The sequence below is a fragment of the Cervus elaphus genome, chromosome 31 (assembly GCF_910594005.1).
Source record: "Cervus elaphus chromosome 31, mCerEla1.1, whole genome shotgun sequence".
In the NCBI taxonomy this organism is placed as follows: Eukaryota; Metazoa; Chordata; class Mammalia; order Artiodactyla; family Cervidae; genus Cervus; species Cervus elaphus.
In genome coordinates this window covers 8,564,932-8,631,988 of record NC_057845.1, presented here as the reverse complement: position 1 = coordinate 8,631,988, position 67,057 = coordinate 8,564,932, and the positions used below count along the sequence as shown (strand labels likewise).

The following is a 67,057-nucleotide window of genomic DNA, read 5'->3' as shown; positions in this document are numbered from 1 at the left end:
CCAGTGGCTTCCCAGTTGGCTCAGTGATAAAGAATGTGCCTGCCAATGCAAGAGACACAGGAGGCGAGAGTTTGATCCCTGGGTCGGGAAGATCCCAGGGAAGAAGAAATGGCAACCCATTTCAGTATTCTTGCCTGGGAAATTCCATGGACAGAGGAGGCTGGCTGGCTACAGTCCATGGGGTCGCAAAGAGTCAGACATGACTTAGCAACTAAGCAACAACAAAAACAACTTTAACCCACACAGTATCCTTGGGTGGTAGGTAATAGTTTGAAACATATGAAACCATCATTTTTACAGGAAAAAAATGGCTGACTAGCAGAGATATTACTTTGCCAACGAAGGTCTGTCTAGTCAAAGCTATGGTTTTTCCAGTAATCATGTATGGATGTGAGAGTTGGACTATAAAGAAAGCTGAGCATTGAATAATTGATGCTTTTGAACTGTGAGGTTGGAGAAGAATCTTGAGAGTCCCTTGGACTGCAAGAAGATCCAACCAGTCCATCCTAAAGGAAGTCAGTCCTGAATATTCATTGAAGAGACTGATGCTGAAGCTGAAACTCCAATCCTTTGGCCATCTGATGCTAAGAACTGACTCATTGGAAAAGACCCTGATGCTGGTGAAAATAGAAGGCAGGAGGAGAAGGGGACAAACAGAGGATGAGATGGTTGGATGGCATCACTAACTCAATGGACATGAGTTTGAATAACCTCTGGGAGTTGGTAGTGGAGGACAGGGAAGTCTGGTGTGCTGCAGTCCATGGGGTCACAGAGTCGGACACGACTGAGTAACTGAACTGAACTGAACTGATCAACAACTTCAAACGGTGCAATTATTACTAATCTCATTTTACAGATGAGAAAATCAGAGACTCAGACTTGCTACATAGCTTGTTCGAGGTCACAAAGCCAAGAGCAGGGTGAGGTCTACCCCTACAAACGTCCAGCTTGAGAGGTGGCTCATTGGCTGCACGTGCTGCTTCCTTTATGCATCACTTTGCCATTGCAGATGCAAGAAATCTAGGTGAAGAGAAAGAGACCACAGTCATCCATAACGCGGTGTGGCAGAGTGGAAAGGAAACAGGAATTTGAGGCAGCTGTGTATTTGCTAATTAAGTCATTATCCCAACACTTACTATTTGCGTGACCTTGAGAAAGTTACTGAACTTCCCTGAAAGCCAATTAGCGTGTCTCTAAAATTGGGTTATTAATATTTCACTTGCAGGGCTTGTGTGAGGATTCCGTGGGTTGACATTCTATCGAGCTCCCGCCCAGCACCTTCCTGTTGCCTGGCCTGTCTTGCTGTACGGTTTCAGCCCACCCACTGTCTCATTGTCCTACATCAAGGGACAGTCAGTTTTTTCCTAAAAGGCCATTAGTAGATGTTACAGACTTTGTGAGCTGAGAGGAAATACCCTGAGCTCTTCAAGCACCTGTTCTCACCAAAAGGCTATAGTTATCTTTACATTCTACTTTGAAAAAATGTAAAAGCCATTCTTAACTCACAGGCCATATAAAAAGAGGTGGGCCAAGGGGCTGGGGTTTGCCAGTCCCTCCGCTAGCTGGCTGTTAGCGTATTTTGCTCTCTCTTCTCAAGTCTCCAACACTTTCTCACTCATGTGTGTGTGAGCTTAGTCGCTAAGTCGTGTCCAACTCTCTGTGACCCCATGGACTGTAGCCCACCAGGCTCTTCTGTCCAAGGGGTTCTCCAGGCAAGAATACTGAAGTGGGCTGCCATTTCCTCCTCCAGGGGATCTTCCTGACCCAGGGATCGAGCCTGTGTCTCCTGCATCGGCGGGCAGGTTCTTTACCACTGAACCACCTGGGAAGTCCCTCTGGCTCATGCTCACTGTCAATGATTACATTGCTTCCTCTTTCATTGAGACAATAGAAGCAATCAAAAAAGACAGAGTGGCAGCTCCCCTGGCCTCACCTCCCTTTATCGTGCTTCAGTCTCCTCGTTTCTTTAACTAAAGAGCTCTCTGGGCTCCTGACACAAGCAACCACTTCTGCTAATGCACTCAATTCCATTGCCTCCTACTTACTCAGAAACAATGCTCTAACAATTTTCCCCTAGCTCCTTCAAGGCACTGACATTTCTTCCCCTGCTGGGTCAAACATGCTGTGATTTCTCTCATCTTAAGGAAACTCTCCCTTGACCCCACTTTCTCCTTCACTTACCATTCACTCCCCATTTCTTGCAGTAGAACTCCATGAATGGATTAACTATGTGGGCTAACTCTAATTTCTCTTTTCTCTTTCTTCACTATCAGTAATGACCTGTAGGTGGCCTAGGTGAATGAGCAGTTCCCAGTCTTCATTTAGCCTGTTTTATCAGCAGTGTTTGCCGCAGGATGATTCCTTTCTCTCTGAAACCTTCCTTCACTAGCCTTCTTGGGTACAAGACTCCACTTCTTGTCCTCCTTAACCACTGCCGCTCCTTCTCAGGATCTTTGCTGTCCCTCCTCATCTTCACGACCTCTTAATGCTGGAGCATCTCAGGGACTGGTCCTTAGCTCTCGTCTATTTTCTATCTATACTCAGTCTTGTAATAATCTTATACAGCCTTATGGCTTTATCTATGTGTTATGACTTCTATATGTCTATTTCCAGCCTGGCTTATTTCCTGAACCCCAGATTTTTATATCTGACTGTCTGTTTAACATCTCTGCTTCCATATCTTATAGGTATTTCAAGTTCAATGTGAGTTTCAGCTCCTGCTATTTCCCCATCAACAATATAGCTTTCTCTTTTTGTCCTTCTCATTTATGTAAATAGCAACTCTATTATTTTGGTCACTTAAGATAAAACCCCTAGCTTTATCCTCTTTAAAAAAATTTTAATCAACTTTTGAGATATAATTTATGTTCATTAGACTGTCCGTTTAAAGTGCACAATTCAATGAATTTCGACCGATGTATATGTCATGAAACCACTGCCACAATCAATATACAGAACATTTCTATCTCCCTTTGTCACCCATTTGCCCGGCTACATCTTCAACTACTCTCTTTTTCTCACATCTGAAATTCCATCCATCAGCAAATCCTGTTGCCCAAGTCTTCAAAATACACCTAGAATCCTATTCCTTCTTATCCTATTACTACTACTGTTCCAAGACACTCATTTTTTGTGGGTTTTTGCGATGACTTCCTGCTTATGCACTTCAGTGTATTCAAAACACAGCAGTTGAATATACACTTGTTAAATATGAGTAGTTTCTATCACTCCATTGTTTAAACCCTTGGTGTCTTCCCTTTTCAGGGCAAATGCCAAGCTCATTACAGGGGTACACCACTCTTTCCAATCTGTCCATCCATCATGCCCTTATCTTTCCATGTTCCAACTTCTCTCTCTCTCCTTTCCTTGTCTCCACCCTATTCCTTGAATATACCAAGTCTGCTCCCACCTCAGGGCCCTTGCATAGGCTGAGTTCCGGCCCCTTTCTTTCTCAGGTACACACATGACTTGCATCCTCACTTCCTTCAGATCTTTACTCCAAAGACCCTTTTCTCTATGAACCTTTTCTTGATTCTCTCATTTAAAATTGTACCCCCTCCCACTCTTTATTCCATACTCCTACCTTATTTTGCCATTGTACTTGTCACTATTTGGTAGTCAACATATGCAGGTTGTGCCAGTGGTAAAGAACGCCCCTGCCAATGCAGGAGGCGTTAGAGATGTGGATTTGATCCCTCAGTCAGGAAGATCCCCAGGGGGAGGGCATGGCAACCCACTCCAGTATTTTTGCCTGGAGAATCCCGTGGTCAGAGGAGTCTGGTGGGCCACAATCCATCAGATTGCAAAGTGTTGAACACAAATGAAGCAATTTAGCATGCACCCACACATACATTTGTTGACCCTGCTATATGCCAATGACCATTCCAGGCACTTGGAATGCAGTATTAAATGAAACAGTCGGAAATGTCTATCATCCTGGAGTTTTCACATATTTTACTAATTTTTCCTGCTTCTCAATCATCTCCCATTAATGAGAATTAAAGCTCTGCAATAACAGGGATTATGTCTATTTTGTTCAATGCTATATCAGTAGTGTCCAGAAAAATGCTGGCAAGTAGTGGGATTTTAACAAATACCAGCTGTTGTCTTTTAATTTTATTTCTCCGGATAAAAAAGCAACCTCTGGTCCAAGCTTTATTAATGTAGAATAGATTCCTGCAGTGTCCTGCTTTAGACCTTGAGGGAATTTGCAGCCTGTGAAAATTGAAGACACAATTGAATTACTAATTAAAAAATGAAACCAGTTCAAGTCTGTGATCCTCTAAGAGTGGGATTTAAACTCTGAAGTGGTATTAATCTAACTTTCCAGAGAACTTATCAAGAAAACTTCAGTTCTCTGCAGACAGCCTTTTCTAAGACTTTTGGCTTGATGAGCAGCTGCCTGCATGTTGAGTAATGAGGTGGGCTATGCCACAGATTGCTCCTTCCTGAGAAATGTACGTGCCTTATAACACTATTGTCTGGATTAGTGCTTCCCAAAGTGTGGTCCCTTGACTATCTGCATTGGCACTGATCAACTCGAACCACTAAATCAGGATCTCTGGGGGTAAGATTCTAAAATCTTCATTCTTTGCTAACTCCTGATATAGATGGTTCTTGGAAGTTTACAGTTATTTGGTTTAAAATTTGTCTGAGTTAGGACAACTGGGGCTAGCAGGATTGAATCACTGTAACTGAAAGAGAAAGTCAAGAATTCTCAGCAGGTGGGTTGCGGTGGTCAGGTGAGGATTGAAAGATGTGATTGAATTCAAAGGTTAGAATTTCTGGCTACGCTCTTGTTGTGGGTTGAATGGTACCCCTACACAAAAGAAAGTCCCAATTCTCAGCCCCTCAGAATGTTACCTGGTTTGAAAATTGTTGCAGATATAATTAGTTAAGATGAGGCCCTATGGGGGTAGGTGGGATCTCTAATCCAATATGATTGATGTCCTTACAAAAAGAGCTCCATGTAAAAACAGGAAAAATGCCACGTGAAGATGGAGGATTTGACGATGAATCTATAACCCAGGGGACACCAAATTGTCAGCAAAGCATGTGAAGCTAGGGAAAGACAAGGGAGGGTTTCTTTATAGGTCCTGAGGGACCATGACTCTGCCCACATCTTGATTTTGAATTTCCAGCTTCTAGAAACGAGAAACAACTAGTCTAAGCTCCCTGGTTTGTGGTATGTTGTTTTGGCAGCCTCAGGGGACCAGGAGTGCCCTTGTCCTTCAGTTATTTATCAGACAACTACAAATGATGTTGTTCAGACTTATGGACGAGGGGAGAGGGGAGGAGAGGGTGAGATGTATGGAAAGAGTGACATGGAAACTTATATCATCATATGTAAAATAGATAGCCAATGGGAATTTGCTGTCTGGCTCAGGAAACTCAAACAGGGGCTCTGTATTAACCTAGAGGGGTGGGGTGGGGAGGGAGATGGGAGGGAGGGTCAGAAGGGAGGGGACATATGATTCATGTTGCGGTTTGATAGAAAACAACAAAAACTCTGTGAAGCAATTATCCTTCAATTAAAAAAATAAATTAATTAAAAAAAAGAAAATAAAATAATGTTGTTGAGGTGGGATTGTAGATAAAAGAAGAAGAGGCTAGAGTAACAACTTCAGAGACTTCTAGACTAAGGGAATTTTCAAAGTAGACTGGAAATTTTTCTAGAGGATAGACAAATAGACCAATGGAAGATTAAAGAAGCTAGAAAAATGTTCATACTGCATCAAAGCTGATGTGTGACAGAAATGGCATTGTTAGAAAGTGAGAGAGACATGGACTAAATAATATAAAGGAGTGAAAAATTTGGCTATCCACATACAAAAATAAAATTAGATCCCTACTTCATGTAATAACAGTAATGACTTAAACACATTTAGTAGGTACAGTTCTAAGAGCTTTTTGCGTATCCCTGTTGCAACTTCACACTTACCTATCAATAGACACTGTAATTTGTATACCCATTTTACAGATTAAGAGACTAGGGCACATAAAGGTTAAGTGACTGGCTAAAAAGCGATAGAGCTGAGATGTGAGCCCAAGCAGTCTAGTTTCAGATTCCATGCTCTTAATCACTATGCCATACTATTTCTCACTTCATAAAGAAATCGAGTTAAGATATATTAAAAATTTGACTCTGAAGATAAAAAAACTGAAAAAATTTAGAAGAAAACAAAGAAGAATATCTTTAAGACTTCTGACATGAAATAAATAAAACTGGTAAAGTACAAGTTATAAAAAATATGGATGGCATATACTATGATGAAAATTTTCTTCATCAAAAGACATCACAATAAAAGTGAAAAAGATATCTGCAGCATGTACAATCAACAGAGACTTAGTATGCAGTGTATATAGAAGAAATCATTCTCATCACTATGGAAAGGACAGACAAAACAGTAAAAAAGTAACACATAAAAAACACACGGTGACATGGAACCTCACTGATGAGGAAACAGAAATAACTAATAATCACTTGAGAAGATGTTTGTAATTTCACACCTGTCACATTGACAGAAATTTAAAAAATTTCTGACAATACTACATCATGACAAGAATGTAAAGCAGTGGCAAGTCCTACACACTGCAGGGGGAATGTAAATTGGTGTGGCCGCACTGGAGATCAGTTTTACAATATTTAATAAAGTTGCAGATTCACTTACCTTATAACTCAGCGACCCACAGGAATATACCCCATGGCAACTTGTCCAGGAGACAGAGATGCTCACGGCAAAATGTTTTGTTAAAGTGTTTGTAATAGCAAACACTAATCATCAACAGAAAATTGGATAAACTCATGATGGTATATTCACACAAAGGACTACTATGCAGCACTGAAAATTAATAAACTAGAGCCAAGTGTATTTATAAAAGAACCTTATAAACATAGTGATACTTTAGAAAATTGAAGAATATGTAAAAGTTAAATACATAAAGCTATATAAATGTTAAAAAGTTAAAAAATATATAATGGTTAGCAAATTTAAAAAAGTATGTAAAGGTTAAAAACATAACACAATTCAAGAATTGTTAAAGGTTAGACATACACCGAATAAAACTACCAAAAATGATTGGAAAAGGCAAACCCTATATTCAGCAGTGGTTACCTTTAGAGTGAAGGGGGGATATATGTGTAATGAGTAAGCAGAGGGCATTAAATATACTGGGTTAGTGTCTTTTGAGACGAGGTGGTTGCATAGCATCAGCCACCAATTCAGTGGAGATGAACTTGGGCAAACTCTTGGAGATGGTGAGGGACAGGGAAGCCTGGCACGCTCCATGGAGTCACAAAGAGTCAGACACGACTTAGTGACTGAACGACAGCAACAACAAAGTGCTGTTTTATTCCTTAAACTAAGGGTGGGTGCATGGTACTTACTTGCTGTTTCCTTTTCTATGTCTTAAATATTCCCCAAATAATTTTTTTTTTAAGAGAAAAGAGCTGTAAAATGCAGGCAAGTCATCTGAATGTTAATTGTTGTTGGGCTTTCAGCTCAGAAGAGGCAGGAAGTGACCACATTGCCTCCTGTGGCATCCACTCTCTTCCCTTCTCTTATTCCAGGAAAGAGAAATGCTGTTAAGAATGTTTTTGGACTTCCTCTTTCTGAGAGCCAGGCTCTTTGTGTTTCTGTCCTAGGATTCCCTTCCTCGTGGTCTGGATAGGGTACTCTTTGGGTAAAGCAAGCTCTTTGCCGAGTGAGTACTTTTTGCAGAGTCATGGAGGTTTCTAGTCTTCTGTGTTTGACAAGCTGTTTTTGATTGAATATTTTTAAAGTGTGCTTTTTATTAACATGCTCTAAGTGACAAAATTCTCTCAAAAATAAAGTGTGCCTGACATATAGCTAATATTCCTCCTCTGCACAACCAAAGGGTTTTCTGGATGAGCCATAAATAAGAATGGAAGAGCTTGGTGTCTGGTGCCTCTGGAGGGCTCATAGCATCTCTCTGGGAATCCGTTTGGTCTCAATCAAAAGGAAAAGCTGGCGAGAAGGAGGTGTTTTTCACACAGTCGTGGTGTTTCCTATGCTCTTCTGTACAGCAATGTCAACTGAAAATATCATTCAGGTTGTGGATGTTATTGTGTAATATCAATACTTTGCCACAGTGAGTTTTACCCAAGTATTTTAGTATAGTGGGTAGAATAAATCTGAGTTCAGATATTACTCTTTTTGTATTATTTCAGTAATACTTTTCCCTTTTCAGCATCCTGGCCATCAGCTTTAGTATTTGCAAAGCACCAAGGGGAGGAATAGAAAGCAGCCGACCACCTCTTTGTTTACATAAATTCAGAAGGATTCAACCTGGAAAACTATTATAAAAACTGGAAAAAAAATGCTTTCTCTCCCCTGAAAATTTATATTTCATAATAATCATTATTTTGATTACAGTGGCAGGGAAAATTCTTCCAGCTAATTCAGCATTTTTTTATTGTTTCAAGGAGTTTTTTTTTTTTTTTTTTTTTTTTAATTTTTTGGTTTTGTCAATTGCTGGTCATTTAAATTTGGTTCCACTACTGAAACTGAATTTGGAGCTTAAGAATGGAAAGATTTATTTTAACAAACTTCTTAAAGTACATGACTTTCTAAAGTGGTAATAAGAGGGAGGCATTGCCTGGATATGGTAGGATCGGGGTCAAGGAACAGGTATGATCCGAGAGTTCTCCTTGTCTGCAGGAACATTCCTCTGTAACAGTCATCATTATGAAGTGGCATGGGTGGGGGTAGACCTGCCCCTGGAGTCCTGTTTATTGTGCATAAAAGAATGCCTTTTTATTGTGCAGTTGCCAAGTTGTCTCCAACTCTTCACCACCCATTGCACTGCAGCATGCCAGGCTTCCCTGCTCCTCACCATCTCCCAAACTTTGCCCAAGTTCATGTCCCATGCATCAGTGATGCCATCCAACCATCTTAGACACCACTTAAAGCCGTTGCCTTGTTATTAAACTCCTGTGATGCTGGAATGGTGAATTTAAAAAGTATTTATTTATGTGGCTGCCTCAGGCATTAGTTGCATCATGTGGGGTCTTTCCTTGGGTCGCCCGAGTCTCTAGCTGTGGCCCGCAGGCTCCAAAGCAGTTGGGTTCAGTGGATGTAGCACTTTGATTGAGTTGCTCTGTGGTGTGTGGGATCTTATTTCCCCAATCAGGGATCAAACCCATATGCCCTCCATTACAAGTCAGATTCTTAACCACTGGGTTATCAGAGAAATCTCTGGAATGCTGAATTTTATCACCTGATTAGCCATTTTCTACCAGCATCCAGTAAACACTTTCTACTTTGCAGTCCTCTGAGTGAGAACAATTTTCCAATAGTATTATTTAATCCTTAGAAGCATATTTATTTTCCTAGATCACTTGCATTTGGTTACTTAGCAAAGAATGTATGAAAACGTCCTTGTTAAGCATGGAGCATGCGGTGGATGTGCCTGGATGCACGGCAGACCTGGGAGGCCGGGCCGAGTGCTTTTATACTGTTCATGTGGATGCTATTGTCCAAATTTCCATAGCTGTGTCACAACAATATAGCTATTCTAAGGGGTTTGTAGTGTGGAAGAGGGAGATGGCAGGGTAGAAGGACGTGCGCTCATCTTCTCCTGCGAGAACTCCGAAATTACAACTTGCTGGTGAACAACTGTTGACAGGAGAATGTTGGATCCCACCAGAAAAAGACACCTCACGTCCAAGGGCAAAGGAGAATCCCCAGCAAGATGGTAGGAGGGGCAAAGTCGCATTTGGAATCAAACCCCATACCCGCCAGAGACATTTGGAGGGCTCAAACTTTGTGCGCACCAGGACCCAGAGACCCAACAGAGACTGAGCCAGATCTGTGTCTGAGTGTCTCCTGCAGAGGTGAAGGTCAGTAGTGGCCTGCCGCAGGGGCAGAGGCTCTGGGTGCAGCAGACCTGGGTGTGGCATAAGCCCTCTTGGAGGAGGTTGCCATTAACCCTACTATAGAGTCGCCAGAACTTACACAGGACTAGGGAAATGGACTCTTTGAGGGCACAAACAGAACCTTGTGTGCACCAGGACCCAGGAGAAAGGGGCAGGGACCCCACAGAGACTGACCCAGACTTGCCTGTGAGTGTCGACGAGTCTCCAGCGGAGGTGTGGGTCGGCGGTGGTCTGCTGCAGGGTTGGGGGAACTGAGTGCAGCAGTGACTGCTTGGGACCTTTTGAAGGAGGTCTCTGTTATCTTCATTATCTCCACTAGAGTTTGGCCTCAGGTCAAACAACAGGGAGGGAACACAGCCCCACCATCAACAGAAAATTGGATTAAAGATGTACTGAGAGTGGCCCTGCCCATCAGAACAAGACCCAGTTTCCCACTCAGTCAGTCTCTTCCCAACAGGAAGCTTCCATAAGCTTCTTATCCTTATCCATCAGACCACCAACAGAATGTAAACCACAACCACAGAAAACTAATCAGACTGACCACATGGACCACAGGATTGTCTAATTCAATGAATTGTCTAACTCTGAGCCATGCCGTGTAGGGCCACCCAAGATGGACAGGTCATGGTGGAGAGTTCTGCCAAAATGTGGTCCACTGGAGAAGGGAATGGCAAACACTTCAGTATTCTTGTCTTGAGAACCCTATGAACAGTTTGGAAAGGCAAAAAGATACAATACTGAAAGATGAACTCCCCAGGTTGGTAGGTGCCCAATATGTTCCTGAAGATCAGTGGAGAAATAACTCCAGAAAGAATGAAAAGACTGAGCCAAAGTAAAAACAACATCCAGTTGTGGATGTTAATCGTGATGGAAGTAAAGTCTGATGCTGTAAAGAGCAATATTGCATAGGAACCTGGAATGTTAGGTCCATGAATCAAGGCAAATTGGAAGTGGTCAAACAGGAGATGGGAAGAGTGAACATTGACATTTTAGGAATCAGTGAACTAAAATGGACTGGAATGGGTGAATTTAACTCAGATGACCACTATGTCTACTACTGTGGGCCAGAATCCCTTAGAAGAAATGGAGTAGCCACCATAGTCAACCAAAGAGTCCTAAATACAGTACTTGGATGCAATCTCAAAAATGACAGAATGATCTCTGTTCATTTACAAGGCAAATCATTCAATATTACAGTAATCCAAGTCTATGTCCCGACCCGTAATGCTGAAGAAGCTGAGGTTGAATGGTTCTATGAAGAACTACAAGACCTTCTAGAACTAACACACAGAAAAGATATCCTTTTCATTATAATGACTGGAATGCCAAAGTAGGAAGTCAAGAGATACCTGGAGTAACAGGCAAATTTGGCCTTGGAGTACAGAATGAAGCAGGGCAAAGGCTAAAAGAGATATGCCAAAAGAAGGCACTGGTCAGAGCAAACACCCTCTTCCAACAGCACAAGAGAAGACTCTACACATGGACATCACCAGATGGTCAACATAAAAATCAGATTGATTATATTCTTTGTAGCCAAAGATGGAGAAGTTCTATACAGTCAGCAAAAAGAAGACCAGGAGCTGACTGTGGCTCAGATCATGAACTCCTTATTGCCAAATTCAGACTTAAATTGAAGAAAGTAGGAAAACCACTAGACCATTCAGGTATGACCTAAATCAAATCCCTTATGACTATACAGTGGAAGTGAGAAATAGATTTAAGGGACTAGATCTGGTAGACAGAGTGCCTGATGAACTATGGATGGAGGTTTGTGACACTGCATAGGAGACAGGGATCAAGACCAGCCTCATGGAAAAGGAATGCAAAAAGGCAATATGGTTGTCTGAGGAGGCCTTACAAATAGCTGTGAAAAGAAGAGAAGTGAAAAGCAAAGCAGAAAAGGAAAGATATTCCCATTTGAATGCAGAGTTCCAAAGAATAGCCAGGAGAGATAAGAAAGCCTTCCTCAGTGATCAATGCAAAGAAATAGAGGAAAACAACAGAATGGGAAAGACTAGAGATCTCTTCAAGAAAATTAGAGATACCAAGGGAATATTTCATGCAAAGTTGGGTTTGATAAAGGGCAGAAATGGTATAGACCTAACAGAAGCAGAAGATATTAAGAAGAGGTGACAAGAATACACAGAAGAACTGTACAAAAAAGATCTTCATGACCCAGATAATCATGATGGTGTTATCACTCACCTAGACCCAGACATCCTGGAATGTGAAGTCAAGAAGGCCGTAGAAAGCATCACTACAAAGAAAGCTAGTGGAGGTGATGGAATTCTGGTTGAGCTATTTCAAATCCTGAAAGATGATACTGTGAAAGTGCTGCACTAAATATGCCAGCAAATTTGGAAAACTCAGCAGTGGCCACAGGACTGGAAAAGGTCAGTTTTCATTCCAATCCCAAAGAAAGGCAATCCCAAAGAATACTCAAACTACCACACAATTGAACTCATCTCACACGCTAGGAAAGTAATGCTCAAAATTCTCCAAGCCAGGCTTCAGCAATACATGAACTGTGAACTTCCAGATGTTCAAGCTGGTTTTAGAAAAGGCAGAGGAAATTTGCCAAGATCAGCCTGCCGACATCTGTTGGATCATTGAAAAAGCATGAGAGTTCCATAAAAACATCTACTTCTGCTTTGTTGACTATGACAAAGCCTTTGACTGTGTGGATCACAATGAACAGTGGAAAATTCTGAGAGAGATGGGACTACCAGACCACTTGACTTGCCTCTTGAGAAACCTGTATGCAGGTCACGAAGCAACAGTTAGAACTGGACATGGAACAACAGACTGCTTCCAAATTGGGAAAGGAGTATGTCAAGGCTGTATATTGTCACCCTGCTTATTTAACTTACATGCAGAGTACATCATGAGAAATGCTGGACTGGAAGAAGCACAAACTGGAATCAAGATTGCCAGGAGAAATATCAATAACCTCAGATTTGCAGATGACACCATAGTTATGGCAGAAAGTGAAGAGGAACTAAAAAGCCTCTTGATGAAAGTGAAGGAGGAGAGTGAACAAGTTGGCTTAAAGCTCAACATTCACAAAACTAAGATCATGGCAATCTGGTCCCATCACTTTATGGGAAATAGATGGGGGAAACAGTGGAAACAGTGTCAGACTTTATTTTCCTGGGCTCCAAAATCACTGCAGATGGTGATTGCAGGCATGAATTTTTTTTAAAAGACACTTGGTCCTTGGAAGAAAATTATGACCAACCTAGAGAGCATTTTAAAAAGCAGAGACATTACTTTGCCAACAAATGTCTGTCTAGTCAAAGCTATGGTTTTTCCAGTAGTCATGTATGGATGTGAGAGTTGGACTATACAGAAAGCTAAGCACTGAAGAATTGATGCTTTTGAACTGCGGTGTTGGAGAAGACTCTTGAGAGTCCCTTGGACAGCAAAGAGATCCAACCAGTCCATCCTTAAGGACATCTGTCCTGAATATTCATTGGAAGGACTGATGATGAAGCTGAAACACCAGTACTTTGTCCATGTGATGGGAAGAGCTGACTTCTTGGAAAAGACCCTGATGCTAGGAAAGATTGAAGGCAGGAGGAGAAGGGGATGACAGAGGATGAGTTGGTTGGATGGCATCACCGACTCGATGGACATGAGTTTGAGTAAGCTCTGGGAGCTGGTGATGGACAGGGAACCCTGGCATGCTGCCACCCATGGGCTCGCAAAGAGTTGGACAGGCGTGAGCGACTGAACTGTACTGAAGGCGTGGTCTGTAAAAGTAAATGTGATGGTCTTGTTCATGCTCTGTATTCATATGTAAAACAAGGTCTGCCACAGAATACATGCTGTTTTCCCATTGAAGGAAAAGAAGCATTAATGAATGAATAGGTGACAGATTGAATACGAGACTTTTTATGTTCGTCATATTCATTCTTCTAACATTCCCGAATACCAGTTTTCTCTAACTAGGGCTGCTGGGAGATACAAAGAGCAGTAGGAAGTACCCAGAAAAGAGACAAGAAAGCAGCAGCTGGGAAGCACAGGCAGGTCGTAGGTCTCTAATCATTTTCTGTTTTATACACACAAGATTAAAGATTCCCTCTGAGTTTTGATTAAGGATGCACAGTTACAAGATTAAATATGGGTGAGTCAAATTAGAAAAGGTTTAACTCCAATCTCAGAATTAATCAAGGCTCCCTCTGCTACCCGCTCCCTCCCATTAAGCTGTCTTTACAGCATGGGATTAGAGAAAACCATCTAAGACTTTGTGTCCTCTGGCTCTCTGGTACCTTTTCCATACAGCTGTCCTCGTTCAGATCACAAAAAATTCTCCCGTCAAGAATCAAAGCTCATTTCCCCTTGAAGTTTCTGTTTATAAGCATGACAAAATTCATTCCAGAGTCTGCACATATTTATTTATTTTGGCGACTGGCAGGGTCTGGTATCAGGTACAGCATGCTCTCGCCTTATGCATTGTCACGAAATGTATTAAAACTTGGTACGCTTGTCTATGTCCAAAAACACCTCCTTAATCATTCCAGTAATTATGCAAACAATCCCATGGGTCCGGCTATAAACATGTCCTTCCCTTCCCGAGAAGCCTTCTGATTCTCTCCTTGGAAGCCACACCAAAGGGAGTGTGGGCAGAACGCACCATTAATAAATCCACCGAGGGGAGGTTAATTTGATCACGAGGCGTCTGTGAAATAAAGCTGTCATGGCTTTATTAAAGGCTGTAGTTCATGCACAAGCTTGCATGGTAACAATCAAATAATTCTTAAGAAAGAAATAAAAGGATCAGAAAGAAAAATGTGGATCCTAACTGTAGACTAGATTCCAGATTTTGCAAATATGTTTTCTTGCTTGATAAAGAATAAGAGCTATTGCCCTTTAAATGCGTTATTGGTTGTAAGAAAATGTTCAAGTCCAAGAACACTCTATAGAGACTTTGTTACTTATGGCTCAAAACCTGGCAAGAGTTTCCTAAGCACACTGAACCCTTGGTGGTCCATATTTGACGTAGGTCCATCTCTTCAAGGGGTAGATGATCATGCTTATTCATGGAGGTCTTCCTTTCCCCCCCATGGGAGGGGACCATGAGTTTCAGAGACTCAGAGTCATTTAAAAAGGCTTATATTATCTTCTCTATCTTCTCTCTTCTTTGTTTTTTGTTTTTGTCTTACCTAGTACCAAGGAAGACCAGGAGAAATGTGAAAAGTTAGACCCTAGGTTCTTATGTAAGGTTCGAAACACAAAAGAGCCCTCATGATCCGGGGTGTGTGTGTGTGTGTGTGTGTGTGTGTGTGTGTGCATGCACACTCAGCTGTGTCTGACTCTTTGTGACCCCAGGGACTGTAGCCTGCCAGTCTCCTCTGTCCATGGAATTTCCCAGGCAAGAACACTGAAGTTGGTTGCTACTTCCCTTTCCTGGAGATCTTCCCAACCCAAGGGTTGAACCCTTGCATCTCCTGCATTGGCAGACCTGTTCTTTACCAGCGGAGCCACCATTATCAGATAAAGATATACAATCTCCAAAATGGAAAATGTCCAATATAAAGATAATGGAACTCTATTGAGTGCTAACATGGACTCTTTAAGGAACCTGGGCCAAGGGAGAGCCATAGACTCTGACGTGTGGCAGCCCACATTGGCAGTTTATAGTTGAGTGAAGGAGTCGATGCTTTGGGTTCCCAGATCCCAAATCATTGAGACACAATTTTCATTTCAAACTGTCTGCAGGGCATGATGGGAGGATCCCTGAGAAACTATTGCGATAACCCTTCCAGCCTCTAAGATTAGAATGTAGTGTTCCCTGAGAAAGAAGCATCAGACATCTGGAAATGTGGATTAGCAGAGAAGGCTTTTATGGTCAAATAGAAAATCCTGGGCTTTATCCTTTAGATCACAGAGTCAATGGAGAAGTTTGGAGAGAGGTATAATGGGACAGAAATGGTGTCTAAAAATATGGATTTGAGTATGGTGTAACTTGAAGGATTTCTGGCAAAGAAGCTAGTTCAGAATATTTTTCCAACAATCTGTGTCTGAGAAGATGAAATCCTGTTGGTCTGTTGAATGAGCTGAACTCAACAAGAAGGGAAATAAGGAACAACTTTATTTTCATTCATCTATTGTATTTGAACATGTTCTGTCCAGTCCTCTCCCCTTATTCCTGGATGAAGTCTGGGCAAGATCTCAGCTCTCTTGTCCTTTTGCCTCATTAGAAAAGTCCCATTTTACTGTCACTTATTAAACAGTCCAGTCCAGTCTTAACGGAAACCTCAGCTTCATATCCAATTCTGAGCTTCTCTCCTTTCCCCGGCTCAGGTTTGAACTATCATCTAAGAAAGGGGTACAGTCTTTCCTTCTTATACTCCTTTCTCTTCTTTGTACCTGCTGCAAGTCACTCGTCCTGGATCGGAACATGAGAAAGAAGGGGTTAGAATGAAATGGAGAAAAGCATTTTTACCTAGTTCACGTTATTTGTCAGGTTCCCCTGGTTGTTATTGATTTGTGTGTCTGGTCTCCATGTTCTGGCTTATCTGTGGGCTGCTGAGTGATCTGCTGTGTGTATCACGTGGGGTTTGAATGGTGTGGCAGGAAATTCACTCCTCAGTTGGCTTCTTCCCACCCTCTGTCTACCACCTTGTGCCCTGCATTATATGCATATCCGCTAGCATCCCATCAAGATGGTGAAAGCCTGGCTGCCTTCTAGTGTTCACTGAACCCATGGGAAATGCATGGCTCCTTGCCATTCCAAACTCGGGCTGTCTCTGATATTCTTTTCCTCTCTCCTACCAGCATCTCTTCTACCTTCTCCAGTGGGAAGCAGGCACCAGACTGTATGTTCAACAAACACCCCTGAATTCTAGCACATCCACGTCAAACACTCCAGAGAACAATTCCACCGTATTCTTCTCCAGGGAAGTAAGAATTTCTGCAGTTTGTCAAGCCTCCAGCTGAGGAGTGAGATATTGTTAAGGGCAGAATGCATCTGTTGAAGTCTCAGCCCTAGAACTTCAGCACGTGACTGTACTTACAGATAGAATTTGGGAAGTAATTAAAACAGAGTCACCGGGGCAGGCTCTAATCTGCTATGACTGGTGTTCTTATAAAAAGAGAAGGTTTAGACACAGAGAGTTGCAGAGAGAAGACCGTGTGAAGGTACACGGAGAGAAAGGCCAAGGAGAGAGACTTCAGAAAGAACCAACTCTCCTGACACCTGGACTGTGAGAACTGATGACTGTGAGAAAAGAAAGTTGTGTTGTTTGAGGCGTCCAGTCTGTGATATTTGTTACGGCAGACCTAACACACTAATATGTTATTGTTGTTGTGGCTCAGTTGCTAAGTCATGTCTGGCTCTTGCAACCCCAAGGACTGTAGCCCAGCAGGCTCCTCTCTCCAAGGGATTTCCCAGGCAAGAATATTGGAGTGCATTCCCTTCTCCAGGGGATCTTCCTGATCTAGGGATCAAACCCATGTCTCCTGCATTGGCAGGCAGATGCTTACCACTCTGCCACCTGGGAAGCCCAGCAAACTAGCCTAGGTACCCATTTTCATTTTGCCCATTTTTGTAAATTGGGTTGTGTGCATCAGGAATTTTGAAAAATCTCCAGAGTTCAGCTGGACTCTGAAGGCAAGAGTGTAGACTTGTGTGAGTGGCACCAAGAGCTTGGGCCTCTCTGCACTGGGGTGCCACGGGGCAGACTGGAGGAATTCAGCTGTGAACAGAGGCCGTACCCTGAAGCTGAGAGGTTGCTGGTCTGGCCCTGTGCCTGCCCAGTCGTTCAGCAGTGGGAATCCTGGGAAGAGGGCCCCTCCGTCTGCACGCACCTGTGGTTTAGCTCTGCAGCACCCTGCCTGTATCTATGTGCATGTTTGATTCTTTCAACTTGGATGCTCACGTTTAAGTCTGTTTCTATTTCTGCCACAACAGTGGGCAGGATTTTCCTTTGAATGGCGGATGCTTTGAGAGAATTTTGCTTTGAGAGAATTTTACTTTATTTGTACTTGTGTGTGTGTTTTTCTCTCTCACATTCTAGTTATTCAAGCTGAAAAAAAAATGAGACGAAACTAAGTGTTCATTTGAATTTCAACTTCAGGCTATAGCCTATCTTGAAATTCCAATTTGGATGGCGTTTGTTTCAGGACTTAAAATAATGCAGGATTCTTTTAGCTGAAAATGTGAAATCAATGCCTTTTTGATGAATAGAAGTTTTACATCTGAATAATAAATAGGCTGGTCTTTGTTTTCATAAATAGCTGGGGAAAATCATAAACCTCAGTTATCTCCTGTCATTAAACTCATCCTGGAGATGTGTGGAATCTACTTTAGAAATACTTAACAAAAATAAGTTCACAAATGTAGATTATCCAAGGAGAAAACATTAAGCATTAAATATAGAGACTATGAATAAATTATTTGTTCTGTATAAAAACAGAGAAGCTCACAATGGAAGCATGAAATAGAGTTAAGCATCATTGTTGTTGTTCAGCTGCCAAGTCGTGTCTGGCTCTGAAACCCTACCAACTATTGCATCCTAGGTTCCTCTGTCCTCCACTATTTCCCGGAGTTTGCTCAGATTCATGTCCGTTGAGTTAGTGATTTTATCTGTCTCATCCTCTGCCACTGCCTTTGCCTTCTGCCTTCAATCTTTCCCAGCATTAGGGTCTTTTCCAATGAATCAACTCTTTGCATCTCGTGGCCAAAGTATTGGAGCTTCAGTTTCAGCATCAGTTCTTCCAATGAATACTCATGGTTGATTTCCTATAGGATTAACTGGTTTGATCTCCTTGCAGTCCAAAGGACTATCAAGAATCTTCTCCAGCACCACAATTTGAAAGCATCAATTCTTTGGCACTCAGCCTTCTTTATAGTTCAACTCTCACCTGCACATGGCTACTGGAAAAAATCGTAGCCTTGACTACACAAACCTTTGTTGGCAAAGGGAAGTCTCTGCTTTTGAATATGCTGTCTGGGTTTGTCATAGATTTTCTTCCAAGGAGCAAGCGTCTTTTAATTTCATGGCTGCAGTCACAATCCTCAGTGATTTTGGAGCCCAAGAAAATGAGATCTGTCAATTTTTCACCTTCTGTTTGCCATGAAGTGGTGGGACTGGGTGCCATGATCTGAGTTTTTTGAACACTGAGTTTTAAGTCAGCTTTTTCATTTTCCTCCTTCACCCTCATCAAGATGTTCTTTATTTTCACTTCTTACCATTAGAGTGGTATCATCTGCATATCTGAGGTTGTTAATATTTCTCCCATCAATCTTGAGTCCAGGCTGTGATTCATCCAGCCTGGTATTTCTCATGATGTACTCTGCATATAAGTAAAAAAAAAGGAGGACGACAATATACAACTTTATTGTACTTCTTTCCAATTTTGAACCAGTCAGTTGTTCCATATCCAGTTCTAACTGTTGCTTCTTGACTTGCATACAGATTTCTCAAGAGACAGGTAAAGTGGTCTGGTATTCCCATCTCTAAGAATTTAAGAATTCACAGCTTGTTGTGACCCAAACAGTCAAAAGTTTTAGCATAGTCAATTAAGCAATAGTAGTTGTTTTTCCAGAATTCCTTTGCTTTCTCTATGATCCAACAGATGTTGACAGTTTGATCTTTGGTTCCTTTGCCTCTTTGAAGCCCAGCTTGTACATCTGGAAGTTCTCAGTTCACAGACTACTTAAGCTTAGCATGAAGAATTTTGAGCATTACCTTGCTAGCATGTGAAATGAGTGTAACTGTACAGTAGTTTGAACATTCTCTAGCATTGCCTTTCTTTGGGATTGGAATGAAAACTGACCTTTTCCAGTCCTGTGGCCACTGCTGAGTTTTCCAAATTTGCTGACATATTGAGTGCAGCACATTCACAGCATCATCTGTTAGGATTTGAAATAACTCAGCTGGAATTCCTTTACCTCCACTAGCTTTGCTTGTAGTAATGCTTTCTAAGGCCCACTTGACTTAACATTCCAGGTTGTCTGGCTCTACGTGAGTGACCACACCATCATAGTTATCTGGGTCATTAAGACTTTTTTTTTTTCTTTTATAGTTCTTCTGTGTACTCTTATCACTTCTTCTTAATATTTTCTGCTTTTGTTTAAAGCAGGTGGCTTCCCTGGTGGCTCAGAGGATAAAGCGTCTGCCTGCAATGCAGGAGACCTGGGTTCGATCCCCAGGTTGGGAAGATTTCCTGGAGGAGGAAATGGCGACCCACTGCAGTACTCTTGCCTGGAAAATGCCATGGATGGAGGTGCCTGAGGGTCCATGGGGTCACAAAGAGTTGTACACGACTGAGCACCATCACTTTTCTACCATTTCTGCCCTTTTCTTGCCCATCCTTGCATGAAAATTTCCCTTGATATCTCATTTTCTTGAAGAGGTCTTTCCCATTCTGTTGTTTCCTTCTATTTCTTTGCATTGTTCATTCAAGAAGGCCTTCTTATCTCTCCTTGTTAGTCTCTAGAACTCTGCATTCAGTTGGGTATATCTTTCCCTTTCTCCCTTGTCTTTTGCTTCTCTTTTTTCTCAGCTATTTGTAAACCCCCTCAGACAACCACTTTGCCTTCTGGCATTTCTTTTTCATTGGGATGGTTTTGATCACTACCTCTTATACAGTGTTATGAAGCTCCATCCATAGTTCTTCAGGCACTCTGTCCATCAGATCTAATCCCTTGAGTCTATTCATCACCTCTACTGTATAATTCTAAGGGAGTTGAGTCATATATGAGTGGCCTAGTGGTTTCCCTACTTTCTCTAATTTCAGGCTGAATTTTACAATAAGGAGCTGGTGATTGGAGCCACAGTCAGCTCCAGGTCTTGTTTTTTGCTGACTGTTTGGAGCGTCTCCCTCTTTGGTTGCAAAGAGCATAATCAATCTGATTTTGGTATTGACTGTCTGGTGATGTCCATGTGTAAAGTTGTTTCTTGTGTCATTGGAAAGGGGTATTTGCTATGGCCAGTGTGTTCTCTTGACAAAATTCTGTTAGTCTTTGCCTTGCTTCATTTTGTACTCTAGGCCAAAGTTGCCTGTTATTCTGGATATCTCTCCACTCCTTACTTTTGCAGTCCAATCTCCTATGATAAAAAGAAAACCTTTTTTGAGTGTTAGTTCTTGGTTGTAGGTCTTCACAGAACTGGTCAACTTTAGTTTCTTAGGCATTTGTGGTTGGGGCAGAGACTTGGATTACTGTGATGCTGAATGGTTTGCCCTGGAAAGGAACCAAGATCACTCTGTTATTTTTGAGATTGCACCCAAGTACTGCCTCAGACTCTTTTGTTGACTATGGGGGCTACTCCATTTCTCCTAAGGGATTCTTGCCCACAGTATTAGATATGTGGTCATCTAAATAAAATTTGTCCATTCCCATCTGTTTCAGTTCACTTATTCCTAGGCTGTCGATGTTCAATCTTGCCATCTCCTGCTTGGCCACATCCAATTTTTCTTGATTCATGGACCTAACATTCCGGGTTCCTGTGCAATATTGTTCTTTACAGCTTTGAACTTTACTTTCACCACCAGACACATCCACAGCTGGGCGACATTTCCACTTTGGCCCAGTCGCTTCCTTTTTTCTGGAGCTAATAGTAATTGCCCTTTGCTCTTCCCCAGTAGGATATTGGAGACCTTCCATCCTGGTGGGTCATCTTCCAATATCATATCTTCTTGCCTTTTCATACGGTTCATGGGGTTCCTGCAGTAAGAATACCGGAGTGATTTGCCATTTCCTTCTCGGTGGGCCACGTTTTGTCAGAACTCTTCACAATGACCCATCTGTCCTGGGTGGCCCCGCACAGCATGGCTCATAGGCTCATTGAGTAACGCAAGACCCTTCGCCACAACAAGGCTGTGATCCATGAAGGGGACAGCATCATAGTAATTACCAAATATAAGACATTTCAATAAAGACTTTAGTGTTTATGTTTATCTGAGGTTGATTTACCAGTTACTACATGGTCGGTCTTCTTCCAGTGGCAATAAAGGATGATTTATAATAAACATAAAGAGTAGGCTATCCTCTGTGATTGATACCTTGATGAGGTAGGGAAATATACCACAATTAAATTACCATGGCTTTAATAGTTACAAAATTAGTATATATGGCTTAGTATTATAAGCATGCATGCTATTTGGTTGTCTTATCAATTTTGGGTCTGTATTATTTTAAAAAGTATCACACAAATAGAGTTCCTATGAGATTCTGCTTGATTTTCATTTGGGGAACTATTTGGTCCTCTTGGGGGAGGACTTGTACTTCTACAATTTTCTTCCAAGAACAACTTCTGGCTCATTTCATTTTAGTAAGGTATGTATAATTTACTGTTTTTAAAGTTCTACCCTTTTGGTGGAGCACAAGGAAACAGAATTTGGGAAATGGATTACAGATTTCGTATGAATTCAATGTAGAAACTATGTAAAGAAAGCAAGCATAATATTTAATCTCTGATACCCAAGCACAATCACTAAGCACAGAAACATATCACTAGAGGTGTTTTACTTTTAAATTTTTTTAAAAGTAAAAATCCCCACTTTTTTGGGGTAGTATATTGGACACGACTGAGTGACTGAACTGAAGTATGCATTGATTTCTGTATATGTATTAACTGTTCTGCTTTAACAAGCATTCTCTTGTTAGTTAATGATTATTATTTTAAACATTTATATTTTGAAATAATTATTTACTCACAGAGGTAAAGAGAAGTCCATGTACCATTCATTCAGTTTCTGCATTGGTAATATCTTACATAACTGTAGTGCAAGAGCAATATCAGGAAACTGACATTGCCACAATGTGTGTATGTCATTTCATCCCATGTTACAGATTTGTGTAATCACCTTCACAAAATACAAAACTATCCCATCACTGTAAATGTGCTACCCTTTTATAGTTAAGTCTCTCTGTCCTCCACCATTTCTTACTCCTGCTGATGTGAGTTTGTTTTTCTTCTCTATTACAATGTCATTTTGAGAAAGTTATATGAATACAATCATCTAGTATGTGACCTTCTGAGTTTGGCTTGTTTTCCAGCTGGGCAGAATGCCCTGAGATTCATCCAAATCGTTGCATGTTTCAAGTTCCGTCTTCTAAATTCTGAGTAGGATTTCATGGTGCGGCTGCATCAGTTTGTTTAGCCCTTCACCTGTTGAAGTACATTTGAGTAGCTTCTGCCTGTTTGCTATTGCAAATAAAGCTGCTACGAACAATCCTGTCCCAGTTTTTCTGTGCTCCTAAGTTTTCACTTCTCTGGGATATTCTCAGGAGTGTGATTATTGGGTCACAAGATGAATATATGCTTAGTTTAGCTTTTTTCTTTAAAGAAACTATCAGGTCATTTTTAAGAAACTGATGAGTTTAAGAATGTGCCAAGGCATATGGTGTAAGGATGTACCATTTTGCATTTCACCAGCAAGATTTTAGAGGTAGAGTTTTGTCACATCCTCATAAGCATTTGGTATAATCACTATTTTTAATTTGAGTACTTCTGTTAAAGGTATAGTGACATCTCATCATGGTCTTTTAAATATTCTTTTAAAATATGATTTTTAGTAGTTGGGGTTGTCTTCCTCCAGCATATATTTGAGATCTTAATAGATGATTGTTTTTCTATGCCATCTTAGCCAATAACCATTATAGCCTATTCCATGATATTTCCTCAAAAATTCTATTCTCACTGTTTTATTGAGCTATTACCTGGCCAGAGAAAACAGCCTACAGGTTGTCTTTTTCTTTAGACCAACTATTTATACATTGCCTTTGTGTTAACTATTCTCTCATAGGCTTGCAGGGAGAGAGAGACAGAGAAAGAGAGAGACAGGGAATCAATGTATCCTGATTTAAAATGAATACATTTGATGCTGCTGCTTGAACCTAGGTTGTGAGTTTATTGTGTTGGTTTTTGGCCTGGCGTATATCATCAGGAGGCATTTGAAGTCCCTGTTATCTGATCAACATAAACCTTCCTCACTGCCTTGCACAATTAATTTTTGTAATCACCAGAATTTGGCTGAGGAATCGCCTTTGGCCTTCAAGAGACCACAGCTCCTTGTCTGAATTTCCTTTCATTGCCAATTGGGGAGGGCTTCAGAGAGGAGGAACATGAAGGCAGGGGTGCATGCGGAGGTGGGTTTATGCGGGTGAGGAATGCAGTTTCATAAAATGAGTTTTGCTAGGGGAACGAAGTGCTCCCGCCTTCGTGGGAAGACAAGATTGAAGAAGAAGCTCTCCTTAATGCATTAGGCAAGATCAGGTCGATGGATGAATCTGCCAAACTCCCTTCCTGGGAAGAAACAAGTCCCCCAAACCCGAGAGCTAATGGCATGCCAGTCAGTTTAAAAATGGACATTAGACCTGAGGCAAATGTGATGCCTATTAAACTGTAGAGGTTGCGAGAGAGGGGCACCTAATTAGGGCATAAGTCAGCCCAGTGTGACAGCACTCGGTCCAGGGAAGATGGATTCACCAGCCTGATGCTCAACTTCCCGGCTGAGCTGAGTAGGTTCACCTCTTGCTGGTGTCATCACAGATAATCCTCCTGGGACATGAGGTCTTAATGTATGAGTTCGTCAAGGCTAGATGTGAGACTTAATAACTCCATAAATCTCTGGGAGACTTTTTTTTTCCTAACTGACTACTTCATAACAGCGCTTATTGATGATGAGCTGAGTTTTCAGAAATCAATTGCTAATTAGTGACCCAGACAAGAAAATGATATAGATGATACCCAGGTTGCAGACAAAAGCTATGAAAAAAAGGGGAAAGCTACTGAGTACAGAAAGAACTCAAAGGCAAACAAGACCTGAATGCCAAGTCAGCTATAGAAAAACTCCTTGGGCTTGAAAGTAGGAGGCCTAGCATCTAGTTCTAATGCCAGCGTGAACTTTGAGAGCGTATCCGGGATGTTCATTTTGTGGACTAAACTAAGTGATCTGGAGAGTCTGATGTGGACTTATTCTTTTTTCTTAAGTAGACTTTCTTTTTTAGGGCAATTCTGGGCTCACCACAAAATTGAGTGAGAGGTGCAGAGATTGCCAATAAATTCCCAGTGTCCACATATGCATAACCTCCCCTACTGTCAAAATCCAAAACCAGAGTGGGAGTTTTACATTTTCACAATGGCTGAACCACACTGATATTTCACTGTAATCCTAAGTCCATGGCTTACATTGGGGCTCACTCTTGTTTTCATATATCCTATGGGCTTTGACAATGGATAAATGATACATACAGGCGTGCTCGGTTGCTTCAGTCATGTCTTGACTCTTTACAACCCTGTGGACTGCAGTCTGCCAGGCGCCTCTGTCCAAGGGATCCTCCAGGCAAGAATACTGGAGTGGGTTGCCATGCCTTCCTCCACACCTTGACCCAGGGATTGAACCCACATCTTTTACATTGGCAGGTGGATTTTTTTTTTTTTTTAACCACTAGAGCCAGCTGGGAAGCCCACAAATGATATACCTCCACTTTTATAAGATATAGACTAGTGTCATTGCTTTGAAAAGTCCTCTGGGTTCCACTTCTTCACCTCTCCTTTCCCCCCAACCCCTAATAACCAATGATTCTTTTACTGCCTCCAAAGTTTTATCTTTCCTAGAATGTCATGCAGTTAAATCAAGCAGTATGTAATTTTTCACTTAGAAACACGCATTTATTATACTTTTCCTGCTTGTCTACTCATAGCTTGACAGCTCATTTCTTTTTAGTGTTAAGTAACATCGCATCGTCTGGAGGTACCACAGCTTATTGATCCATTCTCCTGCTGAAGTACATCTTGGCTGCTTCTAGGTTCTGGCGATCATGACTAAAGCTGTTCTACATATCTACGTGGGGCTTCCCAGGTGGATCAGCAGTAAAGAATCCACCTGCCAATGCAGGAAACATGGGTTCGATCCCTGGGTTGGGAAGTGGCAATCCTCTCCAGCATTCTTGCCTGGGAAATCCCATGGACAGAAGAGCCTGGCAGGCTACAGTCCATGGGGTCACAGAGTCCAACACAGCTGATTGACTGAGAATACACAAGCACACATTGTGTGAATCATTTTTAACTGAAGATCCATAATTGACATTAGAGTTTATTCTATGTTATATAGTTTTGAGAGTTTAGTAGAATGAATAATAACATGTATCCATCAAACAAATAGCATATAGATTTGGCTTCATTGACCTAAAAACTCCCACTGCCACACCTACGTCTTCTTTACCCTCTCCTTCTCATCCCCTGGCCAAGTATTGAACTTTTTACTGTTTTCATAGTTTTCACCTTTTCCAGAATATCCTATGGATGAAATTGTATAGTATAAAGCCTTTTTTGGATTGGTTCTTTTATTTAGCAAAACACATATAAGATCCCCCATATCTCTTTTGTAGCTTGATACCTATATTGTTAAGATTAATTAATTTGACCGTGAGTTATTCAATGCATAGTTGGGACTAAAGACAAAATCACAGATGAGAAACAGCTGTCCTTATACGAAGTTTACATGGAAACCAGTGGAGAGACAGATGATTAGACAGTGACACTGTAAGGCAGAAAGGAAGAAATGAGGTGAAAACTGAAGACAGTGCGTGGCATCAGGGGATGTTTAAGAGAAGAGAGCAGGGCGATATAGGAGTGTAGTGAAGGAGACAAGGTTTGAACATAAGCTGAACCAGCTTCCCATTTTATAAGCCAGAAAGGGGAAAGGAAACATGAAAAAAAAATCCACCAGCTGAGAAATTAATGCATTAGAGGAGAGTGAGAAAGTGAGACAGAAGACAACAAAGAAAAATGTATTTTTAGTTGTAGCGGTTCTGAATGAATATTTGGTATGAACATTTTATATTATTTCTTCTCATAACATGAAATAATCTTTCTGGTGCCTAGAACAAAATTAATTCCTTTCTCCTGAATAACTGAATTTAGATATTGGTCTTTTTCTGCTGAAAACTGCAGTATTTTAAAACTGGAAGGAAACTTGATGGAAATTTGGCTTAACTCACTCATTTTGCAGATGAAGAGACTAATGGCTAAAAACGAAGTGATTTTCCCAGGTATTTAGGAAATAGGAGTGTGGGGCTGGAAAGTAGGTCTTGTGATTCTACTGATCTTACTCTGCCTTCTTTCTAAAGATACAGAAAAAATGAGCAATAAATATGTCCAACAAAAAATTCTAAAATACATCGGGACAAAGAGGAGAATGACGGGTGAAACTGTTTCTTACCCAAGTAAGAGATGAGTCCAGAGAGTTCTTATATACCAGATATGACTGAAATCAGGAACTAGGAGTAAAAGGGGGAGATAAGAATAGTTGGTGTGGAGAGAGAAGAAAGGAACGGAAACCAGTAGAGAAAGGAGATATGGGGACGGAAAGAGCGAATGAACAAGCACGCTGTTTGATCCTTCACTTTAAAGAGGATGTTGCCATTTTTATAGAGTCAAAACACTGAGTGCTGGGCAACTTTAAATTTCCAGATAGCCAAGGATGTGTGAAAATAACATCAATTCCAGGAAGGAAGTCAATTTCTGGTCATCTTTTGAGAAAATCTCAAGTGTGAGGCTATTCTTCTGAGGTCAACCCACTCTCACAGATGTCCTTGTTTCTCCAATTTTCTATACCATTTTTCTGTATTGTTCTAGAGTGCTTGGATGTAAGCAACTTGCATACTGCTGGGGGAGCTGATGGAAAGCTCATTTGCTCTTGCCAGGCCTGTTCATGTCCCACCGGAAAGGATTAAGATCTGTCCTTTTTCTCCTTTTCCTTCTCATCTCCCTCTTCTTTCTCCTTCTGTTCCTCTTTCTCTCTCTCTGTCTTTTAGCTGTGGATAAAGATGGTCTGCATCCCTGCAAATTGTTTCCTGTGCCTAAGACATTATTTTTTTGACTGATGTTTTTAAATGGCTTTGCATCTTTTCTCTCTTCCTTCCCAGACAGAGAGGTTTTTACCTACTCTGGGGATAAGAAATGGTGGGGCGTGGGTGATGATAACAGGGAAAAGGAACATTTTTAAAATCCAAAGCTAAAATAAGGCCTGTTAGTTCTTTGAGAGAATTGCAATGACGCATACATGGAACACAGTCCCTGAAATCCTCTTGTCCAGCAGCATGAATGGGATGGATGCAATGGGGTGGTTGTAGGAATATGAATTAATGCTTCACAATATGGGCTTCCCTGGTGGCTCAAATGGTAAAGAATCTGCCTGCAATGCAGGAGACCTGGGTTCAATCCCTGGGTCTGGAAGATCCCCTGGAGAAGGAAATGGCAACCCACTCCAGTACTCTTGCCTGGAAACTTCCATGGAGAGAGGAGCCTGGTGGGCTATAGTCCATGGGGTCACAAAGAGTCCGACATGACTGAGTGATTAACTTTCACTTTTTCACTTTTCCTCACAATATATCCCAGCATATGGAAACAGTGGCAGATTTCATTTTTTTGGGCTCCAAAATCACTGCAGACAGTGACTGCAGCCATGAAATAAAAAGATGCTTTCTCCTTGGAAGAAAAGCTATGACCAACTTAGCATATTAAAAAGCAGAGACATTACTTTGCCAACAAAGTTCCATCTAGTCAAAGCTATGGTTTTTCCAGTAGTCATGTATGGATGTGAGAGTTGGACCATAGAGAAGGCTGAGTGCCAGATAATTGATGCTTCTGAACTGTGGTACTAGACAAGACTCTTGAGAGTCCCTTGGACTGCAAGGAGATCCAACCAGTCAATCCTGAAAGAAATCAACCCTGAATATTCCTTGGAAGGACTGATACTGAAGTGCCAATACTTGGGCCACTTTATGTGAAGAGCCGACTCATTGGAAAAGACCCTGATGCTGGGAAAGATTGAAGGCAGGAGGAGAAGGGGATGACAGAGGCCGAGATGGTTGAATGGCATCACCAACTCAGTGGACATGAGTTTCAGCAGACTCTGAGGGATAGTGAAGGACAGGGAAGCCTGGTTATGCTGCAGTCCATGAGATCTCAAGGAGTTGGACACAATTTACCAACTCAACAACAATATAATAATAATGATAATAATGAAAATTGCAAAATATCACTAGAATTACTAAAAGTGACATAGACTAGGGACTTTCTGGTGGTCCTGTGGTTAAGAATCCATCTGCCAATGCAGGGAACATGGGTTGGATCCCTGGTCAGGAAACTGAGATTCCACATTCCCATGTGGCAACTACTGGGCCTGTGAGCCCCAACTAAGATGTGACACAGGCAAAAACAAAATAAATAAATAAAATAAGAATGACATAGAGTAGATATGAAGTGAGCAAATGCTGTTGGATAAATGGTGTTAACAGGATCACTTGACAAAGTGTTTCCAGCAAACCTTCAATTTGTAAAAAATGCAACATCTGGAAAGTGCAGAAAAATGAGGCATGTTTGTATATGAATTTCCCAGATGGTATTAGTGGTAAATAACTCACCTGCTAATGCTGAAGTTGTCTTACAACTTGGGTTCGATTCCTGGGTCAATTCCTTGGTCAATTCCTGGGTCAATTCCTTGGGTTCAATTCCTGGGTCAGGAAGATCCCCTGGAGGAGGAAATGGTTTCCCACCCTAATATTCTTGCCTGAGAAATCCCATGGACAGAGGAGCCTGGTGGGTTACAGTCCATGGGATACCAAAGAATCAGACATGACAGAGCAACAGAGCTACACAGATGCCTGTACATGCCAGTGCTTTTTAATAGACTATTTTTGATAGTTGTTTTACAAATTCTTTCCAGTTTGCTGCTTATATATGATACCTAATTAACATGCCACATATTTGCCTTTCAAAACTATCCCAGTGTTGCCAGTGACTTTACTTGTTTCGGGAAGTGGTTCTCAAAACACAGAGATGTTACTTCGCTGACAAAGGTCCGTCTCGTCAAAGCTATGGTTTTTCCAGTAGTCATGTATGGATGTGAGAGTTGGACCATAAAGAAGGCTGAAGACCCAAGAATTGATGCTTTTGAGCTGTGGTGTTGGAGAAGACTCTTGAGAGTCCCTTGGATTCCAAGGAGATCAAACCAGTCCATCCTAAAGGAAATAAGTCCTGAATATTCTTTAGGGTGAAGCTCCAATACTTTGGCCATATGATGTTCACTAGAAAGGACCCTGATGCTGGGAAAGATTGAGGGCAGGAGGAGAAGGGGATGACAGAGGATGAGATGGTTGGATGGCATCACTGACTCAATGGACATGAGTTTGAACAAACTCCAGGAGATGATGGAGGACAGAGGAGCCTGTCATGCTACAGTCCATGAGGTTGCAGAGTTAGAATCAATTTAGTGACTGAACAACAACAGCAACAAATCTCTATACCTACATCTAGATCTTTATATCTATCTCTCTCTATAACTCAGCAATATCTGTTAATATATATTTCTATCTCTGTTTATCTATGTCTTCTTTTTCAGATTCTTTTCCCTTATAGATTATTGCAAGATATTGAACAGATTTCCCTGTGCTATACAGTCCTTGTTTGTCTATTTTATACATAGTATTGTGCATTTATTAATCCCAAACTCCTAATTTATCCCACCCCCCATGATCCTCCTTGATAACCATGTTTGTTTTCTATGTCTGTGAGTCTGTTTTGTATTCATTCATATTATTTTTTTTTGAGACTCCGCATATAAGTGATATCATATGGCATTTATCTTTCTCTGTCTGACTTACTTCACTTAGTCTGATAATCTCTAGGTCCATACATGTTGCTGCAAATGGCATCATTTCGTTCATCCTGCCATGCTTTTTTTTTTTTTCTGCCATGCTTTTTAAGGCCTTCCAACTGATTAAGCCAGGCCTGCCAGATTATCCAAGATAATTTCCCTTAATTAAAGTCAACTGAGTAGGGACTTTAATGAAATCTGCAAAAATCTTTTCATAGCAATGACTAAGTTTGTGTTTGATTGAATAACTGGAAACAATAGCTCAGCCAAGTTAACACATCACAGAAGCCACTACAGAAGGCATGGACTGACTTGAAAGGGAGAGTACCAGGAAGCATTAAATGGTGGTTTTGAGGCTCAAGAATATAAATCTTCTCTCCTTCTCAGTTTTGGGTGTGCTCTGCATTCAGAAATTTTCTCCTAATGCAGTTGGAAAGAAAGCAAAATAAGACCTCAATAATCATTTCTGCAAATGTGTGAAAGCCGAATGTGAAGAGAGAAGCTTGTTTTCAGAAACTGGGAACTGACTCACCTTTAAAAGGAAAATCAGTTGCCTCTAGAAAAGTGGAATTGCAGTGTTGTCCTGAATGGCAATTTGCCTTGGATGGCAAAATTTATTACCAACCTATCAGGCAAGACACTGAAGACAAAGCTTTTATGTCTCAGTCAGTCAGTGATGCAGCCTTGGACCCAGGTGAGGAGCATGAGTCTGGAGAGGAAGGCTGCCTGCCCTTTCATCTCGGGGTGTTTGATGAGAAGTTGGACAGGTAGATCATGGTTTATTTTAGTGTATCATAAAAATGACTATGACCCTCCTCCCTATATCTGAGGGAGTTTCACTAGTCTATTAATTAAAGATCCACGCTTAATTTAAAAACCTCTGATTGTCAGGGAATCAATCACTTAGCAGTGACAGGTAAACTCTTAAGAACTTGGAGCACAATTTAATTTCCATCTCAGAGAGTCAGAGATTAATGTGGCACTTATGGCAGCCAGAGTGGATAATGATATGTTCGATAAGAGTCCACCATGACAGTCTATCATGAGCTCTGGGGTTAGCAGATAAATGTTATTATTGAAGGACAGTAGAAATCACTGCTGTCATAAAGTACACCTTTCAGAGGAAAACTGCCTGAAAAGGATGGAGTCCACATGAAAACCATGAATTATATCACACAAACAGGAAAATACTCATCAGGGTCAGTGTAATGGAAAAGTAGCACCGCTTTATCTCCTCTTTATGTTCTTCTTGGTCTCTTATGTTACAGCCTCCTGGCACCATCTTGATACCCTCTGGGTACCCAAAGGTCTTCCTCAAATCTTCCCTCTCAGGTTTTTAGTCAGCCTTTGATTCTTTCCCTCCCAAATTTCTTCTCTTAAGACATAGCTCTCCTGTAAATAATAACCTTCAGAACTCTGTTTTCAGTACTCAGACTTCTGGGAGATGTTCTGACAATGGAATTCACTCATTGGTGGTAGATCACAGATTAAAATATGAAGTTCCCACTGGTTTGACATGGAAATTTTTTTTTTTTATTAAGAAGTTGAATATTTTATTATTAAATTGTTTATTCTCCTGCCAGGCTGTTGCTTCACTGTATAAAAATAGCACCAGCAAACACAGTATATTGCAAAATTAAGACAGTAATATTCTTCACTGGACACTATACAACTAACAAACTTTTCTCCACTGGCAGTTATTTCTAGTGGGAAGATCATTTTGACCCAAATCCAAGGATAGCTGTAAGCAAGTTACAATGTCATATAAGGTATAAGATAACCATGTTATCCTGGAATTACATAATTTTTGTAATTAGTTTTATCAGAGATAATTTCAGGAATTCTGAATATTATAACTGGAGCCTAGCCTAAAAATCACAGGATGCTGTGGAAAAGATACACAGTGTTTAACTGAAGGCATTAGAAAGTTAAGGAGTATTTTCCTCAGGAAACATTGTTACAAGTAGTTTCTTTTGCTAAAAGTTGCTTTTTAAATATCTATCCACCACTAATTTAAGACAACTATGCTAGATTAAGTTGTTTCAAAGTAGTTTATTTAGGGGTTCCATTTTCATTCCTCAATAGATTTTATGTATTTTTCATATGCTTCTTCACTCATGAGTTCATCTAGTTCTGAAGGGTTACTGAATGTCATCTTGATCAGCCAACCATCTTCATAACAAGACTTGTTGACAAGTCCTGGATTTTCTGCTAGGGCTGTATTAATTTCAGTTACTTCTCCTGATAGAGGGGAATAGAGTTCACCAGCAGCTTTCACACTTTCCAAAGCACCCAACTCCTCTTGTTCGTTCAACTTTGTCCCAACTTCAGGCAGACTACAGTACACAACATCTCCCAAAGCTTCCTGTGCAAAATTGCTGATTCCCATTGTTCCAACACCGTTTTCTGTTGTTACCCATTCATGTTTTTCTGTGAATTTCCACACCGACAGCAGAGCAGGGCCGGTGCGCAGTGCCCGGACGGCACCCGCCCGCAGTCCCCAGGGCCTCGGCGAGCAGGGCGCGCTGGCTGCAGAGATGGCGCGCAGGCTGCCGACCGCGGCCCGCACGCTCCGCGCGGCACCTAGAGCACCCCGGCCGTGACATGGAAATTTAACTGTTTTAATTCACCTTCTTTCTTGTAGAGGAAGGATGGCATGGAGATACTTTCTCATCCATTTCCTGGGAAAGAGGACTAATTTTTTGGCTGCTGCTGATGGAGTTTGATGCGCCATCAGATTCCATCAAAAAAGAAAGAGAGGGAGGAAAGTATTTCAGCAGAGAGAATATATACTTGGGAATGTGTACTTATCTTCCCCAAGCTCAAGACCAGTTGAGGATAATGATAAGGAAGTTGTTCTTCCATCATGTCCAACTCTTTGCAACCCCATGAACTGCAGCATGCCAGTCTTCCCTATCCTTCACTATGTCCCAGAGTGTGCTCAAAATCATGTTCATTAAGTCCATGATGCCATCCAACCATCTCCTCCTCTGTCACCCCCTTCTCCTTTTGCCTTCAATCTTTTCCAGCCTCAGGGTCATTTCCGATGAGTCAGCATTTCACATCCAGAGGCCCAAATATTGGAGCTTCAGCTTCAGCATTCATCCTTCCAATGACTATTCAGGGTTGATTTCCTTCAGGACTGACTGGTCTGATCTCCTTGCAGTTCAACAAGGAAGTATTAAGACCGAATATTGTCTTTATTTCTATTGTAGCTGACCTTGAGAATGTGACATATATGTAGGCAAGTGGAGTCCTGATTCTGAACCCAAGAAACAGACAGGCTTACCCTCTCAGTCCTAGGCTATGTTGGACCAGCACAGGACTCCCCATAGGGATGCCTCTGTAAGACATTCATCATGGAATAACAGAAGAATGTTGACTCTCTTTGAGCAGCTCCCTCTAAGAGAGGATCAAGGAGGGCCTGGGAAGCATAGTCCGTTTCTTACCTCTTATTCTTTAATAAAATAAAAATTTCTCTCTCAATTCTTAGGGATAGAGTAGGTGAGAAGGAAGACATAGCCAGAAGTGTTACCTATTGCACTCCCTTTCTATGGGGGAGAAATTCATCTCTTCACGAGAAAGAATGATGTTGAGGAGATTCCCATGTAGGTAGAAGGAGAGATCTGTGCTTGCTGGAACAGAGGAGCTCTGTGCTCATCTCCTGGATGCACTTCTGGAAGAAGTGAGAAGAAATGACTGGTTGTCAGTATTTAAAGAAGCAGAACCCCAGGCACCTGACTTACCAGCCTTCTCAAAGATTAACACACATCAAAACATGGGCTAGAGGTAGTTGAATGACTAGAGTTGAATTTACCATCAGGGTGTCAGAATAGGGGGTGGGAATTGAAATGCACCTGAGCTATAGACAACTAAGGAATGGGATATTATATTTTGTGAACTCTAAGATGCTTAAAGCTCAACATTCAGAAAACTAAGTTCATGGCATCCGATCCCAACACTTCATGGCAAATAGATGGGAAACAGTGGAAACAGTGGCTGACTTTATTTTTGGGGGCTCCAAAATCACTGTAGATGGTGATTGCAGCCATGAAATTAAAAGACGCTTACTCCTTGGAAGGAAAGTTATGACCAACCCAGATAGCATATTAAAAAGCAGAGACATTACTTTGTCAACAAAGGTCCCTCTGGTCAAGGCTATGGTTTTTCCAGTAGTCATGTATGGATGTGAGAGTTGGACTATAAAGAAAGGTGAGTGCCAAAGAATTGATGCTTTTGAACTGTGGTGTTGGAGAAGACTCTTGAGAGTCCCTTGGACTGCAAGGAGATCCAACCAGTCCATCCTAAAGGAAATCAGTCCTGAATATTCATTGGAAGGACTGATGCTGAAGCTGAAACTCCAATACTTTGGCCACCTGATGTGAAGAACTGACTCACTGGAAAAGACCCTGATGCTCAGAAAGATTGAGGGTGGGAGGAGAAGGGGATGACAGAGGATGAGATGGTTGGATGGCATCACTGACTCAATGGACATGAATTTGGGTAAACTCCAGGAGTTGGTGATGGACAGGGAGGCCTGGCATGCTGTGGTTCATGGGGTTGCAAAGAGTCAGACACAACTGAGCGTCTGAACTGAACTGAAGATGCTGAATTCAGTTATACTCCACCAAGAAAAATGTTGCTACTAAACTGTGACTTAATTCTATCATTTCTCTTGGTGTTTTTACTTTATACTGATGAAAACATTTTTCCTAGATTTCTCTAGGTATAGAATTCTGTCATGTACTACCCCTATGCATAAATAAAAAGGAAAATATAAGCAGAATCAATTTTAATCCACATTAATAGTAGTCTTTCCCACTTGGAGTTTTCTGAATACAGTTTTCTGTATTTCATTTTGATTTCATTTCTGAATTTCATTTTGATTCAGACTTGTCAGTGTTCATGGTTTCTTTTCAGTACCTTCCTCTGTGCTATGAAAGCATTGGACATGCAGCATTTATGAAAAGTATGTTCCTTGAAATTAATATGATGTTCAATTAAGAAAAGAAATAGATAGGAAAGAGAGGGGAAAAAAGCTTGTTCCACCATTGTTTCTGGATGTTCACTTCCCATTTCACCATAACTGCCACATGGTGACAATGATGGTAAGACACTTTTGATTGTAAAAATTCTCCCAATTTCAGAGATGTTAAGATGTAAATTTTAAAAAATGTGTAGCCTAGAATGGATAGATAGTATTTTTTTTGTTTTTTTGCACAACTGAGTTTCATTCCTATTACATTTATAATTGGGAGATAGCTTAAAGGCCTATTTTCCAATATTTTACAAAATGATAATAAAATCAAGGCTTATATAAGCTATGTCTATTTCCCAGGATCACAAAATCTTGTGGGTTTTAATGTAATAGTGTGTGTGCGTTCAATTGTTCAGCCATGTCCAACTCTTTGTGACCCCATGGATCATATGCAGCCTGCAAGGCTCCTCTGTCCATAGAATTTCCCAGGCAAGAATACTGGAGTGGGTTGCCATTTCCTCCTCCAGGGGATCTTCTAAACCCAGGGATCAAATCTGTGTCTCCTGCATTGTAGGGAGATCCTTTACCACTCAGCCACTGGGGAAGCCCACTGCTTAGAGGTATGACAACTTAATTCTCAGTAATGACAGCTCCTTGTGGGCTCTGGGCAGTGGGGCCATGATTGGTTATGTAACAGCTGGGCCTCTTTCTCTTATATCTTAAATTACATAAATATGCCACCATCTACTATCTGTGTTTCAATAGGGTCTTTTATTGATCATTACAAAGAGGCATTAGACGGATTTAGGAATAGAAAAATAGGATGCATTTACTCCAATATTCAAAATGATAATAAAACCAGTACAAAATGATAATAAAACCAAGGCTCATATAAGCTGTGTCTATTTCCCAGATCACATAATCTTGTGGATTTTAATATAATACTGCTTAGAGGTGTATTGGCTTCCTTTGTAGCTTAGTCGGTAAAGAATCTGCCTGTAGTGCAGGAGATCTGGCTTCGATCCCTGGGTCTGGAAGATCCCCTGAAGAAGGAAATGGCAACCCACTCCGGTATCCTTGCCTGGAAAATCTCATGGACAGAAAAGCCTAGTGGGCTGCAGTCCACGGGGTCACAAAGACTCGGACACAAGTGGGTGACTAACACTTACTTACTTACTCCAATATTTAGTGCCTCTCAGTTTATCACCTTTTGCCTTAACCAAATATTAAATGTTAACTGATGTATAGGTCAATGGAGTTCTATGAGCTGTATGATCTTGGGATGTCACTTAGTTTATCTGGCTATTGAGTTACTTAGTTACAGAGTCGGGGTTTCCCTGGTGGTTCCACGGTAATAGAATCTGCTGGAGATGTGGGTTTAATCCCTGGGCCCAGAAGATCGCCTGGAGGAGGAAATGGCAACTTTCTTGCCTGGGAAATCCCATGGACAGAGAAGTCTGGTGGGCTACAGTCCACGGGATTGCAAAGAGTCAGACTTGACTTAGTGACTAAACAACAACACCTGTAGAATACACAGGTTAGATTAGATCATCTTCCAACAGGACACATAATGATCTTCCGGTTCATCACAGTTCATCACGATACAAGATACACATCTACAGGAAATAAGGTCTAAGTTGAATGGTTTATCTTTGTTGGAGAAATGCGAAACCAAAATGGTTCTGACAGAATGATTAGCAATAAATTGATCCCTGAAAGATCAATTATGCCAAGATTTATTTCTGTACAAGCGAAGGACTATTTAGTCATTCTGGATCATTTTAGTTTTTAATCTTCAAATGTCATCACTGTAGCTTCTGATCTTTTCTAAGGGATTTAAGTCATTTTGGTAAGGTTTATAATTTCACATCAAATCATGGCTAACAATAAGAGGAAGTTCAGGGGCTCAAAAATGGCTATAAGAGCAGAGAAAGGGACCTGTAGTGAATCCACAAGCTAACCAGATACCTGATGCAGGAATGTTTATTTTCTAAGAGATACCACCCCTGTGAGTGATGTTGATCTGAGTCTCAGAGAAATGAGGAGTGTCTTGCAATCTTTCTGCTGGCTAATGCACCAGAAACCTAGCTGGCCCATTCCTTGGATATTTGGTTCTGCTTCTTTATTTTCCAGCTGCTGTTATCTATATTCCTCTGTCCAGCTTTCTCCACAGGATCCTCTTATGCACTTATTTCCCTTAACTTTTCCCCACTCTGCTGTATCTGAGGCAAGCCTAACAATGTTTTTATTGTTTATTTGTTTATATTGCTAAGGACTACATGATCAAAAAAGGTAACCAATCTTAGCAAAAAAATCTCATAATATATGAAGTCTCTAGAGTTCGCTGAAATGGAAAGAAGTTTACATATACATTCTGGCAGCCTGTTTTGCAGACTACCAGTCCTGATGGCTCAGCAGGTTAAGAATCTGCCTGCAAGGCTGGAGACTCCGGTTCGATCCCTGGGTTGGGAAGATCCCCTGGAGGAGGAAATGGCAACCCGCTCCAGTATTCTTGCCTGGAACATCCCATGGACAGAGGAGCCTGGTGGGCTACAGTTCATGGGGTTGCAAAGAGTCGGACACAGCTGAGTGATTAAGCCAGCAGCAACAGCAGCCGTCCTGACTACATTGGGTTCTGGTCCAGGGTGCTCCAAAGTCAGCCTCGAGTCAGCAGCTCTGGCACTGTTGGTGCCTGCATTGTGTGGCTCCCTCCTTCCTGTATCTCTTTGTCATGTTCCTTCCTTAACCTTTAAGCTACTTTTAAAAGCTGACCTTTAGTCCAAATGGTGTGTCCAGAGTTGGTCATTATAACATGATCACGCTTGGGTTCGTTTTCAGGTTATTATTTTCTCTCTTTGCCTTGATCTGTGGGAATGCCACTTCTTTCTTGCTGACTCCTAGTTCCCCACCTTGGTCCAGGTCAATACTTTTCTACATTCATCTCAACTCCAAATGGGAGATTCTTTCCAGTGGTATGCTGTTAAATGTTTAGCAGCCAGCTCTTAGAAGCAGAAGAAAAATCTGTCCTGCGGCATTTGCAATTTCCACGGTGTAAGTACTCCCACTGTGGTTGATTTCAAACTACCTATGTGGTACCACTGAACTAGTATTTGGGGACAGAAGCACAGAGATGGCTGTTACTAGCTGGCTCCAGTATCCCACTGGTTCTCTCTCTAACTAATTTATTGAGAACGGTGGTTGGCATAGTGCATGGAGAAACCAAATTTATTCTTACTGCATCTCAAAAAACAAAACAAAACAAAAAACTTTTGTCATTTTTCCCCCCTCATCTTAAGAAATCCTAGGCAGATTCCATAACTTCTCTGATGACTTTTAGTATTAAAATATCTACTCAATGTACAGTTCATGTAAAAAAAGCTGGCGCTTGGAGCCTGATGCTCATTTTTTACCCCAAGTCCAGGTGACCTCAGGGGGTCCTTCCAGAGCTAATATGCTGGGAAAATCAGAAATACTTGTTCACAGTCCTTTGTGACTTGGCTTTATTGATGTGAGCCAGTAGTCTATAATCTGGTCAACTTGTAATGTTGAATTTCTCTCTCTCTCTTTTTGATACTCTTTGGTCTGACCCAACAAAGCGCTTATGGGCTCTAGAACTAGATTGCCTGGTTTTGAATCTTGGCTTTGCCACTTACTAGCAGTGCGATTTTGACCTTCCCATGCCTTTGTTTTCTCACCTGGAAAATGGGGAAATTAGGAGAGCACCTATTTCATAGTGTTCTGCAGATTACAGGGTTATTATGGGTATAGGATTTGCAGCAGTGATGTGAGTGGTGGGTACTATATACATGTCAGATACCATTGAAAAGTGTGAAAGTGTTAGTCACTCAGTCGTGTCCGACTTTTTTGCAACCTCATGGACTGTAGCCTGCCAGGCTCCCCTGTCCATTGGATTCACCAGGCAAGAATACCGGAGTGGGTAGCCATTCCCTTCTCCAGGGGATCTTCCTGACCCAGGGATCAAACCTGGGTCTCCTGCATTGCAGGTAGATTCTTTATCATCTGAGCCACCAGGGAAGCTCTAGATATCTTCAGTTCAGTTCAGTCACTCAGTCGTGTCCGGCACTTTGCGACCCCATGGACTGCAGCATGCCAGGCCTCCCTGTCCATCACCAACTCCCAGAGCTTACTCAAACTCATGTCCATCGAGTTGGTGATGTCATCCAGCCATCTCATCCTCTGTCGTCCCCTTCTCCTCCCGCCTTCAATCTTTCCCAGCACCAGGGTCTTTTCCAATGAGTTGGTTCTTCACCATATATTATCACTATCAAAAAATGATGGAGACACACAGGCTACTTCTCTCTGCCTCCTGCAGGCGGTGTGGCGTCTCTCTCTGCGTTAAGTTCTCTCTGAGCTTGAGGAACACACATCCTCCGTATGACTCTCTTCTGCCATGTTCACTTTCCCTGGCTGAAGGAGCTGTGCCTCCCCCCTCTGTGGACGGGAGGGTAAGTACCACGGCCTAGGACACGTGAGGCTGTGTTCCCTCTCTGGTCTCTCCAAGGTCCTCATGAGGTTCATCTTTCCAATAGTTCTTTTTTTGAACTAATAACTCCATTCCTGGTAATCAATCCTAATAAACAAAAACTCAAATAATGGCAAAGCCTCCTGTTTAAAGATGTTCTTTGTATCTCTCTCCTTTTGGTTTTCTCTTATATACTCTGGTGTGGGGGAGGGTGGTATTTGGTAAAGCTGTTAGAACTGGTTTTAGCTACCCCGTGGCAAGTCTTACACAGATACCCCTTTAAAATCATGAGGATACTTGTCAGGGAATGTTCTCAATTTGGGGTCTCAGGTGAAAATGGAAGACAGGAGGGTTGGGTCTTAATATTCTGCCACACACCCTTTCCTGGATCCTCCCACAAACTTCCCTAAAATACAGAATATTAAATCTGTATTCTGCAAATTCTTCTATCCAGCTAGACTTGTTCCCTTCTGTGACTTTTTGTGTCTTTAAACTTATTTTCTAATGACAACGTTCTGCAACACTTAAAACATTTACCAAATATATTTTCTGGTTTATCTAAAAAATGTGTTCTTTTAAAAAATTTATTTTTGGCCCATACCCTGGGGGTGCTAGAATATTTGCTTCCTTTTATAAGTTACACCTGATATCAAGAACATTAACACCAATTTTGACAAAATAGTAATTGCACTGTACATTTTATGTATGTTACAATTCATAGTAAGTTGAAACAGGAGTATTTTTCATAAGCTCCCACCACTGCAATTTTTATAATCTAATACATAGTAAGGATGCTAACTAGTTAGAATCAATGTGTTCAAGAAAGACTTTGAAGCTGTATTTTAATTTTAAGAATTTATTTATAGCTCTGATAAATGGCATTTTACATGTTGTATCACAATGGGGTTCATTCTAAGCACTAAGTGTGGGACTTATGAATTACAAAAGAATCTTCTACTTTACACCAAATGCTTTGCCTCTTAATGGAAATTTATCATTGATTTTATTTGAAATAACTTGCTTTTTGAGACCATAAATAATTCAGTTTCTATTGAATTAAATCATAACCTCAGGACTATAAATCTAGCAATCTAGAATAGTTGATTAATGCTATGAAATGTTAAGCTTGAGTAAAGGGTTATGAATACATGAAAGGATGGGGAAAGTGATAGTATTGGAAACTTTAAATACATTGGCATTATTATATTAATGCACTTCTAGGATATTTATTCATAATATGTGGATTATATCACAATGTATTATATTATTGGAAACCCTGCATGTGTGTGTATGCTCCTCTACCCGTGGGATGCTCTAGGCAAGAATACTAAGGTGGGTCGCCATGCCCTTCTCCAGCGAATCTTCCCAACCCGGGGACTGAACCTGTGTCTCTTAAGTCCCCTGTATCCACAGACAGGTCCTTTATCACTAGCACCACCTGGGAAACCCTAAATAAACTCCAATGAAAACACTTAAATTTTATAACAGGATAAGTAATGAGTTTATTTGCAAATTAAGATGACAATAAAATGTCACATAAAAGCCAAATAGGGTCGGGCATTAGCACTCAATGGGATATTATGTACTTGTTTGAAGGTGATTTTGTAAAAATGTATAATAGGAGAATTATTCATGCCATAGTAAAGAAAGTTAGGTACTTTTGTCTACACAGACACACACACACACACATATATATATACATTCAGTTCAGTTCAGTTTAGTTGCTAAGTCATATCAGACCCTTTGTAACCACATGGACTGCTGCACGGGGCTTCCCTGTCCATCATGAACTCCCAGAGCTTACTCAAACTTATGTTAATCGAGTCGGTGATGCCATCCAACCATCGCATCCTCTGTCATCCCCTTCTCCTCTCTCCTTCAATCTTTCTGAGCATCAGGGTCTTTTCCAGTGAGTCAGTTCTTCACATCAGGTGGCCAAAATATTGGAGTTTCAGCTTCAGCATCAGTCCTTCTGATGAATATTCAGGACTGATTTCCTTTAGGATGGACTGGTTGGATCTCCTTGCAGTCTAAGGGACTCTCAAGAGTCTTCTCCAACACCACAGTTCAAAAGCATCAATTCTTCTGCGCTCAGCTTTCTTTATAGTCCAACTCTCACATCCATACATGACTACTGGGCAAACCATAGCTTTGACTAGATGGACATTTGTTGGTAAAGTAATGTCTCTTCTTTTTAGTATGCTGTCTAGGTTGGTCATAGCTTTTCTTCCAAGGAGCAAGTGTCTTTTAATTTCATGGCTGCAGTCACCATCTGCAGTGATTTTGGAGCCCCCCAAAATAAAGTCTGTCACTGTTTCCCCATCTATTTGCCATGAAGTGATGGAACTGGATGCCATGATCTTAGTTTTCTGAATGTTGAGCTTTAAGCCAACTTTTTACTCTCCTCTTTCACTTTCATCAAGCGGCTCTTTAGTTCTTCTTTGCTTTCTGCCATAAGGGTGGTGTCATCTGTGTATCTGAGGTTATTGGTATTTCTTCCGGCAATCTTTATTCCAGCTTGTGCTTCATCCAGCCTGGCATTACACATGATGTACTCTGCATATAAGTTGAATAAGCAGGGTGACAATATACAGCCTTGATGTACTCCTTCCCCTATTTGGAACCAGTCTGTTTTCCATGTCCAATTCTAACTGTTGCTTCTTGACCTGCATACAGATTTCTTAGGAGGCAGGTAAGGTAGTCTGGTATTCCCAACTCTTGAAGAATTTTCCACAGTTTGCTGTGATCCACACAGTCAAAGACTTTGGCGTAGTCAATAAAGCAAAAGTAGATGTTTTTCTGGAACTCTCTTGCTTTTTTGATTATCTAGTGGATGTTGGCAATTTGATATATTGCATATGTGTATATATTTATATATACATGTGAAGTTTCATATATAAAAATGAACATGATTATATGAAACCAAAAAGAAAAAAACAAAACCCCAAATTCCATTTAGATCCACAAAAAAAAAGAAAATCAAGTCATCAAGTGTTAACACTGATAGTATTTTGTATAGTGGGAGTATGGTTGATCTTTTTTCTCTGTTTTCTATTTTCCATAATGAGCATATATTCGTTTTAGAATGAACAAGAAAGTTTTCAAAAGTAATGCAGCCACACATAATGGGTTCCCTGTATTAAATTTACATAAATGTGTGATTTCATTAAACAGAAATGCATTAGCACCAAACTGCACTTCCTATTACCGTGTGTCACTTCAGGCAGTTATTGAGAATCCTTCCCACCTTAAAGAGTATAAACCTATTTCTTTAGTTCTGCAGCCTAAGTTAAAAGGTGGAGTAAGTGCTAACATTTCTTTTTTAAGAAAAAAACATCAATTTTAGTGCAGACTTTCTACCTAGCACTGAAAATGTCATTAGGAAATTGTAGTCCTTAACCTAAAAGCTTAAAAATCTAAATTATATGGATGAATCAGTTTAGACTCATGAATAATATGAAAAGGTCTTTTAATCGTAAAAAGGCCTGGACAATAAAATGAATCGTTTTGAGGTTGGCTATTTCTGTGTAAGATGAGATATTTTTTTCCCTCAGAAACATTTGAAAGTGTATTGCAGCTGGAAATCATTCCAACAGTGAAGGGAAAAAAATAGAGCTATAAATAGGATAAAGAAACAAGTGAGCAATTAGAAAACAGAGGAACAAACTGAAGACAACAATAGAGGCTGGGAAAACAGCAGCAGTAGATTCAGAATCTGTGTTTACTAATGGCCTATGTAAGCAGACAGAGGAGAGACTGTCCATCATGTATGGATCCATGTGACTTTTTGACACCTGGTTTCACATATAATAGGAGATTATTTAAGTCAGGACCTCTAGAAATAAATAATCTTTTGCTGCCATTCAAGAATAATAACATAGTTATTAACAATAAGAATTAATGTCTAATATCTAATAATAAGAATATATGAAATCAGCTTGTCCATTAGTTTTTTTTTTTTTTTTTTGAGTTTTCATATGCAACATATACAAATTTTAGCTCACACTGCAATTGTGATGTGCAGAGGAAAATAATTATTTTTTCTGCAACTGATCTGTTTCTCTCCCAGAGAGCTCATCTTCTAGTTAGTAGGGAAAAAATATTACCTAAATGTGCAGTTTAAAGCCAAGACCCCTTGGATGAATTAAACACTTCCAAGCAACTACCAAGACTCTATTGTGGAGTGATTTTTCAGCATTTTATGAGAAGTTTATCTTTCTGAGCTGCAATTCAGGTGTATGGAGGGAGGTTGGTTGCCCTTGGCAATGAGTGAAGGCTAGGTTGGGCTGGTCCTTGATTCTACCCAGATGCTATATTCTTTTGTGTCCCTTTGGGTCCTGCCTTCCTCATACTGACAAGTTTGTAGCTGGAGAACTCCCAAGACCTTTTAACGGTTTAGGAATGACCTACCATTTCCCTTCAGATCTTAATGGTGCTAGGCTTTGGTTAAATTATTTCCTTAAACTTAATTTTTTCATGCATGTGTGTATTTATTCATGTGCATAAGTGTTCAGATTTATGTATGTATCTGATTATCTGTGTCTATTTTTATTTGTGAAAAGTTGATTTACAGTATTAAATAAATTTCAGGTGTACAAGATAATGATTCACAGTTTTTAAGGTTGCACTCCATTTACAATTTTGGCTATATTTCCTGTGCCATACAGTATACCCTTGCAGCTTATTTACTTTATACATAGTAGCTAGTATCACTTAATCTCCCACCCCTGTCTTGTCCCTCCCATCTTCCTTCTCCCCACTGGTAACCACTAGTTTGTTCCTTTTATCTGTAAGTCTGTTTCTTCTTTGTTATATTCTCTGGTTTGTTGTTTATTTTTTAGATTCCACATATAAGTGATAAATACAGTATTTGTCTGTGTCTGATTTATTTCATTAGGCATAGTATTCTCTAGGTTCAACCATGTTGCTTCAAATGGGAAAAATTTATTTTTTATGGCTGAGAGTATCCCACTGTGTGTGCACACACGTATTTGTTGTTGTTGTTTCATCACTAAGTCATGTCCAACTCTTTGTGTCCTCATGGACTGTAGCCCACCACGTTCCTCTGGCCATGGGATTTTCCAGGCAAGAGTACTGGAGTGGGTTCCCATTTCCTTCTCTGACACATACATATACCATGTCTTATTCATCAGTTCATTCATTGATGGACACTTAGATTGCTCCCATATCTTGGCAAGTGTAAGTAAACTTTTATAAATATTGGGATGCATGTATCTGTTCAAACTAGTGCTGTTTTCTTTGGATATATGCTCAAGAGTGGAATTGCTGGATCATATGGTAGTTCTATTTTTAGTGTTTTAAGGAAACTCCACACTATTTTCCACAGTGGCTGCACCAGTTTACATTCTCAACATGTGTTTTTCATATTTAGGTGTGTATCTGCTCATGTACACCTTTTGTGAGGACAGCAGGAAGGGGAGAGAAAGCATAGGTATTAAACTCTATTTTGTATGTATGAAGTCTAGGTATTTATGGGCATCATTATCATATATAATCTTCATGGAAATCTTAGCAGTAGCTACTGTTATCATCTCTTAATCAATAAAGAAGGTGAACCTGAAATTTAATATCAGAAACGGAGCCCATGTCTAATTGAATTCAAAATATATGTTCATTTTATTGTGTTATGGGTGTAGTAAGAATGGAAGAAATAAGTTTATGACCCTTGGTGTTCATTTTGTGATGTTGCCATTTAAATCAGTTATACCAGTTACACTATTACCAAAAATGTTTTCTACTTTGTAGCTGCATGATAGTATTCAAGTTTGCTTCAATGTGCATATCTTTGATATTTAGTGAGAAAGAGCATATTTTCACTGTTTAAATGTATTTGTATGTTTTTCATGTATATATTGCTGTCTGTTTCCATTTTAATGGTATTATTGTTATTCTTGTACAGTTTAGTGAGAGACTAAATGATGTAGAAGTCCTCTGGACAGCAAGGAGGTCAAACCAGTCAATATTAAAGGAAAGTGAAAGTGAAGTCGCTCAGTCATGTCCGACTCTTTGCGACCCCATGGACTGTAACCTATCAGGCTCCTCTGACCATGGGATTTTCCAGGCAAGAATACTGGAGTGGGTTGCCATTTCCTTCTCCAGGGGAATCTTCCCAACCCAGGGATTGAACCCGGGTCTCCTGCATTGTAGGCAGACGCTTTACCATCTGAGCCACCAGGGAAGCTCAATTAAAGGAAATCAACCTTGAATATTCATTGAAAGGATGGATGCTGAAACTGAAGCTCCAATACTTTGGCCACCTGATGCTGAGAGGCGACTCATTGGAAAAGACCCTGATGCTGGGAAAGATTGAGGACAGGAGAACAAAGGGGTGACAGAGGATGAGATGGTTGGATGGCATCATTGACTCAATCAACATGACTTTGAGCAAATTCCAGGAGACAGTGAAGAACAGGGAATCATGGCATGCTGCAGTTCATGGGGCCAAGAGTCACAGATGACTGAGCAGTTGAACAACATTTGCCATAGAAAGAAATATTTTGCATATTTGATATCAATATTGTTTCTATCTCTTTTTCCTTTCCAGCTGAGGTTTTCTGTGTTTGGTAAACTTTCTAAGATAAAAGTTTAAAATTTTGCTTTTTTTTTTTTTTTTAATTAGTTGGAGGCCAATCACTTCACAACATTTCAGTGGGTTTTGTCATACATTGATATGAATCAGCCATGGATTTACACGTATTCCCCATCCCGATCCCCGCTCCCACCTCCCTCTCCACCCGATTCCTCTGGGTCTTCCCAGTGCACCAGGCCGGAGCACTTGTCTCATGCATCCCACCTGGGCTGGTGATCTGTTTCACCATAGATAGTATACATGCTGTTCTTTTGAAATATCCCACCCTCACATTCTCCCACAGAGTTCAAAAGTCTGTTCTGTACATCTGTGTCTCTTTTTCTGTTTTGCATATAGGGTTATCGTTACCACCTTTCTAAATTCCATATATATGTGTTAGTATGCTGTAATGTTCTTTATCTTTCTGACTTACTTCACTCTGTATAAGGGGCTCCAGCTTCATCCATCTCATTAGGACTGGTTCAAATGAATTCTTTTTAATGGCTGAGTAATATTCCATGGTGTATATGTACCACAGCTTCCTTATCCATTCATCTGCTGATGGGCATCTAGGTTGCCTCCATGTCCTGGCTATTATAAACAGTGCTGCGATGAACATTGGGGTGCACGTGTCTCTTTCAGATCTGGTTTCCTCAGTGTGTATGCCCAGGAGTGGGATTGCTGGGTCATATGGCAGGTCTATTTCCAGTTTTTTAAGAAATCTCCACACTGTTTTCCATAGCGGCTGTACTAGTTTGCATTCCCACAACAGTGTAAGAGGGATCCCTTTTCTCCACACCCTCTCCAGCATTTATTGCTTGTAGACTTTTGGATAGCAGCCATCCTGACTGGCGTATAATGGTACCTCATTGTGGTTTTGATTTGCATTTCTCTAATAATGAGTGATGTTGAGCATCTTTTCATGTGTTTGTTAGCCATCTGTATGTCTTCTTTGGAGAAATGTCTGTTTAGTTCTTTGGCCCATTTTTTGATTGGGTCATTTATTTTTCTGGAATTGAGCTACAGGAGTTGCTTGTATATTTCTGAGATTAATCCTTTGTCTGTTGCTTCATTTGCTATTATTTTCTCCCAATCTGAGGGCTGTCTTTTCACCTTACTTATAGTTTCCTTTGTAGTGCAAAAGCTTTTAAGTTTCATAAGGTCCCATTTGTTTAGTTTTGCTTTTATTTCCAATATTCTGGGAGGTGGGTCATAGAGGATCTTGCTGTGATTTATGTCGGAGAGTGTTTTGCCTATGTTCTCCTCTAGGAGTTTTATAGTTTCTGGTCTTACATTTAGATCTTTAATCCATTTTGAGTTTATTTTTGTGTATGGTGTTAGAAAGTGTTCTAGTTTCATTCTTTTACAAGTGGTTGACCAGTTTTCCCAGCACCACTTGTTAAAGAGGTTGTCTTTTTTCCATTGTACATCCTTGCCTCCTTTGTCAAAGATAAGGTGTCCATAGGTTCGTGGATTTATCTCTGGGCTTTCTATTCTGTTCCATTGATCTATATTTCTGTCTTTGTGCCAGTACCATACTGTCTTGATGACTGTGGCTTTGTAGTAGAGTCTGAAGTCAGGCAGGTTGATTCCTCCAGTTCCATTCTTCTTTCTCAAGATTATTTTGGCTATTCGAGGTTTTTTGTATTTCCATACAAATTGTGAAATTCTTTGGTCTAGTTCTGTGAAAAATACCGTTGGTAGCTTGATAGGGATTGCATTGAATCTATAGACTGCTTTGGGTAGAATAGCCATTTTGACAATATTGATTCTTCCAATCCATGAACACGGTATGTTTCTCCATCTGTTTGTGTCCTCTTTGATTTCTTTCATCAGTGTTTTATAGTTTTCTATGTATAGGTCTTTTGTTTCTTTAGGTAGATATACTCCTAAGTATTTTATTCTTTTTGTTGCAATGGTGAATGGTATTGTTTCCTTAAGTTCTCTTTCTGTTTTTTCATTGTTAGTATATAGGAATGCAAGGGATTTCTGTGTGTTAATTTTATATCCTGCAACTTTACTATATTCATTGATTAGCTCTAGTAATTTTCTGGTAGAGTCTTTAGGGTTTTCTATATAGAGGATCATGTCATCTGCAAACAGTGAGAGTTTCACTTCTTCTTTTCCTATCTGGATTCCTTTTACTTCTTTTTCTGCTCTGATTGCTGTGGCCAGAACTTCCAACACTATGTTGAATAGTAGTGGTGAGAGTGGGCACCCTTGTCTTGTTCCTGATTTCAGGGGAAATGCTTTCAATTTTTCACCATTGAGGGTGATGCTTGCTGTGGGTTTGTCATATATAGCTTTTATTATGTTGAGGTATGTTCCTTCTATTCCTGCTTTTTGGAGAGTTTTAATCATAAATGAGTGTTGAATTTTGTCAAAGGCTTTCTCTGCATCTATTGAGATAATCATATGGTTTTTATCTTTCAATTTGTTAATGTGGTGTATTACATTGATTGATTTGCGGATATTAAAGAATCCTTGCATTCCTGGGATAAAGCCCACTTGATCATGGTGTATGATTTTTTTTAATATGTTGTTGGATTCTGTTTGCTAGAATTTTGTTAAGGATTTTTGCATCTATGTTCGTCAGTGATATTGGCCTGTAGTTTTCTTTTTTTGTGGCATCTTTGTCTGGTTTTGGAATTAGGGTGATGGTGGCCTCATAGAATGAGTTTGGAAGCTTACCTTCATCTGCAATTTTCTGGAAGAGTTTGAGTAAGATAGGTGTTAGCTCTTCTCTAAATTTTTGGTAGAATTCAGCTGTGAAGCCATCTGGTCCTGGGCTTTTGTTTGCTGGAAGATTTTTGATTACAGTTTCGATTTCCTTGCTTGTGATGGGTCTGTTAAGATCTTCTATTTCTTCCTGGTTCAGTTTTGGAAAGTTATACTTTTCTAAGAATTTGTCCATTTCATCCAAGTTGTCCATTTTATTGGCATAGAGCTGCTGGTAGTAGTCTCTTATGATCCTTTGTATTTCAGTGTTGTCTGTTGTGATCTCTCCATTTTCATTTCTAATTTTGTTAATTTGGTTCTTCTCTCTTTGTTTCTTAATGAGTCTTGCTAATGGTTTGTCAATTTTGTTTATTTTTTCAAAAAACCAGCTTTTAGCTTTGTTTATTTTTGCTATGGTCTCTTTAGTTTCTTTTGCATTTATTTCTGCCCTGATTTTTAAGATTTCTTTCCTTCTGCTACCCCTGGGGTTCTTCATTTCTTCCTTCTCTAATTGCTTTAGGTGTAGAGTTAGGTTATTTATTTGGTTTTTTTCTTGTTTCTTGATGTAAGCCTGTAATGCTATGAACCTTCCCCTTAGCACTGCTTTTACAGTGTCCCATAGGTTTTGGGTTGTTGTGTTTTCATTTTCATTCATTTCTATACATATTTTGATTTCTTTTTTGATTTCTTCTATGATTTGTTGGTTATTCAGAAGCGTGTTCTTTAGCCTCCATATGTTTGAAGTTTTAACAATTTTTTTCCCTGTAATTGAGATCTAATCTTACTGCACTGTGATCAGAAAAGATGACTGGAATGATTTCAATTTTTTTGAATTTTCCAAGACCAGATTTATGGCCCAGGATGTGATCTATTCTGGAGAATGTTCCGTGTGCACTTGAGAAAAAGGTGAAGTTGATTGTTTTGGGGTGAAATGTCCTATAGATATCAATTAGGTCTAGCTGGTCCATTGTGTCATTTAAGGTTTGTGTTTCCTTGTTAATTTTCTGTTTAGTTGATCTATCCATAGTTGTGAGTGGGGTATTAAAGTCTCCCACTATTATTGTGTTACTATTAATTTCCTCTTTCATACTCGTTAGTGTTTGCCGCACATATTGCGGTGCTCCTATGTTGGGTGCATATATATTTATAATTGTTATATCTTCTTCTTTGATTGATCCTTTGATCATTATGTAGTGTCCTTCTTTGTCTCTTTTCACATCCTTTATTTGAAAGTCTATTTTATCTGATATGAGTATTGCGACTCCTGCTTTCTTTTGGTCTCCGTTTGCATGAAATATTTTTTTCCAGCCCTTCACTTTTAGTCTGTATGTGTCTCTTGCTTTGAGGTGGGTCTCTTGTAGACAGCATATATAGGGGTCTTGCTTTTGTATCCATTCAGCCAATCTTTGTCTTTTGGTTGGGGCATTCAACCCATTTACATTTAGGGTAATTATTGATAGGTGTGGTCCCGTTGCCATTTACTTTGTTGTTTTAGGTTCACGTTTATACAACCTTTCTGCATTTCCTGTCTAGAGAAGATCCTTTAGCATTTGTTGAAGAGCTGGTTTGGTGGTGCTGAATTCTCTCAGCTTTTGCTTATCTGTAAAGCTTTTGAATTCTCCTTCATATTTGAATGAGATCCTTGCTGGATACAGTAATCTAGGTTGTAGGTTATTCTCTTTCATTACTTTCAGTACGTCCTGCCATTCCCTTCTGGCCTGGAGGGTTTCTATTGATAGATCAGCTGTTATCCTTATGGGAATCCCTTTGTGTGTTATTTGTTGTTTTTCCCTTGCTGCTTTTAATATTTGTTCTTTGTGTTTGATCTTTGTTAATTTGATTAATATGTGTCTTGGGGTGTTTCGCCTTGGGTTTATCCTGTTTGGGACTCTCTGGGTTTCTTGGACTTGGGTGGCTATTTCCTTCCCCATTTTAGGGAAGTTTTCAGCTATTATCTCCTCGAGTATTTTCTCATGGCCTTTCTTTTTGTCTTCTTCTTCTGGAACTCCTATGATTTGAATGTTAGGGCATTTCACAGTGTCCCAGAGGTCCCTGAGGTTGTCCTCATTTCTTTTGATCCTTTTTTCTTTTTTCCTCTCTGCTTCATTTATTTCCACCATTTTATCTTCTACCTCACTTATCCTATCTTCTGCCTCCATTATTCTACTCTTGGTTCCCTCCAAAGTGTTTTTGATCTCATTCATTGCATTATTCATTTTTAATTGACTCTTTTTTATTTCTTCTAGGTCTTTATTAAACATTTCTTAAATCTTTTCAATCTTTGTTTCCAGGCTATTTATCTGTAACTCCATTTTGTTTTCAAGATTTTGGATCATTTTTATTATCATTATTCTAAATTATTTTTCAGGTAGATTCCCTATCTCCTCCTCTTTTGTTTGACTTGGTGGGCATTTTTCATGTTCCTTTACCTGTTGGGTATTTCTTTGCCTTTTCATCTTGTTTAGATTGCTGTATCTGGAGTGGGCTTTCTGTATTCTGGAGGTCTGTGGTTCCTTTTTATTGTGGAGGATTAACCCAGTGGGTGGGGTTAGACGATTGGCTTGTCAAGATTTCCTGGTTAGGGAAGCTTGCGTCAGTGTTCTGGTGCGTGGAACTTGATTTCTTCTCTTTGGAGAGCAATGGAGTGCCCAGTAATGAGTTTTGAGATGGGTCTAATGTGTTAGGTGTGACCTTGGGCAGCCTGTATGTTGATGTTCAGGGCTATGTTCCTGCGTTGCTGGAGAATTTGCGTGGTATGTCTTGCTCTAAAACTTATTGGCTCTTGGGTGGTGGTTGGTTTCAGTGTAGGTATGAAGGCTTTTGGACAGTCACTTATTACTTAAAGTTCCATGTAGTCAGGAGTTTTCTGGTGTTCTCAGGTTTTGGGCTTAAGTCTCCTGCCTCTGGGTTTCAGTTTTATTCTTCCTGTAGTCTCAGGACTTCTCCAACTATACAGCCCTGATAAGAAAACTTCTAGGTTAATGGCTAAAAGATTCTCCCCCGTTAGGGACACCCAGAGAGGTTCACAGAGTTACATGAAGAAGAGGAGAGGGAGGAGGGAGATAGAGATGAGCAGGAGGAGAAAAAGGGGGACTCAAGAGGAGAGAGACAGATCTACGCAGCTGTCTGTTCCCAGAGTGTTCTCCGTAGCCCAGTCACCTAGAAAGATTCACAGAATTGGATTGGAAAGAGAAGGGGAAAGGAGGAAATAGAGGTGTTCTGAGGTAGAAAACAGAGAGTCAAGATTGGGAGAGAATAATCTTCGGTTTAAAAATAGGGCTTCTCTTCTTTTTTTTTTTTTTTTTTGTAAGGTTATAGTGTATTGAAAATGAAAATTAAGGAGTAGTAGAGGAGTACTAGAGGACTTTAAAAGAAATAAGAGAAAAAGAAAAATAGAAAATAGAAGAGAAAAAGGAAAGAAAAAAAAGAAGAAAAAAGAAAAAAAAAAAAGAAAGAAAAAAAAAATTTTTTTTCCCCTAATTAAAAAAATCGTAAAAATCTATGGAAATGAAAGTTAAGGAGTAATGGGGGAGTAATAGGGGATTTTAAAGGAAAATAAAAGAGAAAAAATAAAAAAGAAAAAATAAAAAAAAGAGAAAAAAGTAAAAGTGTACCTAGGAGTTTCTCTGGAGCTGTTGCGGTCAGTGTGGGTTCGACTCAGTTTCAGATAGCTCCTCGTTCCAGCTTACACTTCTCGATATCTACAGGCCCCTTCCAGTGTAGTCGGTGTTTTCTAGAGGGATTTTAATCTGTTGCACCAGTCCCTTCTGAAGCGGTTCCCTTTGTTTATTTGGCTTCTGTTTGCCGGTCTCTTCAGAGCCTCATTTCCGCCCTGACACAGGCGGGCGGAGGTGGACTCTTATTCAGGTAGCTAGTTCCGTCGCTTTGAGGGGAGGGGCTGACGCTGCTTTCTCCATCTGCGCCGCTCAGGCTCCCGGCTGCTCTATATGGAGCGCGCCCCGCGCTGCGCTAGGTTCCAGCCCTCGGCTGTTCCACAAAAGCGCGGAAGGAAAAGCTGCGCCTGCTCTCTGTGCCTTCCCCGCCAGAGCGGTCCAGGCAGCCAGGGGCTTGGTGGGCGCACTCTCCCCAGGTGTGGCGCGCCCACTCCCTTCCACGGACCCAGTCTCAGTTTCCGCTGGCGCCAGTCGGGTGCGCGCACCTTCCGCCCTCTGCGTCCCCAGCCCCAGTCCCCGCCCGCGCCGGTCGGGTGCCTGCGCCCTGTGTCTCGCCGCGACCTTCCCCTCCCCCCTGCCTCCTGCCTCCGGCGGGGCTGGGCCGGTCCGCAGCCTGCGAGCTCTTCTCTGGACTTTCTCGGTCTCTTTGTTCTGCGAACGGCCGGCAGTGTGTTTGGGCCGGTTAATTTTCTCTCTCTCTTTTGGTCTCCCACAGTTCAAGTTGGTAACTCACAGAAGCTCCCTCCGATTGTCCTCAGGGCACTCAGGCCCGGACCCTACCCCAAGCAATGCCGCCTAAGACCTCCCGGACGGATCTCCGTCCTTAGCTCTTTTGTCTCACTTTTTATCTTTTATATTTTGTCTTACCTCCTTTTGAAGACAATGGGCTGCTTTTCTGGGCGCCTGATGACCTCAGCTAGCGATCAGAAGTTGTTTTGCGAAGTTTGCTCTGCGTTCAGTTATTCTTTTGATGAATTTGTAGGAGAGAAAGTGGTATCCCCGTCCTACTCCTCCGCCATCTTGGCTCCTCCAAAAGTTTAAAATTTTGCAAACAGAAATTTCATAATTTTTTTCTTTGCAATTTTACTTGGTACTTTGACCTAGAAAGTTATTGTACATGTGTAAAGCAATTATCCTCCTATTAAAAAAATAAAATAGACATTAAAAAAAAATAATCATTCCTCTGCAGGTAAAGGAGATATCTTAATTGTTCTAATATTTATGACTTTGCTAAAAATGATTCTTTTATGGACCTAGCCTTTATTTAGGGGGTGATAAAAGGTAAATATATAACTTAATTTCTTTTAAAATTGGTAAATTTTATCAATATAACTTATTTATAATTTTTATTTTAGCCAATGGGGCTTTAATATAATGCTGCTGCAGTTTCTGATTTATCTGTTTTGTTCTATTCATCCTTTTTTTCCAGTCTTATGACAGCTAAATTTTTATTACTGATGTTTTGTAAGCTTTTTAAAGAAAATATTTATTTATTTACTTATTTCACTGTGCTGGGTCTTAGTTGCGGTGGGAAAGAGCTTTCACTTTGGCACTGGGACTCTCCGGTGCGATGCAGGGGCTCCAGAGCGTGCCGGCTCAGCTGCTCCGTGGCCTGTGAGATCCCCCTGAACCGGGATGGAGCCTGCGTCTCTGCAGTGAAAGGTGAATTCTTAGCCAGTGGACCACCAGGGAAGTCCCTATAAGATTTTCATATCTGATAAAACTCAGTTCTCCCAAAAGAATACTTTGCTTTTCCTGCATTAAAAAAAACCTGTGATGATTCCTTTTTAAAAAATATTTCTTTAATATTCCAACTACTTTAAATGTTTTTTTCAGAATCAGTTTTAGAAGTTTTTTGTTATCTTCCTACCACTCCTAATTGGGGATGTGAATGAGATTATAATACCCATATAAATTAGAGCAGCCAAACTCTCCACATACATGCATTTTTTTCTTATTTAATCTATGTGTCGCCTATGACATCTACAGATAATCAAATATATTGAACTATAAGTTCAAGTTTCCTGGCATTTGGTTAAATGATCTTTTCATCACACCACACAATGCAAGCTGTATAATATTTCAAAGAAAAGAGACCATGTCTTTCTTATTTTTCCTAGAGGAGAAGAGAATCACAAATTTGTTATGATGTATCTAATAATTATTTTTAGTATTGTGCTTGCTCAGTGGCTAGGTCATGTCTAATTCTTTGTGATACTTTGGGCTGTAGTCCACCAGGCTCCACTGTCCATGGGATTTTTCCAGCAAGAATACTGAAGTGGGTTTCCTTCTCCAGGGGATCCCCCCAACCCAGGGATCAAACCCACATCTCCTGTGTGTCCTGCATTGCAGACAGATTCTTTATCCACTGAGCCACTGGGGAAGCCCCATTTTTTTTTTTTTCTTTTTACTGGGTGGCATAATGGCCCCACTGATGGTCCCGTCCGATGCCAAGGCCCTGATTCTGTCACAGATTCTTAACTTTCCCTCTTATCAAAGCTTATGATTCAGAAATATATTTCAGATCAATATCTGCCTCCAGCCTGGGGGTGTGGGGAGCTGCTGAGTGGTCCTTCTCAGCCCGTTAATGCTCAGTATTACTGCTAAGGAAGCGGACACATGCTAAGGACACATTTTCAGTGACATTGACAGCTCAACCATCTTTACAAAGATATAAAACATGGTCATTAAGATACACATCATCACATGTGATAGCTCACTGTTTTTTCCTCCAAAATTTTAATATGAGCATTTTCTAACATATACAGACATTGCAAAAATGGTATAATAGATTTAGTGCTTAACTTTTTGGGTCATGGTTTCTTTTTTCTTGAGTTTAAAAATTAGATTCAGCTCTTTATTGGTCAGATTAAAGACTTCATGGCTTTTCTATTGCGTCATTTCTTATATATGTCTTTTATATGTCTGCCTGATGCTTTTAAATGTGAACAGCTTCTTAGCTGGAGATAATCCTCTTGGGAAACCATTTTATTTCTCTTAGACCATAATAGGCCTTATACTATCATCATCTGGCATTCATTGACACAGTGAATAAATAGAAGGCCAATGTGATGTTTTAACTCTCGTGGGCGATTTTCCCATTTGCCTGGATGCCAGTTTGTTTCTTAATTCTTTTTTAATGTTTATTGATTTATTTGGGCTGTGCTGAGTATTCCGTGCCAGGGCTATTCTCCAGTTGCAGTGAGTGGGCTTCTCTTTGCAGCGGCTTCTCTGTGGAGCATGGGGTCTAGGGTGCTCAGGCTTTCAGTCATGACTCCCAGTGTCTAGAGCACAAGATCAATAGCTGTGTCACAACAGCTCCACGGCATGTGGGATGCTCCCAGATCAGGGATCAAACCCATGTCTCCTACATCGGCAGGTGGATGCTCTACCACTGAGTTATTGCGGAAGCCCTATTTTTTCTTTTTCATTCTTGATGTTTGATAGTCTGTCGGTGGGGAGGGTTCTCTATCACACTGGATATGCCCAGTCATGATACACTCTTTCACTCTAACACATAGGTTTTATCTATAGAATTTCAAGGTTTGTTTTTCTTGTGCTATAACTTATATTTTGTGGGTTTATTTGTTGGATTTTCTGCCTGAGAGGCACTAATTCTTCTTAGGATGGAGTGCTTCTGTCCTTCATAAAATTTAGTTCCTCTCTTTGTTTTTCAGTCGCTCAGTCGTGTCCAACTCTTTGCGACCCCGTGGACTGCAGCACGCCAGGCTTCCTGTCCTTCACCGTCTCCCGGAGTTTGCTCAAACTCAAGTCTGTTGAGTCGGTGATGCCATCCAACCATCTCACCCTCTGTTGTCCGCTTCTCTTCCTGTCTTCAATCTTTCCCAGCATCAGGGTCTTTTCCAGTGAGTTGGCTCTTCACATCAGGTGGCCAGAGTATTGGAGTTTCAGCTTCAGCATCAGTCCTTCTAATGAATATTCAGGGTTGATTTCCCATAGGATGGACTGGTTTAATCTACTTGCTGTCTAATTGTTTAAATTTCTTCATTTTTTAAAAATCTGCGTTCATGGCCTCTACTTTCCACATGCCAATAATTTGCTCTTTAGCAATATGTATTCAACTCCTTGCTACTTCTAATGAATTTTTTTTAGTTCAGGAGTGATGTTGATTTGGGCATCAATTTACTGCCTTAGCTATACAATCTCCCTTTTCATCTCATTCTATCCTTTTATCATCTCTCTCTATCCATTAAATAATTAAGCCATTTTATAGTGGAACACAATTTGTAGCAATTTGTGATTTCCTTCTGTTCACTGAGTAATTTTTTCCCTCCGGTCTTGGGTCTTTGTCTTTCGGATGTTCTGCTTCTACTACTCCTCCCACTCATTTTGCCGTCACCTGTTTGCAGAGTGGCCACGCTGTTTCTCTTCACCTTGCTTACACTTTGGCAGTTCTATGCGGACATTCTATTTGCTCAGTTGAGGAGATCTCTTTTTTTTAATTTATTTTTTAATTGGAGGAAAGTTGCTTTACAATATTTTGCTGATTTCTGCTGCACAACAGCACAAATTAGTCATAATTATATATATATGTATATATATATATATATATATATATATATATTTCCTCCCTCCCCTCCCCCACAACCGTATCTCTCTAGGTCATCACGGAGCGCCAGGCTGGACTCCCTGTGTTACATTGCAGCTTCCCACTAGCTATCTACTTTACACGTGATAATGTATACGTGTCAACACCACTTTCTCAGTTCATGCCACCCTTTCCTTCCCCTGATGTGTCTGTCCACAGAGATACCTAGGATATGTTCTGCCTCCACAATTTTTAAATCATATATGTTCGATATAATTAGCTAGGAGGCATCCACGTTTCCATGGGGCAGGGATATCCTTGAACTTCAGCTTAATCTTCAGTTCAAGCCAATATGGCTTTCTTCATTTAACCTGGTTCACTCCAGGAACCATTCCATTATCCCTCTGTTAAAAGAAGAAAAAAATAGAAATGTGCATTCAGGCTGTTTCTATTTAGGCTTGGGGGTATTAGTGAACCATTTCAGGGCTTCAGAAGCTCACTGACACCCCTGGGATGTGGGGGACTCTTGGAGGAGGGGTGTGAAGCGGTCCTGTGTCTCTCTCGTCTAGAGTCACCTGTAACTTCCCTTCCATTACTTTAAAAAATGTACATTCCTAGTTTAATTCTTTTTTTTTGTTTGTTTGTTTTTTGGTTGATGCAATTCTTTTTCCTCTGCTTCTTAGATGTCAGTGGAGGGAAGTTCCGTGTTGCAGTTTAAATTTGTATTTATCCAGAAATTCTGCTAAGCATACTATTCATGATGCTGTGAAGAGGACAGCAGAGGCTGACATAGCCAGCCTGCAGAGATACCTAGAGTTGTTAATAAGATGCTCATGAACATATAAATTAATAAGTGGAAGGACCATACATCAAGCCAATTTCTTTTCATTCCAGACCATTGCTTTTTTACACTAGTGTCCCCTAAACATCAGGTTATTTAATTATTTAAGCAAGTATGTATATATAATTGAAATATAAATATTTACATAATTTATATAAATATTACATATTGTTTTACTATGCTTGGCATGTTTTTACAAGATTTCAATTACAAGTTGGAGGGTACTTTGGAAAAGAACAGCAAGGTTATTTCTGTTTGTTCAGTAGACACATTACCACCCAGCTGTGTGTAAAATTAACTCTTCTGGATGGTGTATTTAAAATGAACACTGTGGTCACTATTTACTTGTTTATTTCTCCCCAGATTTACTAGGATATAATTGACACATAACATGGTATAAACTTAAGCTGTACAACTAGTTTTTTAAAATTAATTAATTTATTTTAATTGGAGGCTAATGACTTGACAATATTGTGGTGGTTTTTGCCATATATTGACATGAATCATCCACGGGAGTACATGGTCCCTCCATCCTGAACCACTGGACACATTTTTTGTTGCAGAATGATTGCCATGGCGAATTAGCTATAACCTCCATCACATCACATAGCTAGCATTTTTTAATGTGATGAGAATACTTAGCAGCATTCACCCATCTGATGCAGTGTTACCTATAATCACCATGCTGTAACTTAGTTCTCTAGAACTTCATAATTTTGTAATTAAAGGTTTATACCTGTGACTAATATCTCCCCATTCCCCAGCCCTTTTAACCACCGCTTTACTCTGCTTTTTAGATTCTACACATAAGTGACGCATTTGTCTTTCTCTGTCTGACTTATTTCACTTGGCATAATGCTCTCAACATTCATACAGGTTGCTGCAAATGGTAGGATATCCTCCTCTCTCATGGCTGAATAATATTCCATTGCAAATATATACTGCATCTTCTTTATTCATTCATCAACTAATTGACACTTAGATTGTTGCCATATTTTGGCTGTTGTGAATAATGCTTCAATAAACATGGAAGTGCAGGTGTCTCTATGATATCATGTTTCTAATCCTTTTGGGTAAATACCCAGATGTAGATTTGCTGGATTATATCCCTGGGGGCTCTATTTTTAATTTTTTGGGAAAATTTCAGGTTTCTTTTTTTATAATAATTTTTACCAATTTACGTTCCCACCAACAGAGCACTGTTTCCCTTTTCCCTACACCTTATATGCTCAGTACTAAAACAACCCTGTAGAAGACATGTGATAATTTGAATAAAGTTCTGGGAAGTTGATTTTTAAAATATGCAGTTGGTTTTGTTTTATTTATAGAATGAAGCACACTCGTATCAGAAGTTACCAAGAAATTTTGCAAAATCTCCCATGAAAGAATTTAAACCAGGGTGAAAAGTCATCTTGCTGTAATAGTTTATGGGAAACTGGAGACCAAGGGAATAGACTCAGTAGTACAAATTTGTTCCAGGCCTGTAATTCCTTCAGAAAACAGACTTCCCAAGATTTTAGATTTTCACTTCTCAGAGCGACACTGCTTCTTGTTTCTTCACATTGATTCATTTCTTTTACATAGATTCTGGCTTCCCTGGTGGCTCAGAGGGTAAAGCGTCTGCCTGCAATGCGGGAGACCCAGGTTCGATCCCTGGGTCGGGGAGATCCCCTGGAGAAGGAAATGGCAACCCACTCCAGTATTCTTGCCTGGAGAATCCCATGGATAGAGCAGCCTGGTAGGCTACAGTCCACGGGGTCGCAGAGTCGGACACGACTGAGTGACTTCACTTTATACAGATTCTAGATCAAAAGCTTCTCGAAGTTCAGAGTACTTGACCAGCTGAAGTTGTGTCTTGTGTTGATGAAGCGCCTTCTGGGTCATGCAGTGGGTACCACACGGCGCAGTTCTCTCTCACTGTTTACAGCTCACAGCGGTCATTCCATGTTAGGGATCTATTCCTGTTTTCCCAAAGTCATTTTCTACTGGCAGTGATGTGTTTGCATCCCCTTTTTACAGAGCGCTGGGGCGTTTGTTTGTGAGAATATGACAGGAACCAATGTCTTTCTTTCTGCCAAAGCTGGGAAGTTTTGCTTTTGGTTCCTCTCTACTCGGCTAGGGTTAGGGTTAGGGTTATGGCCAGGGTTAGGGTTGGGCTGTTCCCGTGTATAATGTGAAGAGGGTTTTGTGTTAGTACCTGAGTCTTATTTGTATACCCGTAGCTTTAATCTTCTGGTTCAGTGAGTCTTATACTGTATTACACCCAAGTATTGCCTAGGATGCTTGCTAAAATATAGTGTTTGGACCCACTGTTAGAAATTCTGATTCCAAAGCATTAGGGTAGGACTTAGGAATCTGCTTTTAACAAAGTCCACAGATGATTTCAAAGGAAGATAGTCCATCACCCACTTTCTTAGAAACACCACTTTGGATCACTTAAGAGTTAGAATTTGGTTAACCAAGGAATTCTTCTCTTCCTCTGGTTATCAGAGAAGTAACTATTCTTCACGTGCTGCTATTGCCCTAATGAACAGAAACCTGATACAAAATGGGGCTGTAAGTTATATAAAAGGAGAATGTGGGATTTAAAATTGGAATATTAGAGATAGACATTTGAATGTTAAATTTGATCTAATAATTTGATCTTAATTTCACTAACGTGATGTGGAAAATGTACAAAAGAAGTTATAAGAATATTATTGACATGTATACACATAGCTTGTAGAAGAAAATGGCAACCCACTCCAGTAGTCTTGCCTGGGAGATCCCATGGACAGAGGAGCCTGGTGAGCTACAGTCCTTGGGGTTACAAGAGTTGGACACAACTTAGCAACCAAACCACCACCACACGTATACCTGGTGCACTTTGTTGTAACATAGAAAATAGCATATTGTAAAGCAATTTTACTCTGATAACAAAAAAAGAATATTATTGATAACAGGTTTACATTTACTTTTGTATGTCACACTTGGCTAGGTTGTGGTACCTGTTTATTTGGTCAGACACTAGTTCTGATGTTGTGAAGATGTTCTTTAGTTGTGATTAACACTTATAATCAGTTGACTTTAAGTAAAGCAGATTACCCTCCAAAATGTGGCTGGGCCTCATCCAATCAGTTGAAGACCTTAAGAGCAAAGACTGAGGTTTCTTGAAGAAGTTCTGTCTTGAGGCTGCAACATGGAAATCCTGCTTGAGTTTCCAGCCTAATGGACTGCCTTGCAGATTTCACACTTGTCAGCTCCCACAATTGTGTGTCAGTTTCTTAAAATTTTTCTTTCTTTTTCTCTCCATGTATACACACACACACACACACATTTCCTGTTGTTTTTGTTTCTCTGGAGAATGCTGACTAACACAAATGGTAGCAACTTTTGTTGTTGTTATATAAAAGTTTCTTTTTGACATCCAAAGAAATGCCCTGGGTTTGAAAGTAGAAGATATAGATTCAAACTCATTTCTGTCCTTTAATTGTTGTGTGATCTTGAACTAGTTACATGTTTCTGCTTGAAGGCACCCTTATCTGTTAAGAGGTTATTATAACACCTTTCCAAATCCTTCAAGTTTTTATTGTGAGGCTCAATTAGGATAATTTACGGGCAAGCTTTCTGAAAAACAAATTGTGATACCTTAGAAGAGTTCACCCATCACAGATGTTCTCTGCTGTGAATGCAAGAGAATGGGACAGTTTTGCACTCAGAACCATTTCAGTTCAGTGGCTACTTGCAATCTTTAATCTTTGTAGATGCATCTTGTTCCACCACCCCCATTCTTTTATTACATATCCTGCCTTATCTATTGGCAATGCCTGCAAAGAATGACTCATAGCTCTGTTTTCTTTAGGGGAATATTATTAGCCATTATTTTCTGGAGTCCACGCTTGTTTATTATTTACCTTTGTGAACCTATAGAATGGGAGCCAGGTCTCTTTTCTGTGCTTTCAGTTAAAGGCAGTTTGACAATTTTCTAGAGAAATTAATCACTAAAATTTTTTTTTTCTGGGGGGAGTCAGTTTTTATTTATTCTGCTGGTTGCTTTGACCTCAGTTTTTATTTCCAAAGCTCAATTTAATAATACCATCTAGAAGCACTGGGAAGCATCCATTCTGTTTGTTTGTCAGACTGTTCACACATCCTCACAATTCATTGTATAGTTTCCCTGTTTTGGACTTAACCTGAGTGATGCGAAGTTAACGAATGGTCATATTGGCCTGGCTTCTGATTTATAGATGAATCATTATATCAGCACTGCAGAGGGTTGGCCATCTTCTAATTTCCATGTTCCCTAAGATTTGGAAACAAACATTAAGGTGATCCTAAGAAGGATAGAAACTGTTCCAGCACTTTTTTTTCTAAGTCTGTCACTAAGACCCTTTTGAATTGGGGTTAGATTTTCAAGGCATTTGAATTACCTGCATTTATGAATCTCTGGAGTTAAGTGGGAAACTAGGAAGAGACAAATGTACAGTCAACATAAGGCAAGTTTAAAGCCTAACAAAGCGGATGGAATGATATTTATCAGGAGGGTACTGTTCTTCAATTCACAGGCACAGACTCCCACATTCATCTGTGACATTGAATTGACATTGAATCTATTTTCCAATGAGAGTTGTCTTCCTCTTCCTCTGTGCTCCTTGCTCAAATTTCAGAGTCTTCATCTGCAATTCTGGGAAAGATGATGTATCACTTGCTTTCATTCAGAAAGAAGGGGGCATAACTTTCGATTCCAAATGTCTGATGCTGGTATCATATCCTTTATTAAGTATTCCTGAAAGAAACTATAGCTGTTTTACTTTACTTCACAGTCATCAGATACATTAAATCCCCTGAATCTTGGTAAATTATTAAGCAACTATTGATTTTGTTGCGGTGAACATCAAGATGTATTGACTTTTACCCAAGTCAGTATTTCCCAAAGGCATAATAAATCTTGGTGTTTATTGAAACATGCATGTTGATTTCAATGAATATGTCAGTGCATACATACACACACACATACGCATACACACACATATCTCAACATCCAGATATTTATATTGTCCTTCTGGATATCTTTACAAAAAACTAATTTACCCCAAAGATCCTATTATTTTAGGTCTGTTTGTATGTTAATGTTTCCTTTATTCTTAAAAATTTTAACCTCATCCTTCTCTTGGTTGATAATAGTAAAGGAAACTAAGGTTTATGAAGAAATCTATCGGCCTTTCACAAACTAGTTGGGGTTAATCTGGTGAGCTTGTCATTAACTGCAAAGTGGGTCTTGCTTTCTGTCTCTACCCAGTTCAAGGATCAATGAAACAATAAAAAATTATTGTTGTTAAAATTGAGAAAGTTAAAAAATTTCACTCTCCACATCCAACAAAGAATGGTTTTTATTTCAGCATTGATCAGATCAACATTAAATCAGGGACTACATCTGAGAATCCACTTCATTTCATATCAATATTTTAAAAAATTATATGGGCATACACACCAAGGAAACCAGATCTGAAAAGAGACACATGTACCCCAATGTTCATCACAGCACTGTTTATAATAGCCAGGACATGGAAGCAACCTAGATGTCCATCAGCAGACAAATGGATAAGAAAGCTGTGGTACATATACACTATGGAATATTACTCAGCCATTAAAAAGAATTCATTTGAATCAGTTCTAATGAGATGGATGAAACTGGAGCCCATTATACAGAGTGAAGTAAGCCAGAAAGATAAAGACCAATACAGTGTACTAACACATATATATGGAATTTACAAAGATGGTAACGATAACCCTATATGTAAAACAGAAAAAGAGACACAGATGTACAGAACAGACTTTTAGACTCTGTGGGAGAAGGCGAGGGTGGGATGTTCAGAGAGAACAGCATTGAAACAAGTATACTATCAAGGGTGAAACAGATCACCAGCCCAGGTTGGATGCATGAGATGGGTGCTCAGGGCTGGTGCACTGGGAAGACCCAGAAGGATGGGATGGGAAGGGAGGCAGGAGGGGTGATCGGGATGGGGAACACATGTAAATCCATGGCTGATTCATGTCAATGTATGGCAAAAACCACTACAATATTGTAAAGTAATTAGCCTCCAACGAATAAAAATAAATGGGGAAAAAAAAGTCATTGTACCATAAAAAAAATTATATGGTACAAAAAGACAAATATAAGGTCAAATTTGCATTTAGATAAAGTTAAGTGATCAACTACATGTTGCAGTTTAATGGATACAAAACTAAACCCAAATCTTTATTGTCTTCCACATGATCTTAAATTCTACCACTAAGAATTTATTATAAGTTCTCTTAGAAAATTAAAATTGCTTCTGGGTAAAGAACAAAGTCAATCAGGGGCCCGTTTATTGACGATCTGCCGTATGTCTAGGCATTTGCTCTCCTTTTGAGCTGTGGTTTGTTCTGTGGTCCTTACCTATGTCTCATGTTTCTTTAACCTTGGTGTTGTTTCTTGTGTATTAATTGGCTATTCTGTGAGCAAATGAGATAGTGCCTATTTGATCACTGAGGTTTTTCCTTCCAGCTAGAAAAGTGCTTATCATTCAAGAAGTGGGTGCTTTGATGGCCTGTAAGGAAGGCAAGAAGTGAGGAATACATTTAGAATAGTGCAAATTGTGAGCTTCCCTGCTAGCTCAGACAGTAAAGAATCTGCCTGCAATGTGGGAGAGCCAGCTTTGATTCCTGGGTTGGGGAGATTCCCTGGAGAATATATACATTCACCTTGCTATGGTTTGAATGTTCGTGTTCCCCTCAGGTTCGTATGTTGAAATCCTGATCCACACAGGTGATGGTATTAGCAGGTAGAACCTTTGGCAGGTGGCTTAAGTCAGGAAGGTGGAGCCCTTACAAAAGTACTTTTGAAAGAAGCTTCAGAGAGATCCCTTCCTTTTTCTGCCGTATCAGAATATAACAAGAAGTCTACAGTCTGAAAGAGGGCTCTCATTCAATGTTGCCGGCCCCCTGATCTCAGACTCCCAGCCTTTAGACTGTGAGAAATAAGTTTCTATTGTTTATATAAACCCAGGGATGCTCTGGAGGCTCAGACAATAAAAAATTTGCCTGCAATGCAGGAGATCGGGTTCAATCCCTGGGACAAGAAAATTCCCTGGAGAAAAGAATGGCTACGCACTCCGGTAATCTTGCCTGGAAAATCCGAGGACAGAGGAGCCTGGTGGTCTACAGTCCATGGAGTCATAAAGAGAAAGACATGACTAAGCTACTAACATAAACTACCCAGACTGTGGTATTTTGTTATAGTAGCCCCAGTGGACCAAGACACTCCCTTACAAATGTGTATATATTTATACATACATACGGTAAAGCAGATAACAATATTTTTCCATGAGGCAGGTTGGTAAACTGACATACCCAGAGGAGTTTCAAGCAAGCTGTAGAGACTTTGAATAATAACTGATGTTCCAGGGGAGAATGAGGTCAGGAAAAGAGAAGATATTGCAAACGTGATAAAATCAATCTTTCTCATTAAAACAATTGCCCTAATTGATCAATGATTTGAAATGTTCCATGTAGCACCAAGGGGAAGAAGTGCTAGACAAATAATTTTTTTCTTTCTTTCATTTTCTTACAAAAGAGAAAGCTTTGGTGACAGAGACAGCATGACAATGGTCAAGTCCAGTTTTCAAGAAGATAATCTTCAAATGCTTTGCACAGTGATTAAGGCCAATGTGGAGAAAATAACAGCTTCCATCCTGCATATTTAAAGCTAAGAACTTAAAAAATAAGATTTTATGTTCATATGGTTTTTATCACTCTGCTTTGAGCCAGTGTGACTCCTGATAAAATGCATCAGTGTGGTTTGCAGACACTACTACATGGGAATGAAAGAAAAGTCATTCTGAACTTAAATATATGGATTTTTATGAAGCTTTTATAGTCAAGATGGCCTTTACACTTTAAGCTTTCAATACAAAGAGGAATTATGTTTAAAGCACTTTGGGCAGAAGCGAAGTGTTATTCCTGTGGAATGCAGGGAAAGATGGCAAATCTGCCGATGGCTTCTTTTTTCCTTTCTTTTTCATGCCATGTAAAAATTTGGATTAGAACACATGTCTATACAAGAGCCTGTTTCTTTTTTTTTTTCCTCTAAATGTCCACAGGAATCAGGAAATGTGAAATCAAATGTGCTGTTGGCTCTCCTTCAGGGTCCCCAGGATAGTCATTTTTTTTCATGGTAATAGACCTGCCTTGACTTGGATCTTCAGTGACATTGGTATTTCATGGAAGGAGCAAATAAGTTCATGCCTTTCATATGTCTTTGTTCATTGTTTATGAAATGGCTTATGATGGATCTGTGCTCCACTCCTAGCTCTTGGCAAATGGTGAGGAAAGGGAAGTTTGATTTCAGTACCCAGAGCGTTCAGTATGTTCTGATTCATCCCACACCTCACTATCCCCTGCTCCCTAGTTGATGCTCTTATGTTCTTATTTATTAGGTTAATATTATTATTATATATTTGTATATTTTATCTTATAAATATTAAAAGTATTGTTGCTCTGTGATGACCTAGAAAGGTGGGTTGGGGGTGTGAAAGGGAGGCCCAAGAGGGAGGGGATATATGTATACATATAGCTGATTCACTTTATTGCATAGAAACAATGAAGCTAACACAATATTGTAAAGCAATTATACTCAAATAAAAAAAAGAATAAGTAAGTTTTTGAAAGTTATTAAGAGTAGCATTTGACAT

The 67,057-nt window shown here is 40.2% G+C and overlaps 1 protein-coding gene and 2 non-coding genes across 3 annotated transcripts; 1 reads left to right on the top strand and 2 right to left on the bottom strand.

Moving 5' to 3' along the window:
- The first annotated feature begins 19,993 nt into the window (after positions 1–19,993).
- TRNAC-GCA lies at positions 19,994–20,065 on the top strand. The gene has a single exon. It is a non-coding gene; the product is annotated as a tRNA-Cys (tRNA).
- A 12,375-nt stretch (positions 20,066–32,440) lies between these two features.
- Positions 32,441–37,089, bottom strand: LOC122687292 (glycine cleavage system H protein, mitochondrial-like). The gene is made up of 2 exons (XM_043892651.1): positions 37,053–37,089; positions 32,441–33,130 (listed from the first exon to the last, which is right to left on the bottom strand). Exons 1-2 carry the CDS (start codon positions 37,087–37,089, stop codon positions 32,586–32,588), a joined length of 582 nt encoding a protein of 193 aa, XP_043748586.1. The 3' UTR covers positions 32,441–32,585.
- A 9,013-nt stretch (positions 37,090–46,102) lies between these two features.
- Positions 46,103–46,174, bottom strand: TRNAC-ACA. The gene has a single exon. It is a non-coding gene; the product is annotated as a tRNA-Cys (tRNA).
- Positions 46,175–67,057: the final 20,883 nt, after the last annotated feature.

Bases quoted from the DNA above. Each gene is read 5' to 3' on its own strand.
- LOC122687292 (XM_043892651.1), bottom strand. From the start codon at position 37,089: ATGAACTGTGATGAACCGGAAGATCATTATGTGTCCT. The intron at 33,131-37,052 runs GTTGGAAGATGA...GAATTAAAACAG, and splicing joins GGAAGATCATTATGTGTCCT to TTAAATTTCCATGTCACGGC.